The sequence below is a fragment of the Silene latifolia genome, chromosome X, assembly GCF_048544455.1.
Source record: "Silene latifolia isolate original U9 population chromosome X, ASM4854445v1, whole genome shotgun sequence".
Lineage (NCBI taxonomy): Eukaryota > Viridiplantae > Streptophyta > Magnoliopsida > Caryophyllales > Caryophyllaceae > Silene > Silene latifolia.
Genome location: NC_133537.1, coordinates 255,368,406 through 255,440,494, shown reverse-complemented (window position 1 = coordinate 255,440,494; position 72,089 = coordinate 255,368,406). Strand labels below are relative to the sequence as shown.

General features: G+C 36.3%; 1 protein-coding gene and 1 non-coding gene across 2 annotated transcripts; both read left to right on the top strand.

The window, feature by feature from the left end:
• The first annotated feature begins 46,591 nt into the window (after positions 1-46,591).
• Positions 46,592-46,698, top strand: LOC141625672 (small nucleolar RNA R71). The gene has a single exon (XR_012535440.1). It is a non-coding gene; the product is annotated as a small nucleolar RNA R71 (small nucleolar RNA).
• A 7,723-nt stretch (positions 46,699-54,421) lies between these two features.
• LOC141619963 (uncharacterized) lies at positions 54,422-55,846 on the top strand. The gene is made up of 2 exons (XM_074436958.1): positions 54,422-54,772; positions 54,848-55,846. The coding sequence occupies exons 1-2, from the start codon at positions 54,422-54,424 to the stop codon at positions 55,844-55,846; spliced, it is 1,350 nt and encodes a 449-aa protein (XP_074293059.1).
• Positions 55,847-72,089: the final 16,243 nt, after the last annotated feature.

The following is a 72,089-nucleotide window of genomic DNA, read 5'->3' as shown; positions in this document are numbered from 1 at the left end:
CCTTCATCTCTCGACACCATTCCTAAGCAATGGTTCTACTCTTTGGAACACAAGAAGATTAGCACCTACGATGATGCCGCAATTGAATTCACTAAGCAATACGCGGATAATGCTGAGATCAAAGTCAACATGCGCACTCTAGAGGTTCTTACCTAAAATGAGAAAGAAGGCTTCACCGACTTCCTAAGTAGGTGGAGGAAGACTAGCATACAACTGGTTGAACGTCCAGATGAAGCTACTTTTGTGGAAAAGTTCATAGATAACCTGAGACCTATTTACGCAAACCACTTGAGGTACCAAAATATAAAGACCTTCAAAGATCTGACTGTGCTAGGGACGAGAATTGAAGATCACATCCGTAAAGGACTCTTGTCCAAAACAGTGGGTCGTGGATACCAAGGTTCAACGAGTCATTCTTATGGCTCTACTAGAAAGACTGATGAGGTTAACCTTGTCGAATCATCAAAGAAGAATATCCCACAAAGGAAGTTCACAAACATTGGCGATACATACTCCAATGCTCTGAAAAGGTTGATGAAACAAGGTAAGCTCCAAGCCATAGGATCTACACCTGACCCAGAAAAGAAGTCCAAATTCTGGGATGAGAATGCATACTGCGAATATCATAGAGGCAAGGGACATGATACAGATAAGTGTTTCAAGCTAAAGCATGTCCTTTAGGATATAATCGAATATGGTCGTTTACCCATACCTCCCGGAGGTAAGCCTAACAATACTCAGAATCCTCTTGGAGTTCTGATGATCACAGATGAAGAATCCACCTTGGATTGCTCACACCTTATCTCTCGAATCAAGGAGGAAGTCAATGGAATATGGGAAAATAGCGATGAATATGTCTACCTCCAGGATCTTCCCTTGATCAAAAGTGCCGAAAGTCTTACGGATGAGATCATTACCATGTTACTTCGGGACGACCATTTCAACCCTACAACATTGATCAATGACACCAACTCAAACCAGCAAAAAGGATGAAGAAGGTCGATCAAATGGACCAACAACCAAGGAAAGCTCTTCAAAGTCACCACTGGAGAAGGAGAGATGTTCAAACGAGAACCTGAAGACAATGAATTCGAGTTAGAGTCGGAATCAGAGTCTGAGTCTAGAGAATTCGCTAAAGAGTCTCCTTCTGTCATCACTCCCCATCCCCTTGTTTCTCCTAGCATAGCATCAAGTAGTAACAGTAGCTTGGGAAATGTCCCAGCAGCTGTCCCCTTACCGCCACTGACTAGTGAACAGATGGCTTCTTTGTTTCAACTCTTTTCAAAATTTAATATGAATAAATCAGATTCTGCTTACTCTTTGTGCAATTCTATTTACGATGATAATGAGGATGATCCTGACCCAAACTCAGTCGAATTACCACCCTATATGGTTAAAGAGATACTACAAGAGGGGGAAGGGGCACCAGTTATAGAAAACACCGAACCCATCAACGTAGGAACTGAACTAGAACCCCAAGAACTTAAGATAGGGACGACCTTAAACCCAACTGAAAAGGCCAATTTCATAGACCTTCTACACGAGTTCAAGGACGTTTTCACTTGGTCCTACAAAGACATGCCAGGAATCGACAGGGATATTGCAGAACACAGAATTCCAATAAAACCAGCTTTCAAACCCGTAAAACAGAAGCTTCGTCGAATGAGGACCGAATGGGCTCTTAAAATCAAAGAAGAAGTCGATAAACAATTCAAAGCCGGGTTCATCAAAGTTTCCGAGTATTCAGACTGGGTGGCTAAGATAGTCCCCGTACCCAAAAAGGATGGGCGAATCCGAGTTTGTGTTGATTTCAGAGACTTAAACAAAGCAAGTCCCAAGGACGACTTCCCTCTACCACACATCGATATATTGGTAGATAATACAACAGATCACGCGTTGTTATCCTTCATAGACGGGTATGCAAGGTATAATCAGATCAAAATGGCCATAGAAGACATGCATAAGACTGCTTTCGTTACTCAATGGGGTACATATTGCTATACTGTTATGCCATTTGGGCTAATCAATGCTGGAGCTACATATCAGTGCACTGCGACCAAATTGCTTCATGACATGATGCATAAAGAAGTAGAAGTATACGTCGATGATATGATCGTCAAGTCCAAAGATAGGAAGGGGCATATTGATAAGCTTCGCAAGTTCTTCCTAAGACTGCGAAAATACGACATGAGGCTCAATCCTCAGAAGTGTGCATTCGGGGTAACGTCGGGCAAGCTTCTTGGATACGTCGTCAGTCAGAGGGGAATAGAAATTGATCCATCCAAGATCAAAGCTTTGATCGATGTGCCACAACCCCAAACAGAGAAGGAGGTTAGAGGATTTTTAGGCAAAATACAGTATATAAGCCGATTCATATCGAAGCTTACTATGATCTGCGAACCCATTTTTAAAAAGCTCAAGAAAACAGATCGCACCATATTGTTGGAGTATGTGTCCTCGACAATAATGCGATCACATGTTTAAATCTCATATTAAGAATGCTGAGGGAAAATAATATTTTATTGTCAACTGATCCACATTAATCGGTAATGATTGGCTGACTAGAGTTTGACATTACTGTCGTATGACGGTGGTGATCAGTTGATCCCTTAAGGTCATACCTATAGGGTAACACTCTTAATTGATTAATTAATTAATTATATGTTGATACAAGTTAATTAATTCCTTAAATTGAACAAATTTTATTTATAAGAGAGAGTTTTATATCTTATTGTAATTTAATTAAATAAGATTCAATTGAGTAATTAATTTGTTATATTACTTAAATTGATTAATGTTTGTGAAACATTTTAGATAAGAGTAATTAGTTAAATTATGATTACAAGATGTTGTAGATTATATTAACTAGACTTAATGTGACCCATTTTTATATACATGTAATTGTGAATTACTTGTTAATTTGTTTAATGTTATTTAAAAATTCGGAAACCAACTCCTTATGTCCCTTGAACTTCATATGGCACGCACTCCAAGGCAACACCGTCTTTGTTAGACCGCCTTCTTGAATGACACTGTCTTTAAGGAACTCCGGAATAAATAAATTACAATAAATTTTCTACTTTATACAATTTAAAATAAAATAAAAACTAAATAAAATAAAAGTGATACGAGATCACATTAATTACAACCGAATCGATATCCCCATTCATTTCGGGAAATACCAATTGAAAACTAAAGTCATAATAAGTACAAATTACATAATTCAAAAATTATATAAAATAAAATATGACAATCATACTAAAAATATAGCATTAATATATGTATAAAACATGCCATGTTATGTGCCACATCGCCCTATTTAAGCTAATATCGTATATTTGGTCCGGTTTTATGGATTATTGTGACAATTAACCTATTAAAATCACACAATATTACATAAATCACATCTATGTCCAAGTTAATTACCCCAACCTCTTAGGACTCAAAATTTAGTCTTCACTAAACATTTGACAATAACTCAACTTGATATTATGTAATTGCTCTTTAATCACTATTATTCATAATAATAAGGAAATAATTCCCAAAAGGTCATAAAAATTCGAAAAATTCAAAATCATAATTTTGTATATTCAGGAAAATTCCCAACATCCCAAAATTCTAATTTAAAAATGCCTTTAGATTATATAAATTTATTTCACAAATAAATCGCATAAAACATAATTTTAACCCATTAATTCCAAATTAAACATAAAATTATGCAATAAATCAAAATTAAAATTTTGAATACTCTTAACAAGTTTCTAGAACCTAGAAATGACAAATTTTAAGCCAAAATTGATTTATTATATTCTTGACTATTAAAGTTGCTTTTTATCAATTTATATCCCATAAAAATTAATAACCATTAAAATCATACAAAAACTAACATGCAACTTTAAATCTGATGTTCATATCATATATACAACATTGGAAAAAAATTTCACGCCATAAAATTCAGTTTAGCTATTTATGTCAAAATAGTCACTATTTATTTGATTTTTACATCTAAAAATCATAAATCATGCAAAATTAAATAATTTGATCTAAAAATTTACATACAGTGTATAAATATTGCATGTGACAACATACTAAAGTTTTATGGGCAGGAATAAAGTCTAACCATTTTTAACATAAATACCTCTATTCAATCGACTTTTAACATGTAAAAATAATAGATCATGCTATATAAAACCATTTTATATGAAATTTTACATACAATTTGTAAAATATACATGTGAGGTCGTGTAAAAATTTCAAGGTCAGAATCATAGTCTAACTATTTTTAGCATTTTAATTGTCATTTTACTCAATAAAATGTAATAAAAATACAAATAATCATTTTAAAGATTTTATTTGATTTACTATTTTAGGAAGGTCATACTAGGATTTTATCTTTATGCCTTGCATATGTTTTATATGTTTGCTTGCATAGCCAAATCGCCATAACTACACATGCATATCATTTTATCGAGTCATCGACCGTGTCAATTATAATTATCGTAGTTCACCGCTTTAGTTCGCTTAAAACGTGATAGATAATAAATTGACAGGACCTCTCACAAAATCATAATTGAGGATTAGCCTTACCAAATAGTAGAACCATGAGCCCCAATTTCATAAGGAAGTAGGCTCGGCTCACCAGGGTGCTAAACTTGTTACATTGGGTAAGTGGGTGGTAATTTGTTACTACATCGAAATTTGGATTGAGCTCAACGGAAGTATTCGTGACCGTAGTCACATGTGTTCCGGGCTAAAGATAAATATTAAAGTAATTTTATCGACCGAGAGTTCTAGAAGTAGAATCGATTAGAGAGTTAATCCACCGAGTTATATTGATAAAGGATGAATCGGCTCACCGTGCCCAAGTTGATATGAATTTGGATCTCGGGATCATTTATAATAGTTGGGTAGAGGTCACTATATAAATGCTAAAACATTCTTAAATGTTTTATAATATAACGATGAATGTTTGATTTTCCCACTATTTCGTTATTTTATGTTGTTCTTTATTATCGCTCCTACTCATATATGATATCAATTCGATTGTAACACGAGTCTCCATTAAACCACTATTCCTAACGACAAAGAATCTCTTTCTAAAATTGAACTGTATCATAGGTTGTGGACTAACTCCATAGGAATCGTTCTATTCCATAGAACTAGATAGGAGTCGTCCTATGCAAATACAAGATTAGCATCTTAAATTCCTAACATACCTATGTATGATTTCTTGTGAAGAAATATGAATACAAGTAGTACTTAGTCAAAAGAAGTTTTGATAATATCTTCATTGCATACATGGTTCAAAAGTCTTATTGCTCAATCCAAACAAATGTCATCAAGCACTTAAGTTGTTAAGCACATGACATTGTAAAATTGGTAAATTAATTTGTTTGAAATTTTGATTAACCAAATACCATAATAGAGTTCATCCTTGTAAAGGATTAACTAGGAATTTATATGAAGATAAGTCTTCATCAAGTACAAATTCTTGAAGTGAGTGGGAGCAATAAGAAGTAAAGTATCTATCTTAATTGTTAAGGATAGAACTAGGCTTGTAAGAGAAAGTGTTAGACACTAAAAATAGAGACAAATTCCTAAATAAGTAAAGATTAAGGAAGTTGGTTGTGTGACACCAACATAGTCCTTCGTAAATATGTATGACATTGTCATAGCCTTCTTGCCAAATACCACATCATGAGTATTTGATACAAATTAGTGGATTTCATCATCATATTTGGAATTATCATGTGATGACTAGCAAGAACAAGTTCAAAAATTTGCATGAATGGAACTAGGGTAGTTGCCATTTCGTCAATGAACATATGAATGTTGTAGTGTACTCATTTTTTGTTTTGTATTTAGATTTATACCTCAATAATTGTTATGATGTATTATATGTCTAAATAAGAATATAATTTGTAGTTTTGCACAAAAGGGTAAAGGGTTTTACCATTATGCAATTAAAAACAAGTGTTGTGCCCTTACATACCACGATTAAGTTTATGGTGAGACCATACAAATCAAGGTAATTATATTCAAACTAAAATAAATGTCATACATATTGTATAAGGCTCAAATTGATGAACCCCATTATTTCTCGATTCTCTATTAAAATTGCTCATAGAGACTAGTTGTGACTAGTGTCCCAAACCACTTGATTGAAAATCTCTTGGTATGTGTGAATCTTGTATTCAAAACAAGATTAATTCATGACTTCTTTCTAGAAAAGAATTATGAATATAGCAATATATTCGCCCTATTTACACTTTGAAGTATATGGTCGAATACAATTTCAATCAAAAGGGGTTATTACTTCTTCATCTCTTTTACCAATGAACTAGGTAGATACTTGGTATCCACTTAATGAGGTAAGAAGAGAAATTCTTTGAATAAGTTCAATGAATGTTTAAAAGTATCATAACCTAGAGATTATGACCAAAGTATTAGTACTTTGTTAATATTGGGAACAATAAAGTGAAGACATTTATATGCACCAAAAGGAGTGTGATATGGCATCACAAGTTCACTTTCATAATATTAAAAGGTGACAAAGAATCCTATACGATATGATTGTATCTTTACTATAAAATTGGAAGTTGTTTCTATCACAATTTGTCTAGTATCTATTTATTCCACTAAAACAAAACATAGTTAAAGCAATCAAGTACAATTCATATATGATATGATTAGGTATGGTACCTAAGTTGTAGCTTGTTTCGAAAGAAAACATGTGGTCTCTCTTTCTACATGATCACGAGAACAAAGGGTTTCTGGCTCGTGATGCTGTCTATTAGAGAAAGAGGATTATCTCTTATAGACAGAGTGGGAGAAAATGTTTAAGAGCAACAAACTAAGAATAAAGATTTAGGAAGACGTTCCTTCCTGGTCAAAATCAGTAAATATTTCTTCGAAATCTAAGTAGACAGGAGTCATGTTATTTTTTAAAAGTAACAAACCTGTAACTTATTATGATGCTTTATCTAGTTTCAAATCCACAAAAGTCCAAAATGAGAATAAACATGAAGATGGTTATTAAGCTTGGTTGGTTGGTGGCAAAGGGGTTTGCACACAACAACAACGCTTTATTGTATTCAGATATGATTTGATATAGTTGGATTTTAAAATCATCTTGTATGGGTTTTGTAAATCGCAACTATCCTAAAGTAGGATGCAAACTTAAGAGGAAGTCTTAAGTAGATGTCAGTGAGTTGAATTGTGTGTTTTGATCATGTGATAAACATTTCTCGAATTGTCGAGTAGTTCTGTTTATACATGGAGTTTAGTGGGAGCAATGTGGTGTTATTAGTCTTATATGTGAGGGACATATTGATCATTGTGAATGATGGAATACTTAGGAGAAGAATAATACATCTCTAAGGTATCCAGACCTATAAAGATAGTTCTGAGAGGATATTAGCGTTAAATGAATATTCTTATATTGATAAGAGTCTAGTCAAGTTCAAAGGTATTGAACATGTAGAAATTGAATCCACTTGCTTCCGCTGCAGGATTAATTCATTACGCTTAGATGTATCACCATTCTTAAATTTTATATACTTGGAGTATGACGGAAAGTTACAAATCAAATTTTTGAGAGAAGTCTCAATATAGCCATATAGTTCATTAGTTAGTTCTCTTGGAGCACTAAAGAAATGAAGCTAAGTGATTAGAATTGATATGGATTTATGTGCAAGCAGTTACACGATAACCATATTCTAATCACACTAGGATGGTTAGAGAACCATCTTGGCTATATTAATCAAGGAGGATATCTGCTAGATACACTCTAGGCAGTAGAACAATGAGAGATTTACAACGAAAATTGAGTACACTTGCAATTATGAAAAATGCAAGTAGGAAGGGATTGGTTTTATGAATTGGAGGAACCATGGTAGTTCGTTCCAATAACCGAAGGTCCTATCCCTGTGCACTGTGAGAACAGTGGGAGTGATTCCAAGGCTAAGGAACCTATCTCTAGATTGGATCTAGACATGTACTCAAAAGGTTGTTATGATAAAGATTATACAAAGGGAAATGGTACAAGGTTAGGGAAAGTGCAAAGTGTTGCTAAAACTTGCTAACCAAGGCCTTTTCATAGGCTGAGCATGATAAATCATGCCATTTCAATTGAGTTGAGATGTATAGTTGTATTCAATATTCAGTATGGATTATAGATTATGTAATAATTGATATGGTATCAATTTTACATATGTGATAATGCATTCATCGTTTGAGTTTTACTAAAACTCTTTTATTACTTTGTTATATCCAAATAGGTTGTAAGGACAACGTTGAACCCCATTAATGTGAACAACATAGTATTGGCCCCTAGTTGCTTATATGACGTGACATCTCGAAGTAACTAGAGTGTGATGCGATTGATGGAAAGTTCAAGTGCCATAGAGTCATGAGAGATGACTAGTCGATCACATAGGCAGACTGTATGGGACACTCTGTCGGGCAATGACCGCTTATAGAGTTCTGGCAATTTTTATAGCCTGGTCGTGGCAAGAGCTGCTATAGTATTCTTATGAGTTGATTCTTTGACTAAAGACTGTTCGCCTAAGATGGCACAGTTTCAGAGTGACTTTGATTTATGTTCTACGATCTTCGTAATTGGGGACAAATGGGCATGTTTTGGGTCATGATGAGTTGTGGCTATTCGAAGGGAAGAGTGCAATAGGAATTGTCCATCCTCATCAGGGTTATCTTATATCTCAAGGCCACTCGAGGAGTAATGAACTGAAAATGCGTGGCCACGCTCGGAAGGTATCTACGGTAGATAATTCCGGTGAGACAGTTATTCTCTAGATCGAGGAAACCACTCATGATATGATCAAATGCAAGTACGACCTGCAAGACACCTTGCATTGAGTGGGGGATTGTAATGGGACAAGAGAATTGGTGACGCACACTTGTCGCGGACAAGTGGGAGATTGTTGGAGTATGTGTCCTCGACAATAATGCGATCACATGTTTAAATCTCATATTAAGAATGCTGAGGGAAAATAATATTTTATTGTCAACTGATCCACATTAATCGGTAATGATTGGATGACTAGAGTTCGACATTACTGTCGTATGACGGTGGTGATCAGTTGATCCCTTAAGGTCATACCTCTAGGGTAACACTCTTAGTTGATTAATTAATTAATTGTATGTTGATACAAGTTAATTAATTCCTTAAATTGAATAAATTTTATTTATAAGAGAGAGTTTTATATCTTATTGTAATTTGATTAAATAAGATTCAATTGAGTAATTAATTTGTTATATTACTAAAATTGATTAATATTTGTGAAACATTTGAGATAAGAGTAATTAGTTAAATTATGATTACAAGATGTTGTAGATTATATTAACTAGACTTAATGTGACTCATTTTTATATACATGTAACTGTGAATTACTTGTTAATTTGTTGAATGTAATTTATTTAAGATATAATGATATTTAATTAGTTAAATATGCATTTATATTACTAATAACATGTTACATATCACATATCACATGTCACCACATATTACAAATGATAAATTATAAAGATAAAATGTAGGTCCATTTTATGTTCACAACCGTTGGACAAGGGTTAATGGGTGATAATTTTTGTCATTAGTTTAATGCATGCTTAAGGACATAATGATGACAAATAAAGCATGTTTAAACTAGACATACACCTAGCCTTTCTTCTGAAGACAAAAAAAGAAATTGAGAAGAACAATTTTGGTTCCCAATAAGAGCCAAAACCGGCTCACTCTTCTCCATAGGAGAATTTTTTGTTCTCATTTTTCTAGTGTTGAAATCTTATGCTTATCTCTCATAATTTATCATCCTCTGTCACATAAAATAGTTTTATGAATAAATTTGTTTATAGAATCTAATATTATTTCTCCATTACTAGAAGTAGTATACAATAATATTAGTTATAATTTAAGGACACAAATACTAATTTCTAGAAACAAAATTAGTACTTGTATTAAGACGAATTACCTTGGTACAATCCTTGAGGAGTAGATCCTACTATTGAATATAAGGGTTTTGTTGGAGCATTTGGTTTTTCTTAAAGAAGACTAATTTGGTAGGAGACCAATTAGTATAAACCTAATCGGCCACCATTGTAAGAATGACTAATTCTTCTCTTTTATTTAATTTTTTTTGCATGCATAAGATTTTATATTAATTTTATGACTAAACTAATTCACTTAGTTATTAGAGATGTCTAATAAGAGGTATATGAATCTTACACATATAGGACGACGACTGTCAAAAGGCTTTTGACATAATTAAGGAGATACTAGCCAAGCCACCAGTGCTAATGCCTCCCCAACGAGATCAACCTCTTGGTTTATATCTCACTGTGACCGACACAGCCATGGGGGCTATGCTCACACAAACTGTTGGGAAAGAAGAAGGAGCTATCTACTACCTTCGTAAGAAGTTCTTGGAATATGAGTGCAAGTACACACCTCTCGAAAAGACATGCCTCGCTCTTGTGTGGGCAACAAAGAAGCTACGCCATTACATGCTTAGCTACTCTGTCAAGGTGTATTCTAAAATGGATCCCGTCAAATACCTCTTCGAGAAACCCGTTCTCAACGGACGTTTGGCAAGATGGACCTTAATGCTCTCAGAGTTCGATCTCAAATATGTACCTGTGAAAGTTATAAAGGGGCGCGCCATTGCCGAATTCTTCGCAGATAACCCCATCAACAACACCCAAGCAATCGACATGTGGTCATTCCCAGACGAGGATATACTACAAACCAATGTAGACTCATGGGATCTTTATTTTGATGGAGCATCAAATCTAAGGGGATTTGGAATATGAGTGTTGCTCATTTCTCCTGAAGGCGAGCATACACCACTTTCTGTCAAACTCGACTTCCAGGTGACAAATAACGCAGCAGAATATGAATCTTGCCTCATTGGTCTACAAGCAGCAGTAAGTTTAGGCATCAAGAATCTTCGAGTTCACGGAGACTCGTCCTTGATCATTAACCAAATTACGGGATCTTGGAAAATTTGAAGTGAAAGTCTAGCACCCTACCAGGCTAGGATAGATCAAGTTGCCCAATTCTTCGATCAGGTCACTTATCTACACCTACCTCGTGAAGAGAATCAATTTGCAGACGCTCTTGTGAAACTTGCATCTTTGATTAATATGCCAGACAGCATGGTAGAAATGCCTTTATGCATCGAACGGCGGTCAGAACCAGCATATGTGCACCACCTTACGGATGAAGAAGAAAATCCAGGGGAACCTTGGTTTCAAGCCATTCTAAACTTCAAACTCAATGGTACATACCCACCAGATATGGATAAGAGGGGACAACGAGCCATACGCCTACTAGCCTCTCAATACCTCCTCATGCAAGGAGAATTGTAAAAAAGAACACCTCTTGGTGTAGTTTTGCGTTGCCTTGATCATTCACAGGCACAAAAAGTGATGGAAGAAGTTCACGATGGAGAATGCGGTCCTCACATGAGTGGACCCATGATGGCAAAGAAAATCACGCGTCTAGGATATTACTGGGCCACGATGGAGTCGGATTATATCAAGTACGTCAGACATTGCCATAATTGCCAAATCTTCAGGAATGTGCAACACGTCCCTCCTTCACTACTTTAGACCATGACATCTCCTTGGCCGTTTTCTGCCTAGGGAATCGACATCATTGGGAAATCACTCCAACCAAAACAGGAGGTCACTGTTTCATTTTGGTAGCTATCGACTATTTTACCAAATGGGTCGAAGCGGCATCTTACAATAGTCTCACCGCCAAAAACGTGGCAAAGTTCATACAAACCAATATCATCTGTCGATATGGTTGCCCACATGAGATAATCAGTGACAATGGATCACATTTCCAGGATGAGACTGAGCAATTGTTAGCCAAATACAAAATCAAACACCATCATTCCTCGCCGTATAGACCTCAAACTAATGGTGCGGTGGAGGCAACTAACAAAAATGCCGTCACAATCCTCAAGAAAATGATTGATAACTATCAGGATTAGCCCAGCAAGATACCTTTTGCGTTATGGGATTATCGCACGTCAGTTAGGACACCCACAGGGGCCACTCCTTTCTATTTGACTTACGGCATGAAAGCTGTGAAACCAGTCGAACTAGAGATTCCATCCCTACGCATTCTGCTCGAAAGTCAAATTCCGGAAGCTGATTGGAAGATAGATAAATATGAAGAACTCATCCTCTTGGATGAACGAAGGTTGCGCGCATTACATAATGTGCAAACATATCAGGCACGTATCAAACGAGCCTTCAATAAACGGGTTAAGCCCAGAAATATCAAAGAAGGAGATTTGGTGCTCAAATCAGTCAGAGCTCTCCTACCTGTCGATCCGCATGGAAAGTTTAAACCCAACTGGGCCGGACCTTTCTTAGTCAAGTCCATACTCTCGGGGGGTGCAGTTAGGATTACAGACCTAGATGGGAATGAATTTTCTAACCCAACTAACCTCGACCAACTGAAGCGATATTACCCTTAGTATAGGATAAGGAAACGCGCCTCGCGTAACACCTACATGCCGCTCATGCGACACGAAATAAAAATGGCCCTTGGCCCGCTGAAAGAAAGTTTATGTCACCTTGCACTTGCACTTTCACACTTCGACATCCTCATATCATCAAATAAATTGAATTGTATTTTAGAGTAAGTAAAGCTCATGCTTATTTTCTAGTTCACTACAAGCTCTTGCTTAGAACAATTAAGCACACAAAAGCAAGTAATGGATGCATCTACAAAAATGAATAGCCACTTTCTTAATCTAAGTGGCGGAAATTATCTACAAGGGAAGCAATATAAGGGTACACATTCCATCATAGATACGGTTTCTTCAAACTACTAAGACTAGAAGGATACCAATAAATCACCTCCAAGTTGTGTCAAGCTAGGGTACCTTTATCCTCAATTGTTAAATGCTTTTGTCAAGAGTAGACTCCCTATGGTGTTAGAAACACTGGAGGATCGCGAAATTCCCCTTCTTGCCTAGACAAGAAGAAGGGTCGTCCCCTCTCTACCATGCACAAAAGTGGATTCTATGGATAAAGGGATCAATATGTTTTCAGTTTCATATGGAAGTTTGCTTTTGTTGTTCTTTTTCCCCCCAATTTCTTGTGGATTTTGACATTTGAGAACATTTTTGTTTTTGCCATTTCTTTTGATATTTGGCATTTCAATACTTGGCAACTTTCAACTTTTTGCATTTTCTTTTGAACATTTTTAAAGCTACCCTGTTTGTAGCGAGGATGCTTATTTTTGAAGCATAGGAGTTCTTATTTTTGTACTCCTCTTTTCTTTTCATGCAAATTGCAAACTTTTTGTTTTTCATTTCAATTCTTGAACTCAAATTTTGATAGTTTTTGTGCCCATTCCCTTTTTGTTGACAAAATGTGGTAGAATGTGGAAGATGGTTGCATGGTTTCAAGGGTCACCTTGGAATAAACGGTAGCCAAGGAGTTATCACACCGAAAGGTACTCTTGACTAGGCCTTAATCCATGGGTCAAAGGATACTAGTATGACACATCCTAGGGTGTTTTATAAGCATTCTAATGAGCAAAGTCTTAAGAAGAAAAAGTATCTGCAAGGGCCTTATATACACTTGTCAAGTTTTCCAAATAGATGTTTTCACAAAAAATTTCTAAAATGCAACTATATGCCATGATGCAACTAACATTTATACAACCTAATTCATATGCTTCTACCAACTAGTATGCCATATAATCTAAATGCAACTCCTACAATCACATTGGTGTAAACCACATCAATCAAAATAAAGCCACATAGTCATTAACATAGTGAGGAAAAAGGAGATTGGAAAGATCATACCATGCGGTCTTCATAATCCTCATGTCTCGGATGTGGCGTAGTCGATCAATGTGATATAAGGACAAACAAACACAATATATATATATAATATACAATTCTATACTCTAAAGGAATGAACATGTTTTTGGTTTTTCAATTTTTCAATTTTTATGGTTTTTATGTTTATGAAATAAAAAGACATGTTTTTGTATTTTTCAAAAAATTTCAATTTTTATCATTTTTGATTTAAAAGTCAAGTTAGAATTTCTCATCCCCACAATAGTATGGGCATTGTCCTCAATGGCCAAAACGATAGAAAATTATGCAAGCTAAATAAGAATGCATGATTTCTACAATACTATGCAAGCTACATGACGTATACACAAGTTATGCATTCTAAATTACACTAAATGATGCATGAATTTATTGGTAGGAGAGTTAATTTAGATTAACTTCCAATGCTTGTGCTTGAACTTCCCCAAACCAAGTGAGACACTATTTCTAGTGTAAAAATGGGAAAGTTCATGCACAAGTATGCAATGCATGAAACTAGTTTGTCATTTTGGATTTTCAAAAGTGGGAACAATAAAAGACACCTTAATGGACTGAGCTGGGAGTCCTCTAGGTGTTGTTAGGACTCAAAACCAATGATCAAGATTAGAAATTAGAAACAAGAGATATAAACAAAGCTAAGAGGAGGTGTAGAAAACTCACAATGGATTGTGGCATCCTCCAAAAGCTTCTCAATCCTCAATTGTCGCTCATGGCGACATCTTCATCACTATCATCATCTTCCTCATCAACTTCCTCATCATCGTCATCATCATCTACCTCCATGGACCCGGAGGCTTCACCATCTCAATCATCGCTTGAACTTTTCACTTCTTCCTCTTCTTCCTCATGGCAAGAGTAGCTACCTTCCCCGCTCTCAACAACAATCTCCTTCCCCTTAGCAACATCACTATCCACGGTGGCATCTCTAGGAGCACTCGGAAAGAATACTTCCCTATCTGCACAAATAGGCAAAGGACATGATGGATCAAGGAGTCCTTGCCTAGCTAAGTGTAGGAGGGGCGGATATTGAGCTCGATAGACATTGACCCGATCTTCATAAGCTTGCTTATGTATGTGTTGCAATAATTGAGTAAAGTAGTCTTTACCTACCACAACATTTGCACCACTTGGTGTGAATTCTTGATAAGTAATTGGATAAGGTGGAGTTACAATAGAGGAGGGGGAGGGCTTGGCATTAGATTCCCTATGTTGTTTCATAATCATCTCGGCTTCATCGGAGACGGGGAGAAGGTAGTTTGGACTTCGGACATTGAGACAGCATATCTTATTGGGCAAGATGAAGGACTTAGCTTCTTTAGTGAGCCACTCATACTTGTTGTCAAGATTATCATTCTTGACCCAATGAAACTTGTTGATCATAGTGGCCATATCAAGAAGGTTGCCTCCTTTAACCGGTGTGTATGTCTTGTCTTTGTTGAAATCCGAGTTAAAGTGTTTGGTTAACCATGTTACTAATCCTCCATTCACAATAAAAGCCGCTCCATCTTTACCATGGTCAATTGTAAGCCACCGTTCAAGTAAGAGTTTAAGTATGTTGTATTCATTGGTGAACTTTTTGTTGACATTCTTGGTGGATTCAAGGTAGATAAAGTCGAGTTCGGTAAAATGATTAGTGCCTTTCCTTGCAATTAAAGTGTTGCCCACAACTTTATGTCACACTCTTATACCCGGATGGTGGACATAAAGAACATGACACTCATGGAAGGATTCAAATTTTCTCCCGGTGATTTCTTTCCAAAGAGGTGCGGGGTCATATTTCGAAGGCTTCTTCACATAAGGAAAATGGTCTTTAAGACCAAACACCTTGCCAAACTCATCCAAAGACATTTTTCTATCCTTGTTTTCTAGGCGGAATTCAACATTTTTCCGAGTCTCTATCTTAGTGACTTTTAAAGAGCTTATAAACTCCATGGTAAGGGAAGGGTAAGTCAATTCTTGCATATCAATGAGTGTTTTCAACTTCATAGACTCGAAAAAATTCTTGGTCCTCTCAAGAACACCCAATTTGTCCAAGGCATTTTGACATATAAATTTAGTAGGCAAAATTGTCTTCCTAGTAAGGGATACAAATGCTTTCCTATGAGAATCGTTTGTGAAAGTTACCTCCGGATAATCTTGCAATTGTTCAATGACCGGAATAGGAGTAGCTTCCACCATAGGAGTAGCAACTTGAATTTCCACCCTTGCTTGATGCACTACCATAGCCTTGGAGGCTAAAAGAGCTTGTTGCCTTTTGGAAAGATTTGATGTTGTGGGTGCCTTTTTTTCACCTTTTGTTCTTGCCATGTTCTTCTCCTTGTTAAGATTGTATCAACAACCTAAAGTTTTGATTGAATGCTTCTAGTCTCCTCAAGCTCCAATTAATCCCTAATCGATTTAGGATTTTCGAATTTGCCTTGAAACCCTAGAAAATCGATTCAATTTTTGAGGATTTTGATGTTTGGTTCGTGTTTTGTTGATGAAGGAGTAATTTGATTGTGATTTAAGGAAGTTTGGGTTTGATTTTGGTGAATTTGGTTGAGGAATTTGTGTTTTGTTGATGAGGGGATTAAGGGTTTTGAGGGTTTTGGGTGTGTGTTTGTGTTTTGAAAGAAAGAAATGAATTGGGAATGAGGGATTTTAATCCCGTGTTATATTCAAATAGCAGTGGGAGACGGGCGTCTTGGGATGGGGACGCTCGGATCCTCAGTCGGTAAGCTTTATAGTTTCTAACCCGTGATGAGACGCGCGGATTCATCAGGAGACGGCGGATTTTGCTGAGGACGCTCGTCTTCACGTGGGGACGCTCGGATTTTTAAACAGTAAGGAACTTAAACTTTTGAAGGAGCTAGGACGCGCAGATTGCTCCTGAGACGAGCGTCTTCTGGACTGATACGGGCGTCTCCTATGCAGTCTACTCAGATTTTTAAACGGACCAAATTTTTCATTCTCAGCACTCACAAGACGAGCGTCTTAGCAGCCAGGATGCTCGGATCACTTCCAAGACGAGAGGGTTCCCTCTGGGATGCTCGGATCTTCTCCTGTACCCACGAATTCAGTTCCACCCGTGGGGATTTTCATTTCCCATATCATTCTTTCTTCAATCCTTTGTTCAACATTGTGGCTGCACTATGAAGGTTCGGTTAGCCTAGGCAATTGTTATCCCCACACTAGATAAAACACTACACATCAAAGCACATTAAGATACCTCCCTCACTTTCTCTCTTAATGATAATCTTGATCAAAATATGAAATTGCAAATCCAAAATTGACAAAATGCAATACAAGAAATGAAATGCAAGTTAAGGGTTAGAATATTTACAAATGGTGGTTTAGGGAGGACTCCACCAAAATCTCACTCTTGAATGAGATGTCAAGGGGGCATAGCCAAGGTGTTGTTGATGTTGCTCAACACCTTGTAAAAGTAGTTGAAGGCTTGTTCATTCTCATTATAAAGATCTTCAATAGAGCTTTGCACATTGTGTTCTTCATGATGGTGATTCGAGTCAAGATGATCACCAAAGCCTTGGTCTAAGGTCATAGCATTGCCAATGTAAGGATTGACTAATCCTTCGAATTCGTCATCCCATAGACCACAAAATTCACTAGCTTGCTCCCAAATTGTGTCATGAGTTGATGAAAACAACTCCTCTTCCTTTTTGTCATGGCCAATGAGGCCTTCTTCCTTACTTGTTATGATAGGTGGTGAGTTATTCAAGCTCTCATTGTTGTTGAAATTTCCTTGCTCTCCGGATAGAGCATCTTGAGGATTATCTACTTTCTTCTTCCACATGGGTGGTGATTCTTTACCCATAGCTTGATCTTTGCATTGAGATGCCAACTTCTTCCTATCACTTTCTCGGCTATAATAATTGATGTGACCATAATTTAAGCACATTTAGTCCTCGAATTAGCCTTGTCCCCATGCTTTTTAGTGCATATTTGGGTCATTTATTGTCTTTAGTCTTTTGTTTTGCATATTCTTTGAGGTTTTGTGTCCTTGGTAGGAAAGGAGTGCAAACCTTGCATTTTCATGGCAAAATGAGGCTAAATTGATTGAATTCAATGACCAAGCATCAATGAGAGACAAGATTAGAAGGCCCTTGTACATACTATAGTAGATGGACAATGATGAGAAAAGATCCTTGCATCCCCGAGGAAATCCTCAAGGATTCTATGAAGAAAAAGGAAGAAAAGAAGAAGGAATGATGATGTAAGACAATCCGAGCGGATTGCCCTGAATCCGCCCGTCCGATGCCTACAATCCGAGCGTCTTCCTCAGCTGGACGCTCGGCCAAAACCTGCACAATCCGCCCGTCTTCCCCCTCTGGACGCCCGTCCAGAAACATCCAAATCCGCCTGTCCCGTGCTTAAGACGCCCGGATTCCCTGACAGCCTTTTCGTCTTCTACAACTTCAAGGAAGGATGCGCATTTTTTTCTAAGACCGGCGAAAAAGAGACCGGAGTCTCCCTAGAGACCGGCGATTCCTCAAGGACTTAATCGTCATTTAAGCCCTTAGTAAACCCTAATTTATGTACCTAATCCCCATTATAAATACCCCATTAGTCTAATTAGAAGAGCATGTTCTTCTTAGCAATCTTTAGTGTAGTTAATATCAATCAAATCTCTCTTTAATCTTGTAATCAACATTTAATCAAGTTTTAATACAAGTTTTATTTCCTTAATCTCTCTCTTGTTCATCCTTTATTTTGGGTAATTGAAGATTATTTGGGTTATTATTGGGAGATTGACAACCTTCCAATCAAGCATCAAGTACTTCTATTATTCTTTGCTTTATTATTGGAATCATTATTAGTAGGTATAATTCTCTTAATCCCTTTTTAATTATTGTTAATTATCTTCATTTATTCATCATGTTTTACTTTGTTGGTATGATTGACAACCTTGCTAGCATGTTCAACATGATAATGAGTGAGTAGTTTCCTTAGCTAGGGTTAATGGGTAATTAGGGGAAACCAACATGGGGAATGATTCATGCTTAATCTAATATGTTTTCATAGTTTATTTGCTTGCTTGTTGTGATCTCAACTTATGCACATGTTATGTTTGATGAAATGCGAGCCTATGAATCCTTGCATTTTTTACCCATCACCTATCTTTTCAATGATACTTGTAAGACATAAACCAACTCGAGTCTCATTAGACCATGCATATAGTTGAGTAGGGAAGATTAAGTCGACTTGTAGGTGTTGTACAATCTAATCGATTCGGCTACGGGAACCAAACTTTCCTAGGATTGTAAGATATAAACCAACTCGATCCATCACAACAATAATTGCTTGCTTATAATTTGAGAATATGTTTGTATGATCAATTCCCATGAATCCCCTATGACCCCATGACACCCTAGTGCTTTTTATCAATTGTTTACATCCCTTTTAATTCATCTTGCTTGTTTACTTTCATTGCTATTTAGTTTAGTGATCTTCTACTTCAAACCCCAATTGTGACACCCTTAGACACCACTAGTTGCAATAGAAAATCTCATCTCAATTTCCGTCCCTTAGGATCCGACCTTTACTTGCCTCTTTACTAATTGTAGAGTTGTTTATGAAGTTATAAATTGTGTTTTGGTCTAGGTGCTCCTTGTTAGAAATTTATATCTCATAATACAAAATATTCTTATATGTTACAATTTAATTTAGTCATAAAATTAAATACAAATCTTATGCATGCAAACATAAATAGAAATAGAAGAAATCATCAACCCTTACTATGATAATTTCGGTCTTATGGGCACCAACAAGATCTCCTTCTTGTTAGTTCTTGAGCTTTCCAATAATGGATGAACATTCATGACTTCAAAATAGAAGCCCTCCAATAAGTAGCACCCAAGACTATCCCTAAATCCCACAAACTAACATGTACTAGATATTTGTAATGTGGTTTACCTTAAAATCGGTTACTAATACTCATATACTACTACTAGTATTATTAGTGTTTGATTTTTACAAATTAGATTCATAAAAATGAATTTTATGAAGAACAAGAGAGAGAAGGTATTGTTTTTCATAAAACATAAGAAGAATGAATAAAATTGAGAAAAACTCTCTAATCTCTCTACCAAAAACCGGTGGCCTCTATTGTATATGGACCATTTTTCTTTTTCCTTTTTGTCTTCACAAGACAAATGTGTAAGCCTTTGTCCATAGTCATGTCACTATCAAGCATATTAGACAAATGAATAAGACAAATGGAAAAAAGACAAAACTTCTCACATTGCCCACCAATTTTCGGTTTATATGTGTAATATGGAGTCCATTTTATTTTTGTCAATTGTACAATTGTATGTCATGTGACATGTGACATGTCTTATGTCATGTTTTAATTTAAAATGCATATTTAACAAATTAAATAAATCACATTTAACAAATTGACTAGTAATTCAAAATTACTTTCACATAAAATGGTCATTTAATTACTAGTTAGTAAAATTCACAACATCTTGTAATTATAACTAACTTATCATTCTCATCTCGCGTGTTTCGTAAACACCGATTAATTTTAGTAATATAACTTCTTAAATTACTAAATAAAATCTTATTTAATCACATTATAATAAGATGTCATTTTCTCTCTTATGATAATAATTTGTTCAATTTTAAGGAATTAATTAATCTGTATCGTCATACAATTAATTAACCTTTTTCAATTAAGGGAATCGTCCTTTAGGTGTGACCTCAAGGGATCAATCGATCACCACCGTCCGCACGACGAATGTCAAACTCTAGCCAGCCAATCATTACCGATATGTGTGGACCAGTTGATTATATATGTAATGTATCATCCCTTTCGTATTCTTGATATGAGATTTAAATATGTGATCAATATGATCGACAATTGTTGTAACACCCCCATACTCCAAGTGCCTTACCAGGACCACTCAGGTATAAGGATACTACCATCTCGGTTGCCCGAGGTACTGAATATCATAAGACAATAAAGAAACGTACTTTTAAAGTAATTATAGATTAAGCGATTACATGTTATAACCAAAACTAATAAAAGGAATTACAAAGTTCTCATACGGTCTACAACTAAAACTATCAAAGCTACTAGACTTCGTCGACACGGGAAGACTTCTAACAGCCACGTGATGACTCATCCCGGCTATCCCATACGCGTCATATCACACACCGCTCAATAATCGCTCACCACCCCGAATGGATCACCACAGTTTTAAAACATTTAAACGGGTCGACTAATCACACAATTCAATACATATATCAACAATAAGATAAACAGATGACTTAATCACACACACACAATCAACCAATTCCAATCATCTCAATCATTGATCGTCCACTTTGGACAAGCCACGCCAAAGTGGGGGACCGCAACCGTTCCCACCTAAGCCCCGCTCATCATACCGAGCGATAACCCCGTCCATTAATGTGCACATCCCCTTCCGGGGCGGGTTCCACGAAGGGCGAAACTAGGGCGTGAAGCCACTCCCGCAAGTGACTCCACTCAGCCGAGAACGCATCTCGAGAACCATAGACAACCAATCACAATCACAATCACAGCCGTCACAATACAATTACTATATCAAACAATCAATCTCAACACATCAAGAATCATCCCATTATGGGACATACGAGTAGGAAATCCTGCTGAAAGCACAACAAATCGAGACGGTATCAACAGCTGTATCAAAAAGTCTCTTCTACGAACCCTCCTCCTATCATATAACACATAGAGGCTACACATCACAAACTACACACAAAACCCCCAATCTCTAAATTAGGGTTTAACCAAACTTAACAAAACATTATAAAAATTATATTAAAAGCTTACCCTCGACGCAGGGGAACTCAACGATACGAATAACGACAAGAACGACCGTCCCAACTCCGGAATTGCTAAGGATGCGATTAGGAAGATGAACTGGTTGCTTTCTCTCTTAAACGGGGTTTTAGGTTTTGTAAAAGTGATTTAAAACAATGACGACTATGTTTAAATACCTTAATCGCATAATTAACAAAACCCGAGAAAACTCCCCGTAAAACCGGACACTCGATCGAGTACCCAAGGTACTCGATCGAGTACCCCCTTACTCGATCGAGTACCCCAAACTACTCGATCGAGTACCCAACAGTCGAAACTATTTTATCTCGCAACTTACCCTTACTCGACAGAGTAAGGGCTACTCGATAGAGTACCCCAAGACTTATAAATACGGAGTATTACAGTCTTCCCTCCTTAAAAGGAACTTCGTCCCCGAAGTTCAACCCATACATAAAAACAACCATACTGACTCGACCAAGACACAACAACTTAGCTAGGGACTCAAGAACTCGACCGAACATAGAACATGAACTCTTAACACCCACTCCACCAACTATGTTTACTTCCACAACATGACTCACTATACCGTATCTACCACATATATATCTCTCACGATACCAACTCCATACATAACCAACTACCATCCTCTAATGCTGCTAGCTCGATAATATCATCAACTATCAAATCCAATACCAAGACACTCATAGACATCAAACGGGATGTTACATTCTAAAAACCCTTAAAAGGAACTTCGTCCTCGAAGTTTACTCACACTCGTAACATCATCATCCAACTGTCAATACTAGCAAAATATTCTCACACTCCTAAACATCACGCTACTCCAAGCACGGTCATGACCTTTAATAAAATCACCCACAACACGAATCGATCTTTTATTCTACATCAAGACTCAACTTCCGAATATATTACCATATGTACAACCATCAAAATCTGCTTTATCGCATCCTACTCCTCTTAAGACAAATGTTACGTCCTCGTGACTCACTAATACCAAACCATATCTATATCTCATTACCCTCTGTACCACCACATGTCAAAGATAACTGTCTATCAACCAAACACTCACCATTCTTATATCCAAGGCTCCCATACATAAACATTTCCCATTCCTCAACTCATTCGGCAGCGCACCTAACCTATACCATAAACTCGTAGCAAATCACCATACCCACTCTTCATTATTACTGCCAAACAACATACCTCTCTACGTAAGGCACTTATCTCCCAGAAGCATAACTCACGGTCCACACTCGTTACGTACACGCACACTAGATCCTCAAGTTCTTTCTTTCATTACCGCAGAATTCATACACAACTTAACATGACACTAATTTCCCCAACACCCTACACTCACTGTCTCAACAAAAGATTACGAACTACCTGCCGCTTTCAGCTCATTACAACACATGTTCCACGAATCATTTTCCATTACCATGTCTACCGATGTCTCATCTGAAAACAATGTCAAAATTACCGTAACAACCTCTCACAACCGTGTCCCATCAACAGATTATCACTATCCCATGACAACAACGAAACATATACAACTCTATTTCACATCATACTCTACCTCATTCCCAACTTAACCTGGTAAAGAAAACATGAATAAGCAAGACAACCGTCTATCAAAGACAAACCGACACTCGCAGAGAGCAACATCAAACAAAACAACAATCTATGTATAACCGGTATGTACTTTCGAAACCCGAATCATAATCATCCCGCCTACTCCACCACAACCGGTGACGGCATCACAACACCGCCACCAACACCATACCGTAGTGCGAAAGTACCCGCATCACAAAGACTATGTACCGTGCCCGATCACCACCCGAGGCACCACAACCACACCGATAGACATCACAACGCATACAATTCCCATATAAATACGACTTAGCATAACTTCTCGGACAAGAAAAACTTACTCAAATCCACTTTATTAAATCACCACGCAACATATTATATGGATAAACAGATAAGCATCTCATGAACATCCTCTCTCGCCATTTCCTAATACACATGTGTTATCAATACACATAAAATTATAACTAGCCATGTCAAATCAATCAAATTATTACCTTTTTGGATATCATTAAATTAAATTACCGTGTCCAACATATATATTACCGAACATTCATAAAACAATTTTATAATTATCATACCATACCACTTCTTGTGAGGTCAGAACCTCACACAAACATTTACACAAATCACAGACCCCTAATCACAACCAACTAGTCAATCCTGACCACGTAAGTCACCACTCGAAAAAGGTTACCTGCCTCCCGAGTTTAACTCATATGCCCCTCATAACATATTCCCCCATTCGCACAACCATCACTTCCTGCCAAATATAATCACACCTTCACTATTCAACTAATTGCGTCTGCCTCATCTAACCACATCTTATACCCTCTCACAATCATACACAACAATCAGGTCCCTACCCAATCAACCTCTTTAGAATTGCTACCTTTCTAATATTCCATCACTCTTAGCCATTAGCGATAACACCACAATGCCACCGCTGCTCGTATATCAAATCTCTTACACTCATATCAAAATAACATGGTTTTTCTACCATTTTTGGTTAACATTGCAAATAACGAACATCAAACCCATCCACAAAATTACCTCAACATTATTCCCAATGCTATCTTATTTGTGTTGTCATCCAGCTCTCCACCAAATACCTCGTATCGTGCCAATACTCCACCAACTTCTTACTCCCTTAATTCCTCGAAACTCATTACCAATCATGTTGTCCTGAAACTCCTATATAACCTTTAGCTAACATCCTCGTGATACCATCACACATTTCGATGATTCCTTATCTTTATATCACATAGCTCCGGTGAACATTTTCCTCAGCTTACTTTTATCCTTCTTTTCTCTTTACACTCAATAATACCAATTAATAGTTCAACTCCTTATTCCTTCTAGCTAACTCTTTAGAAATCTGGTTACCCCTTCGTTGCTCCAAAACTTAATTCCATTATTTTCTACCGACATCATCTCACTCTTTCTTACCATGGATCTTCTCTTATTATGCTATCACTCATACTTGCCACTAATCTATCTAAGAACCAACGTTTGATGTTCAAACAATTGCATCCCCCCCCCCCTTTTTTTTTTTTACATTCTAGAAATCAGAATTCATTTAATACCGTTAATTACCCAAGGAAATCACACAGTAGTTTAATCTTTTAATAACCCAAACCTCCCAAACTCACTCACTGTCTACAAATACACCTCGCGACATGTCTCCACAAAGTTCACTATATATTACTCTTCTCAACCCCTTTAAACGAACTTTCACTACATAAATCCATAACCCACACGACTCCTAACCATTTCCCTCCTTAACTCTTTACACATCTCAAGCTGCCACTATCCACATTCTTACTTTCAATCTTTTCATTCTCACGTTCATTATACTCACATCATCCCTTGTCTATATTCACTTATTTTTACATTACTCAACACACAATCATATCACTCATCCCGTCTCGCAAAACGTGCGCCATGCCTCAATAAACTATACCAATCTTCCTTTTCTTTTTCCACCATCTATCATAATCACATATAACTCATGTCCTCCCCACCGAACTCATACTCATCATAGTGCCACTCTTTACATCATAAGATTGGGTAACTTACGCTTCAGGACCAACACATACGTAAAACAATGCATAAAGAAGTAATACAACACCTTTGAATTAAACATAATATGCAACGAATGTCAAAAGACAAACATATGACCCGAAATACGCATATGACTGCCGCACGGACCCCACTCGATCGAGTACCCGAACCTACTCGATCGAGTTGAGGCTACTCGATCGAGTGCCCAACATGCTCGATCGAGTGCCCCGACTCCGAACCCAAACGGACCTTCGATCTCGACTTACTCGGCCGAGTAGCCCGGCTACTCGATCGAGTGACCCCATACTCGATCGAGTGCCCGAGGTACTCGATCGAGTGCCCAAAAACACGATTCTGGTCAAAATAACGACAAGTACCCACTCGATCGAATCAAACCCACTCGATCGAGTCAAACCCACTCGATCGAGTCATGCAGACTCGTGAATACTACCCGAATGTTATCTCACATACCCTAACGTACTATGCATTCATTATTATTTCAACATTATGATTACAACTACGCATTCAAATCTGCGCGACTCCTCATACAATTAACAAAATAATCTACTTCGTGTTATCAAGTGCCACGTTATAAACAACCATCATGCTTTTCATCCAATTCGTTATATAAAACACATATCATTGAACCTCTATTCTTCATGTTACTACTTACCAAAAGTCAAACATTACCATCTATCATGCTCATATAACATTCAACTTTCAATCATGTATTACCCGCATGTTTTAAATTTTCATAACTTTTCATAACACAAACCACACCCATACACTACAAATCCTATTTCCATGTTGCTAATACAACAACATTACAAATCCACTTCATCACACATCATCATATACGAACTACTTTCTTTTTCTACCATATCATTCATCATTCTCATATACTTTTCCAACGATTCCAACCAACATGTCAACCAACTATCATGCAACATGCTTTCAACAAACCATATACAGCACAATTAACATACACGTCGCACATATACACACGGACTCCACGTTCCCATACCATGTGACTGGCTTAAGTATCATGGGGCCAAGTATTTGAAGTGAGGGCGCCTACTCACCCAAAACCTAGCATCGGTCGGGGCTCCCATTACACATACACCAGGTTCATTTTATTAGACTCCCTATGTTCATTATGTTCATTTGTTACAGGTTCCAAAATCGTCGCTCTGATACCATTTGTAACACCCCCATACTCCAAGTGCCTTACCAGGACCACTCGGGTATAAGGATACTACCATCTCGGTTGCCCGAGGTACTGAATATCATAAGACAATAAAGAAACGTACTTTTAAAGTAATTATAGATTAAGCGATTACATGTTATAACCAAAACTAATAAAAGGAATTACAAGGTTCTCATACGGTCTACGACTAAAACTATCAAAGCTACTAGACTTCGTCGACACGGCGGAAGACTTCTAACGCGCCACGTGATGACTCATCTCGGCTATCCCATACGCGTCATATCACACCAACTCAATAACCACTCACCACCCCGAATGGATCACCACGAGTTTTAAAACATTTAAACGGGGTCGATTAATCACACAATTCAATACATATATCAACAATAAGATAAACAGACAGCTTAACTGTCACACACACACAATCAACCAATTCCAATCATCTCAATCATTGATCGTCCACCTTTGGACCCATTACCACACGATGGGGTACCGCACTGCTTCCCACCTAAGCCCCGCTCATCATACCTAGCAATAACCCTGTCCATTAATGTGTACATCCCCTTCCGTGGCGGGTTCCACGAAGGGCGAAACTAGGGCGTGAAGCCACTCCCGCAAGTGACTCCACTCACCGAGAAACGCATCTCGAGAACCATAGACAACAATTACAATCACAATCACAATCACAACAGTCACAATACAATTACTATATCAAACAATCAATCTCAACACATCAACAATCATCCCATTATGGGACTAATACGAGTAGGAAATCCTGCAAAGCACAACGATCGACGGTATCAACAATTTATCAAAAAGTCTCTTCTACGAACCCTCCTCCTATCATATAACACATAGAGGCTACACATCACAAACTACACACAAAACCCCCAATCTCTAAATTAGGGTTTAACCAAACTTAACAAAACATTATAAAAATTATATTAAAAGCTCCACCCTCGACGCAGGAACTCAACGATACGAATAACGACAAGAACGACCGTCGAACTCCGGAATTGCTAAGGATGCGATTAGGAAGATGAACTTGTTGCTTTCTCTCTTAAACAGGGTTTTAGGTTTGTAAAAGTGATTTAAAACAATGACGACTATGTTTAAATACCTTAATCGCATAATTAACAAAACCCGAGAAAACTCCCCGTAAAACCGGACACTCGATCGAGTACCCAAGGTACTCGATCGAGTACTCGATCGAGTACCCCACTACTCGATCGAGTACCCAACAGTCGAAACTATTTTATCTCGCAACTTACCCTTACTCGACAGAGTAAGGGCTACTCGATAGAGTACCCCAAGACTTATAAATACGGAGTATTACAATTGTGATCGCATTATTGTCGGGGACACTTACTCCAACAATCTCCCACTTGTCCTCGACAAGTGTGCGTCACCAATTCTCTTGTCCTATTACTATCTCCCACTCAATGCAAGGTGTCTTTCGGGTCGTACTTGCAAGTGATCATATCGAGAGTGGTTTCCTCGATCTGGAGAATAACTGATTGACCAGAATTTTCTACCATAGAAACCTTCCGAGCGTGGCCACGTATTTCCAGATCATTACTCCTCGAGTGGCCCTGAGATATTATTTTAACCCTGACAAGGGGGTGGACAATTCCTATCGCACTCATTCCCTTCGAATAGCCACAGCCATCATAACCCAAAATATGCCCATTTGACCCCATTTACGAAGGTCGTAGTAACACAAATCAAAGATAATCTGAAACTGTGCCATCTTAGGTGAACAGTCTTTAGTCAAAAGAATCGATTCATTAGAATACTATAGTATCTCTCGCCATGACCAGGCTATATAAATTTGCCAGAACTCTATAAGCGGTCACTGCCCGACAAAGTGTTCCTAACAGTCTGCCTATGTGATCGACTAGTCATCTCACATGACTGTATGGCACTGAACTTGCCATCAATCGCATCACACTCTAGTCACTTCGAGACGTCACCTCATACAAGTGACTATGGGCGAATACTATATTAATCCGGGTTCACTTTAATGGGGTTCAATATCGTCATACAACCCGTTTGGATGTAACAAAGTATAATAAAAGAGTTTTAAAGTAAAACTCGAACGACAAATGCGATTATCACATATGAATAGTCAATGCCTGATTACTACTTCATATTCTATAATCCAGTTTGATCTTGAATGTAGTTGTTCATCACAATTTAATTGAAATGACATGACTCATCATATTAAGCCTATGAGAAGGCTTTGGTTAGTAGGTTTTATCAAGTTCTTGTACCTTACTCAACCTTACTACATACTCGTTTTCCTTTGTAATGTATACATTTGCATTACAGAACTTTCTGAGTACGTGTCGAGATCCACTCAAGACATAGGCCCTCTAGCCTTAGAATAGATCCCGCTATTTTCACAGTGTGCGGGACTCATCCTTCTTGCACATCTCATGATTGCAAGTGTACTCAATTTCCGTTGTAAATATTTCTCATTGTTCTTTATTGCCTAGAACGATTCTAGAAATCTATTTCTTAAATAACATAGCCACAATGGTATCTTAACCATCCTAATGTGTTTCGATTATGGCTTTGTCGGAAGCCATGCGCAATATCAATTGTCAATTGTCATTTGTGTAACACTCTTACACAAAACTGCATCAAAAACACTTTGCTTTACACCCTTAATGCTTCCTCAAGCACTTAAGAATAATCTATATGGCTACTTGGTAAATATTACTTAAATTCGATTTTGAAACAATTCATCATACTCAAAGTATATGAAGTGTTGTACATCCTTACTCATTTAATTGATCTAGCAACGGAAGCAAATGAAATCAATCAAATATGTTCAACTCGATTGAACTAATCATGAATCTTATCAACATAAGACTTCTTCTTTGACGCTAAAGTCATGTAGATTTATCTCCATAAATCCATATATTAAAGATGTACTATATTTCTCCAAAGTCTTAAATCATTCGCAATGATCAATATGTCATCCACATATAAGACTAATTAAAATTTCCGTAACTCCCACTAAACTCCATGTATAAACACAACTTCTCGACTTATCGAGAAAAGTTTTATAACATGATCAAATCATTGATTCCAACTCATTGATGTCCTACTTAAGACCCTCTCTTAAGTTTCACATTATCTTAGGATTGCAAGAATCTACAAAACTCAAGACATGTATTGAATACATTCCTTCTAATTGAAGAAGTGGGTTTTAGATTCACTTGCCATATGTATATCATTATAATGAAACACAATCCCTAAGAAGATCCAAATAGACTTAAGCATTTCAACTAGTGCAAAAACCCTTTGCAACCAATCAAGCTTTAATATCTAACAATTCACTAGGAATTTATTTCGGATTTTCATGGCTCTAAGCCTTGTATTGAGTTGTGACTTAAACACTCTCATATAAGTCATATGTTCATTACTTTCCAGAAGTAATCAACTTGAATCAAACAATTTCTTTGTAAGTTGCAAGCTCTTTATGATGAAAAAAGTAACACTAATTCATCATCTTCAACAAGTGATGACTTTAACCTCCTAGGTTTTGAAGAAACAATGTCTTGCACAAAACGTCTCATGTAGTCAAGAAAGACCAGTTTCTTGGGACATAACATTATTTATGGCATTCTTTGTGGCTCTTGAATAATTTCTCCCACTCTGTCTTCTAGAAATAAACTTGTATTTTAGAAAGACAGCTTCACGAGCCGCAAATCCGTTGTACTCGTGATAATTGAAAGGGAAAAATGAGCATTTGTTTCTTGTGAAAACTTACAAGCATGGTACTCTACCATTTCATATCTCATATGTATCGTTTATATTTAGTGGAAAAACAACTTAGACAAAATGATAAAATCCCCAAAAGGATCAAGTAACTCAAAGTAACTTGACTGAAGTTCAAACCATATCGAATGGAGTTTGAATTCTTTATCCAACCATACATCATCACATAATGCGCGCTAAGAGAGATTAATTTGTGATACTATATCACATTTCCTTTGGCTTATATCAAAGTCTTCACTTTGATAATCCCATCATGACTTGATCGTGATTCATGGAACTCTTTGACCTTATTAAGTAAACATATTGGTGTCAACTTAAATTGATGGTAAAGGAAAATGATCAACCTATTCTGGATCAATGATTTACAACCTCGATCTCCTTTTCAAGCAAAAAGGCACGCGACATCTTGCTTTGAATATAAGATACGCATATACCATAAGATTCTAATGGTTTCAAGAGTGCTCGATAACTCTTTGCGTTCATCATTCCAGAATCTAAGGTTTAATCTTAGGTTACAAATTTGAGTCTTGCATCATCTTCATGATATATCATTCTAGTTTGGTTTAGAATATAATCACCTTGATAATGGGCTAGCCATATATCAAATCATGGTGTATAGGGTCACAAAAGTGAAACCTCTTTTGTATCTTAACAAATTTATATTCTTATTTGGAGTTTATGAACTTAATAGTTACAATTAAGTACAACTTTAAACTCAAAAACTAGATTTAGTACACAATGACTCTATCTCTCAACATCATTGTTTCTAGTCGTCATATTCTAATCATCCTATGTATCAAATACAATGATGAAAACCTCCATTGGTTTCTAATATTGACGAAGTAGTACTAGCAAAATTTATGTCAATCAAATAAACATTTAAAGAAGAAGATCCCATTAGATGTCCCACAACTAACTTGTTGATTCTTCAATAATTTGGGGCAATTTCCTTTCTGGCGTCCAACAATTAAGACAATGGAAACTTTATCGGTCGGGATTGATAGGTTTAGTATCGTTATTCTCAATAACTTTACTTTTAACATTACCTTGTATCAATTCCATTCTAATTTTACTTCTTTGAACCTCATCCCTTTCTTAACGGTTTAAGAGAATGCTCCCACTCATTTCAATGAGTCTTTGCTAAGAGAAGCAAAATTGAAATTCATGAAGACTACTCTTCAATTTATTCGTTTAGTCTTAAAACTTTCATTGAAGTGGTTGCGGTATTTTGGTCAATTTTGATTTCCAACAAATCGAGTTACCAAAATAATTTAACGTTTCAAAGTACTTAACTCAATTAAGCATATGAGAAACAATTCATTGTAAGTAGATATGTTAGTCAAAAATCAAAAACCTTTTTGATCACGAATAACTTTTATCTATACTCTTCACAAGAGATCCTTGCAATGGATAATTCGAGGTTTTAGAAGAAAATTCATATTTGTCTTTAGTTACGATGTTTTAATGGAGATTTGAATCAAAAATTGAAATGATATCGTATATGAATTGTGGTAAAGAAATAGAACAATATGATAACGGAATAATGAAAATAAAACATTCATTGTTATAATAATACTTGTAATTAACAAGTAAAGCATTTACATAGTGACCTCTACCCAACTATGATAAATGATTCCAAGATCCAAGTTCATATTAACTTGGGGCACGGTGTGCCGAAATACCCTTTATTAATATAACTCGGTGGATTAACTCTTTAATCGATTCTAGTTTTAGAACTCTTGGTTGATAAAATTACATTAATATTTATCTTTAGCCAGAAACAAATCCGGAAATCGTCGTGAATAATTTCGTTGAGTTCAACCCAAATTTCGAATAAATGTGTTCGTGATCCAAACTCATATCAACTTAGGGCACGGTGTGCCGAAATACCCTTCATTAACATAAATTCGGTGGATAGACATTTATCACCCACTTCCCCTACGTAACAAGGTATGTACCCCGATGTGGCCGAGTGCACTCCCTCATGAAATAGGTTTTCACGGTTTCTACTTTTTTGTAAGGCTAAGTCTCAATTGTTTATTTAGCGAGAGGTCATGTCAATTTATTATCTATCACGTTTTAAGTGAACTAAAGCGGTGAACTACGATAATTGTAATTGACACGGTCGATAAACTCGATATAATGATAATGCATGTTTTAGTTATGGCGATTTAGCGATGCATGCAACATATAAATAAAATGCAAAGCATAAAAATCCTAGTATAGCCTTCCTAGAATAGTAAATCTAATAAACAATTACAAATTCGGAAACCAACTCCTTTGGTCCCTTGAACTTCGGTCTTGGCACGCATTTCAAGGCAACATTCTTTGATGGATCGCCTTTTCGAGTGGCACCGTCTTCAAGGAACTCCGGAATAAATAAATTACATAACAAATTACATAATTTCCTATTATACATTTGTAATTAAAAATAAAATAAATCTATTAAATTACAAAACGGTGATACGAGATCACAATAAATTACAACCGAATCGATATTCCCATACATGGGTAATACCAATTAAAACTAAGGCCATACTAAGTAAAATTACATAATTCAAAAATTACATAAAATTAAAATATGACCATCATAAATAAAATACAGCATTATAATATGTATGAACATGCCCAATTGTATGCTAAATCGCCTGTAAGGAGCCAATATCGTATATTAATCGGTTTTTACGGATTTGCGTGATTTAACCTTTTATAATCACAATAATTACATAAATTCATATTTATGTACAAGTTAATTACCCTAACCAACTTAGGACTCAAAATTAGTCTCCACTAACATATTGACAATAATTAACTTATATTTCTTAATATTGTTCATAAATGGACTCAAAAATACAATATTATGTCATAAACTTCAAATTAAATCATAAAAATTTCAAATAAATTTGAAATTTGAAACTTAAACTCATGAACATTCTGGAAAAAATACCATGACACTCATAATGTCCAAAAACTTAGGTTAAAAATTTCGAAATTTATCGAGAAAAACAATGTTGCGGTTTATCGGATTTATCAAATATAATCATAAAAACATGAGAAAAATTATATTTATCAACTTTTCAATTTTAAATCTGAAAAAGGTAATTAAATGCAACATGTGATGTTTTTCCTTAGTCACGAAGTATGTTTTAGCAATTATTCACTAATTAAAGTCACTATTTATGCTATTTTTCATCAAAAATTCATAAATCATGCATAAAGACTTCATTATAGCCTATTATTTTACACACATCTTGTAAAATTGCATGTGACAACATACTAAATTTCTATGACCAGATTCGAAATATTTCTCATATTAACCTATTTTTCATTTAAATTCGATTTTTATCATGAAAAATCCATATTTCGAGCATAAGAACTCCAAAAATTATGAAAACTTACAGGAAAATTCGAAGTTTAGCTAATTTTAGTCCGAAAATGACATTTTTATCATAAAATCACATTTTAATGCCATTATTAAATAAAATGAATAATAAAAATCCATAAATTAACCAAAATATCCTAAATACATTTCAGGATCAGAAACTTTAACATGCAAAATTAATTTCGTGATATATCATAATAAACACAAATTTATGAGTTTTATATGTTAATCGTATAACTCGGAAAAACTATAACCGATTTGCATGCAAACAACCTAAGGCTCTTGATACCGCTTGTTAGAAATCTATATCTCATAATACAACATATTCTTATATGTTACAATTTAATTTAGTCATAAAATTAAATACAAATCTTATGCATGCAAAGATAAAAAGAAATAGAAGAAATCATCAACCCTTACTATGATAATTTCGGTCTTATGGGCACCAACAAGATCTCCTTCTTGTTAGTTCTTGAGCTTTCCAATAATGGATGAACATTCATGACTTCAAAATAGAAGCCCTCGAATAAGTAGCACCCAAGACTATCCCTAAATCCCACAAACTAACATGTACTAGATATTTGTAATGTGGTTTACCTTAAAATCGGTTACTAATACTCATATACTACTACTAGTATTATTAGTGTTTGATTTGTACAAATTAGATTCATAAAAATGAATTTTATGAAGAACAAGAGAGAGAAGGTATTGTTTTTCATAAAACATAAGAAGAATGAATAAAATTGAGAAAAACTCTCTAATCTCTCTACCAAAAACCGGTGGCCTCTATTGTATATGGACAATTTTTCTTTTTCCTTTTTGTCTTCACAAGACAAATGTGTAAGCCTTTGTCCATAGTCATGTCACTATCAAGCATATTCGACAAATGAATAAGACAAATGGAAAAAAGACAAAACTTCTCACATTGCCCACCAATTTTCGGTTTATATGTGTAATATGGAGTCCATTTTTTTTTGTCAATTGTACAATTGTATGTCATGTGACATGTGACATGTCTTATGTCATGTTTTAATTTAAAATGCATATTTAACAAATTAAATAAATCACATTTAACAAATTGACTAGTAATTCAAAATTACTTTCACATAAAATGGTCATTTAATTACTAGTTAGTATAATTCACAACATCTTGTAATTATAACTAACTTATCATTCTCATCTCGCGTGTTTCGCAAACACCGATTAATTTTAGTAATATAACTTCTTAAATTACTAAATAAAATCTTATTTAATCACATTATAATAAGATGTCATTTTCTCTCTTATGATAATAATTTGTTCAATTTTAAGGAATTAATTAATCTGTATCGTCATACAATTAATTAACCTTTTTCAATTAAGGGAATCGTCCTTTAGGTGTGACCTCAAGAGATCAACTAATCACCACCGTCGCACGACAGTAATGTCAAACTCTAGCCAGCCAATCATTATCGATATGTGTGGACCAGTTGACTATATATGTAATGTATCATCCCTTTCGTATTCTTGATATGAGATTTAAATATGTGATCAATATGATCGACAATTGTGATCGCATTATTGTCGGGGACACTTACTCCAACACTCCTAACGACAAGTACTGAAAACTAAACCCCTCACGAGGGATCACGACCAAAAATGGCGCCGTTGCCGGGGACGGTGTTAACTTGATTTAGATTTTCTTGTATTGTTATTAGTTGTGTCTTTCTTTGCCTTGGGGAAGTAAAACTCCTCAAGGTTTGTTCTAACTATTTTCAAGTTGTTTGATATTTTGCAAGATGGACCTTATAGATTGTTTTGTAGAGGACCACTTAAGTATACCTTTCTTCAAAGATCCCATGCAAGCATTGGAGGGCTTGGAAGCATGTGAGGCTAAAAATATGTATTGGGAATTGGAGGTAGATCTTTTTGAGGCCGCTCTAGCTAACAAAGAACTTACTCATGCACAATCCGAATTGGTACATAACATCCTTGTGGAAGCATGTCAACCTATAGAAGATGAGCAATCCATCCTAGAAGACATCTTACAAGCTCAAGAGCAAGAGGAATTCGTCATGGAATTCGAATGTGATGAGGTTGATAAGAATGAAGAACAAGTTGAATATGCAATGAGAATGGAATGTCTAATGGAGATGGAGCAAATTCTCAATGAACCTCCAAGGGAGGAAAGTGAGGTACAAACCCCTACTCTAAAACCCCTGCCCCCAAATTTGAAATATGCTTACCTTGATGAATCAAAGACCAAACCCGTGATTGTTAATGATAGACTTGATGAAAACCAATTGGGAAAATTGCTTGATGTGTTGAAACAACATGAGAAGGCTATAGGTTATAGTCTAGATGACCTTAAGGGGATAAGTCCCAACTTTTGCATGCATAGAATTCATCTAGAGGAGGACCATAAACCTACCATTCAACCTCAAAGAAGATTAAACCCCCACATGCAAGAAGTTGTCAAGGGAGAGGTTATGAAATTGCTTGATGCGGGAATCATATATCCCATATCGGACACTTTGTGGGTTAGCCCCGTTCAAGTGGTACCTAAGAAAGGAGGTACCACGGTGGTGACAAACGAAAAGAATGAGTTAATACCCACAAGGAAGATCACCGGTTCGCGTATGTGTATTGACTATCGAAAATTGAATTCCGCAACAAGAAAGGATCATTTCCCCCTACCATTCATTGACCAAATGCTTGAGAGGTTAGCCTCCAACAAATTATTTTGTTACCTTGACGGGTATTCGGGATTCTTCCAAATCCCTATACACATGGATGACCAACATAAGACCACCTTCACATGCCCTTATGGTATTTTTGCATATAGGAGAATGCCTTTTGGCTTATGTAACGCCCCCGCCACTTTCCAAAGATGCATGATGAGTGTCTTCTCCGACTACCTAGAGACCATAATGGAAGTTTTTATGGATGATTTTAGCGTTTATGGAAAGGACTTCGACTCATGTTTGCATAATCTTTCACTTGTATTGCAAAAATGTGAAGATGTTAGTCTTGTTTTAAATTGGGAAAAGTGTCACTTCATGGTCAATGAAGGAATTGTTTTGGGTCATTTAATTTCGGAAAAGGGCATCGAGGTCGATAAGGCTAAGGTTGAAGTTATAGAGAAACTCCCACCTCCCGTGAATGTTAGAGGGGTGAGAAGTTTTCTCGGCCACGCGGGTTTCTATCGCCGTTTCATAAAAGATTTTTCAAAAATAGCGAAACCCCTCACTCAACTCTTACTTAAAGATGCCCAATTCCATTTCACTGATGAGTGTGTTGAAGCCTTTAATAGAATCAAGGAAGCACTAATCTCGGCACCGATCATTCAACCTCCGAATTGGGAACTACCGTTCGAGATTATGTGTGATGTTAGTAACTACGCCGTTGGAGCGGTTCTTGGCCAACGGGTAGGAAGAGCTCTTCATGCCATCTATTATATAAGCAAGACTCTTGATCCCTACCAAGTTAACTATGATACCACCGAGAAAGAGCTTCTTGCCATTGTCTATGCTTTGGACAAATTCTGTTCCTACTTACTTGGATCCAAGGTGATTGTCTTTTCGGATCACCGTGCTCTCCGACATCTCTTGATAAAGAAAGAGGCCAAACCAAGGTTGTTGAGATGGATTTTGCTTTTTCAAGAATTTGACTTGGAAATAAGAGACAAAAAAGGAGCCGAAAATGTAGTGGCGGATCACTTGTCAAGGATCCGGTTTCATGATGAACAAGGAGAAACACCGATCAATGACTCATTTCCCGACGATATCTTGATGGCCATTCAAACACAACTTGAAAGGCACATCACTCCATGGTTTGCCGATTATGCCAACTATATTGTTGGAAGGGTACTCCCTCCAAACTTGAACTACAACCAAAGGAAGAGGTTCTTATTCGAAGTAAAGAGGTACTTTTGGGATGACACAAACCTCTACAAAGAGTGTAGTGATGGGCTCTACCGGAGATGCATCCCTCAATGGGAAGTCCAAGAAATCTTGGAAGGGTGTCACTCATCACCCTACGGTGGGCACCATGGAGCAAGGAGGACCATTGCAAAAATTCTTCAATCGGGCTTCTATTGGCCTACAATGTTTCAAGATACAAGGGAATTCATCATTCATTGTGATGCTTGTCAAAGAACAGGGAATATCTCTTGGAGGAACGAAATGCCACAAAGGGGCATACTAGAGGTGGAGATCTTCGATGTTTGGGGGATCGACTACCAAGGTCCGTTTGTGACATCCAATGGGAATAAGTATATCCTTGTGGCCGTAGACTACGTCTCAAAATGGGTGGAGGCAATTGCCACTCCAAACGATGATGCAAAAACGGTCACCAAGCTCTTCAAGAAAATAATCTTCCCAAGATTTGGAGTTCCTAGAGCAATCATAAGTGATGGAGGAACGCATTTTCATGAAAAGAAACTCGCATCTCTTTTGACCAAATATGGTGTTCAACATAGAACCGGCTTAGGATACCATCCTCAAACAAGCGGTCAATTTGAAGTTTCAAATACAGAGATCAAGCAAATCCTTGAGAAAGTTGTGAACAAGACCTGAAAGGATTGGAGCACAAAGCTTGATGACGCTCTTTGGGCTTATAGGACGGCCTATAAAACTCCCATAGGAGCCTCCCCTTACAAGCTTGTTTATGGAAAAGTATGCCATTTGCCAATCGAATTGGAGTACAAAGCTTTTTGGGCAATTCGAGCACTTAACCTTGATCTCAAATTGAGTGGTCAAAAGAGGATGATTCAAATTCAAGAGTTGGAGGAATTCCGACTACAATCATATGAGAATGCCAAGATCTACAAGGAAAGGACAAGATTGCTCCATGACAAAAGGATTAAGCAAAAAGCCTTGCACAAGGGGGATAAAGTCCTCCTATTCAATTCCCGCTATCGACTTTTTCCGGGAAAATTGAACTCTAGATGGATGGGTCCCTATGTGATCACCGAAGTCGGAAAATAAGGGGATTTTGAAATCAAGGCGGAAAATGGAAGCAAATTCAAAGTCAATGGTCAAAGATTGAAGCCATACTATGAGGGAGCATTTATTGGAGAGGTCGAGGTCACCTACCTCGGGCCATCTCATCCTTGAAAGAACCATCAAAGGGAGAGTTTGGTGGAGTCCTCCCTAAACCACCACTTGTAAATATACTAACCCTCTAACTTGTATTGATAATTTTGTTGCATTTTCCTTTATCATAATCATAAATTCTTTCCATGAGAGTAAGTGAGGGAGGGTCACTAATGAATTTTGAATGAAGGAAGAAACCAATGTTCAAGTGTGGGGAAGCATTTATTGAAGACATGGAAAATCAAAAGAAACCCGCAGCAGGGAACCCGAGCGTCTAAAGAGAGAGTCCGCTCGGTTTGTACAAAGACGTCCATATTTCTGAGAATCCGCTCGTCTTTAGGGAATCCGAGCGTCTTTGGCAAAATCCGTCCGTCCAATTGAACTGTAAAATTGAAATTTTGGGACTGTTGAAGAATCTGAGCGTCCCAGCAAAGAAGACGCTCGTCTTAAGGAATCCGCTCGTCTTTGCAGAAAGACGCTCGTCTTTTTGCCAATGCATTTTAAGAAAAGTTACTGTCACAGAATCCGAGCGTCTTCCCTTAAATCCGCTCGTCTCGAAATGCTGGAATCTGTGCGTCTTGTGCGCGAATCCGCTCGTCTTCCTGCGGTAAATCAACCCCGATTTTTCCTAATTTTATTACACCCCACCACACAATTTGTGACACATCACCCTTCCTTCCACTTGTATTATAAAAACCCACCTCCTTATGACTCCAAAGCATATCCCAATCACTCTTTTACCCCACAAAATCAAAAAGCCCCAATTTTCTAGGGTTCCAAAGGCAACATTCAATCCACAAAGAGCATCTTTATACTTTAACAAATCAAAAATTCCAGCTCAACAATCAAAGAATGCCACCGAAGGGATCGTTCTTTAGGGATAGAAGAAGACCAAGGGTAAGAGGAAGTTCTTCTACCTCCCACATCAACACCTTAAGAAGGGAGCATGAAGAAATTGTGGATCTTATAAGGCTTGATGACTTCTCAAATGTTAAATTCATCAATGATGTGCAAAGACTCGTTTTCCACCGGCTTCTTCGTAAGAACATTCTCCCTACTAAGTTTTTATGTCATAGTACTTTAAAGAAACTTGGGATTTATCACCAAATGAAAGCTCTTTTTGAGTTGTTTGGTCTCTCTACCCTTTTCCACATGCATGAGCAAACTTACCGATCCCTTGTGCTTGAATTTTTGAGCTTCTTGAAAATTACAACCTTGAATAGAACAATATGCATAGAATTTAGGTTGGAAAGTGTTTCAAGAATGATGACTCTAGTGGAATTTGCTAATGTGCTTGGTCTCGATGTCTCGCCTACCCGGAGATCAAAACCGAAGAGATATAGTGTTGCACCCCTATGGAGGGCCATGACCGGCCGAGATTTCATGTACATCGAGGAGTGTCTAGCTTTCCATGCACATCCAAAATCTTATTTTGAGACTTACTTACCGGCTCCTTTCCGGCACTATACTTGCTCGCCGAGACCCGGCAATAGTGAACGAACTTGATCTTGTGTTCATGGAGTCTTATCACAATATCCAAGGAAGGGGTGGGTACCACTTCAATGCGCCTCTTGTACTACTCGAAAAATGGGCAAAGTTTAGGAATGGTGATGATGATGGGATGAAACACATTGTTAATGGAGGGCTCATTACCAAGATTGCAAAGCATTTCAATCCAAAATTCAATGAGAATAATGAGTATGCTCCTCTTTCTGGAAATACAAGGATAAATGAAGACCTTCTTCTTATTCATCATCATTGGATAACCCTTGAGGGGGTTGATAAAAGAATCAAGTGGATAACGAAAGGAAGTGATCCCAACCCTACCCATTTCCTTATCAACCGTACAACCATCCCAACCCCTTTATCCTTCCCCGTGATGACTTTGTAACGGGAATTCTACAAGATTTGCACTTCCGACAATATGAAGCTACCGTGGACAATTATTATGCACTCTATCCTCAATACCACGATATGATTCAAAGAGGAGAGATTCGTGAGGTGGGAGCCTTTCCCTCTTGGGCACAATTGGATTTACTCTTCCCCAATTCGGAGAGGGCAAATGAAGGGGCAAACGGGCGAGAAGAGGAAGGGAGCGACAAGTCTTGCGGTGGGGACACGGTGGAGCTTGGTAGTGAAGAGGACGAGTTCATGGACCCGAATACAAGTGATGCATCCAAGGAAATATGGGATAGTGATCTAGAGGGAGATAACGGCGATCTCTAGAGGATCTCTTCATAGCTAGATGGAGCGGGCGTGAGGCACCCATCTCAAGCTTAAGTGAAGTTTCCTCATCTCTTCTCTTTATTTGCAATTTTCATGAAAGAAGTTTATGTTTTGTTAACTTGTACAATATTTGATTTTGTCTTTGGTTGGAGAGTCCTAGCAACATAGAGGACTAACATCTCGGCCCCATTGAGATGTTCTTATTTAATTGTTCCCACTTTTGAAAATCCAAAATGATAAATTTAGTTTCATGCATTGTATCTTGTGTGCATGAACTACCCCCAACTTTAGGACATTAGAAATAATGTCTATCTCGGTTTGGGGAAGTACATGCATACGCAATGGGAGGTAATCTAAATTACGCTCTCCGTCATAAACAAAAACCCATGCATCATGTAGTGTAGATTAGTATAGCTTGCATTTAGTGTAGAATCCATGCATCATGTTTGCATAATTTCCCATCATTTTGGCCATTGAGGACAATGCCCATATTAGTGTGGGGATGGGGAATTCTAACTTAACTTTTATTCAAAAATCCGAAAAAATCAAAAAAATTCGAAAAACCATAAAAAATTGAAAAAATTTGAAAATCTTAAAACAAGTTTATTTCCTTTGTAGTGTACTCATGTATATATTGTTGTATACATTGTGTTTGTTCTATCCTTGTTCACATTGATTGACTACGCCACATCCGAGACATGAGGATCATGAAGACCACATGGTATGATCTTTCCAATCTCCTTTTTCCTCTTTATGTTAATGACTATGTGGCTTTATTTTGATTGACGCGGTATAACAATGTGAATCTAGGACTTGCATTTAGTTTATATGACATACTAGTTGGTAGAATCATTTGCATTAGGATGTTTATATGCTAGTTGCATCATGGCATGTAGTTGCATGTTAGAAAAATTTTGCGAAACCGTCTACTTGGGAAGCTTGACAAGTGTACATAGGCCCTAGTAGATGCTTTTTCTTCTTAAGACTTTGCTTGTTAGAATACTTGTAAAACACCCTAGGATGTGTCATGCTAGTATCCTTTGACCCATGGTTTAAGGCCTAGTCAAGAGTACCTTGTGGTGTGATAACTCCTTGGCTACCGTTTATTCCAAGGTGACCCTTGAAACCATGCATCCATCATCCATGATCTACCACATTTTTGTCATCAAAGGGAATGGGCACAAAAAGAAATTAATTTGAGTTCAATGAAATGAAAAGTGAAAGAAAGTTTGCAAAAATGCATCAAATGAAAAGAGGAGCAAAAATAGACTCCTAAAGCTTCAAATATAAGGCACTCTCACTACATATGGGGTGACTTTGAAAATGTTCAAAAGAAATGCAAAGAAAAGTTAAAAAGTTGTCAAGTATTGAAATGCCAAAAATCAAAAGAAATGGCAAAAAGAAAGTGTTCTCAAATGTTATATGCCACAAGAAATTGGGGGGGGGGGGAAACAAAAACAAAAGCAAACTCCCAAAGTGAAACTCAAATTCTATCGATCCCTTTATCCATCGTATCCATTTTTGTGCATGGTAGAGAGGGGACGACCCTTCTTCTTGTCTAGGCAAGAGGGGGAATTCCGCAATCCTCCAGTGTTTCTAACACCATAGGGAGTCTACTCTTGACAAAATAATTTAATGATTGAGGACAAAGGTACCCTAGCTTGACACAATTTGGAGGTGATTTATGGGTATCCTTCTAGGCTTAGTAGTTTGAAGAAATTGCATCTATGAAGGAGTGTGTACCCTTGAATTGCTTCCCTTGTAGATAATTTCCGCCACTTAGATGAGGAAAGTGTCTATTATTTTGTAGATGCATCCATTACTTGATTTTGTGTGGTTTAATGTTTGGATGTGTCGCCATTTTGGCAAGACCCACCTTGTCTTGCAAGAAGGCATCCTACCTCATGGTTGTCTTGTTGTGAGTTGAAGGGGCGGAGTGAGACCCGTTAATTGTCTCATATCGGCTATGTTATTAGGTTAGTTTAAATAATGGTCCTAGTCTTTGTCACCTCTTTACTCGGGACGAGCAAAGGTTCGGTTTGGGGATATTTGATGTGACCATAATTTAAGCACATTTAGTCCCCGAATTAGCCTTGTCCCCATGCTTTTTAGTGCATATTTGGGTCATTTATTGTATTTAGTCCTTTGTTTTGCATATTCTTTGAGGTTTTGTGTCCTTGGTAGGAAAGGAGTGCAAACCTTGCATTTTCATGGCAAAATGAGGCTAAATTGATTGAATTCAATGACCAAGCATCAAGGAGAGACAAGATTAGAAGGCCCTTGTACATACTATAGTAGATGGGCAATGATGAGAAAAGATCATTGCATCCCCGAGGAAATCCTCAAGGATTCTAGGAAGAAAAAGGAAGAAAAGAAGAAGGAATGAAGCTGTAAGACAAGCCGAGCGGATGGCCCTGAATCCGCCCGTCCGAGGCCTATAATCCGAGCGTCTTCCTCAGCTGGACTCGGCCAAAACCTCCACAATCCGCCCGTCTTCCCCCTCTGGACGCCCATCCAGAAACACCCAAATTCGCCCGTCCCGTGCTTAAGACGCCCGGATTCCCTGACAGCCTTTTCGTCTTCTACAACTTCAAGGAAGGATGCGCATCTTTTCTAAGACCGGCTAAAAAGAGACCGGAGTCTCCCTAGAGACCGGCGATTCCTCAAGGACTTAATCGTCATTTAAGCCCTTAGTAAACCCTAATTTATGTACCTAATCCCCACTATAAATACCCCATTAGTCTAATTAGAAGAGCATGTTCTTCTTAGCAATCTTTAGTGTAGTTAATATCAATCAAATCTCTCTTTAATCTTGTAATCAACATTTAATCAAGTTTTAATAGAAGTTTTATTTCCTTAATCTCTCTCTTGTTCATCCTTTATTTTGGGTAATTGAAGATTATTTGGGTTATTATTGGGAGATTGACAACCTTCCAATCAAGCATTAAGTACTTCTATTATTCTTTGCTTTATTATTGGAATCATTAGTAGGTATAATTCTCTTAATCCCTTTTCAATTATTGTTAATTATCTTCATTTATTCATCATGTTTTACTTTGTTGGTATGATTGACAACCTTGCTAGCATGTTCAACATGATAATGAGTGAGTAGTTTCCTTAGCTAGGGTTAATGGGTAATTAGGGGAAACCAACATGGGGAATGATTCATGCTTAATCTAATATGTTTTCATAGTTTATTCGCTTGCTTGTTGTGATCTCAACTTATGCACATGTTATGTTTGATGAAATGCGAGCCTATGAATCCTTGCATTTTTTACCCATCACCTATCTTTTCAATGAGACTTGTAAGACATAAACTAACTCGAGTCTCATTAGACCATGCATATAGTTGAGTAGGGAAGATTAAGTCGACTTGTAAGTGTTGTACAATCTAATCGATTCGGCTCCGGGACCCAAACTTTCCTAGGATTGTAAGATATAAACCAACTCGATCCATCACAACAATAATTGCTTGCTTATAATTTGAGAATATGTTTGTATGATCAATTCCCATGAATCCCATATGACCCCATGACACCCTAGTGCTTTTTATCAATTGTTTACATCCCTTTTAATTCATCTTGCTTGTTTACTTTCATTGCTATTTAGTTTAGTGATCTTCTACTTCAAACCCCAAATTGTGACACCCTTAGACACCACTAGTTGCAATAGAAAATCTCATCTCAATTCCCGTCCCTTGGGATCCGACCTTTACTTGCCTCTTTACTAATTGTAGAGTTGTTTGTGAAGTTATAAATTGTGTTTTGGTCTAGGTTCTCCTAACGACAAGTACTGAAAACCAAACCCCTCACGAGGGATCACGACCAATAATCAATCTTGAAACATGGCTCATGTAGTCGGGGAGCTCTCATTGTCTTGTCAAGGTTAAAAGTGATTGTCTCATCCCCTACTTCAAGTGTAAGCTCTCCATTTTTCACATCAATTACCGCTCCCGCGGTGTGCAAGAAAAGTCTTCCTAGGATGATAGGAATGTTGGAATCCTCCTCCATGTCTACAATGATAAAGTCTATCGGGATGAAGAACTTGCCAATTCTCACGGGCACATCCTCCCATACTCCTAAAGGTATCTTTGTTCATCGATCCGCCATTTGGAGAGTAATATTAGTGCACTTGAGCTCTCCCATTCCTAGCCTCTTGCATACCGAGTATGGCATGACACTTACACTTGCTCCAAGGTCACATAATGCTTTGTTGATTGTAGTGTCGCCAATGGTGCATGGAATAGAGAAACTTCCCGGCTCTTTGAGTTTTGGAGGTGAACTTCCTTGACGAATAGCACTACTCACTTTAGTGAATGCAATAGTCTCTAACTTCCGGATGGATTTCTTCTTTGTAAGAATGTCTTTCATGTACTTTGCATAGGCCGGAACATGATTGATCAATTCCGTGAATAGGATTGAGACTTCTAAGTTCTTCACAATCTCTATGAACTTTCCAAGTTGTTCATCAAACTTAGGCTTAGCTTGACGACTTGGGAATGGAAGTCTAATCACAATAGGCTCTTTTTCCTTAGCCTTCTCTTCATTCTCCTTCTTTGAAACTTTTTGGATGGTGGGTTCTTCTTCTTCCTTAGAGTTCTCCATAACTCTTTGCTTGTTACTAGCATCCACAATGTCTTCATCAATTATCTTCTTCGGCCCTTCATACCTTGTACCACTCCTCAAATGGATGGCACTAACCGACTCATGTCTTGGGGGATTACTTTGAGGTGGTAATTGCCCCTTTTGTCTTTGAGAGCTAGAAGATGCTAATTGAGACATTTGGGTGTCTAGCATTTTGGTGTGGGCTAGTATGTTGTTTATGGTGATGTCTTTGGCTTGGCTATCTTTTTGCATTTGGGTGAAAAATTCGTGTTGATTCTTTTGCATTTGGAGGACCGCTTTTTGAACATCAAAGCCTTGATCATTGGATTGACTATAAGAGGGTTGATTTTGATAACCTTGGCTTTGGTTGTAAAAGGGTATTTGAACTTGATTTCTCATTGGAGTTGGGGTGTATGTTGGTTGAGGGTTTTGAACATTTTGGCTTTTGTATGAAATATTGGGATGGAATTTCGTATTCTCATTGTAATAGTTGGAATAAGGGGTGCCACTCTTGTATGCTTGGAAAGCATTCACTTGTTCACTTGTTCCCCTACATTCACTTTGATCATGTCCCAAAGTTCCACAACTCTCACATACTCCTCTTGGAATTGAGGATGATGCCACCATAGCATTAACATGTTGTTTGGGTGATTTGGAAGCTTCATCAAGCTTAGCCATGACCTTCTCAAACTTCAAATTTATGGTGTCAATATGAGCACTTAGTTGAGCACCCAATTGAGTGATGGAATCTACCTCATGTTTTCCTCCTCTAGTAGCCTTTCGAGGCCTACTATATTGCGAATTATGAACCGCCATCTCTTCAATTTTGACCCATGTTTGATTTTCATCATCTTCGGTAAACATACCATTAGATCCCATATTGAGAATGTTGCGGGAGTCTTCATATAGACCATTCAAAAATTGTTGCACAAGGAACCACTCGCTAAGTCCATGGTGTGGACAAGAACGACAAGTGTCCTAAAATCTCTCCCATGCTTCATACATTGATTCCTCATCCCTTTGCTTGAACCCGGTAATTTGGGCTCTCAACATGTTAGTCTTCTCCGGAGGATAGAATTTCTTGTAGAAAGCAAGTGCCAACTTCTTCCATGAATCAATACCAAGGGTAGTCTTGTCTAGACTCTTCAACCATTGCTTTGCGGTACCAATCAAAGAAAAAGGAAATAATACCCATCGGATTTGGTCTTGAGTAACTACGGTTTGAGAAATCGCATCACAATAGTCACAAAAAGTCTCCATATGTGAATGACGGTCTTCACTAGGAATCCCTCCAAATTGACTTCTCTCAACTAGTTGTATGAATGCGGATATGGCAATGAAATTACCGGTTAAATGTGGTGGTGTAGGAGTACCATTTGGTAGGTTCTCCGCAGTTGGTACGGAATGTGATAAAAATTTAGGCATTGGGGGGTGATTTTGTGGTGGATTTTGTATTGGGTTGTCCTCTCCTTCTCTTGCAAAAGGATTAGTAAACTCATTATTATTTGGTTGAATGTCCACAATCTCTCCAATACCTCTTAAAGTACCTCTAGCAACTCTTCTATTGTTGGTTAAGGTTCTTTCAATTTCAAGATTAATAGGTAATAGATTACCTTGTGATCTCCTAGTCATGCAAAATATCAAACAACTTGAAAACAATTAGAACAACCTTGAGGAGATTGACTTCCCCAAGGTAAAGAAAGACACAACTAAAAACAATTAATGAAAATCAAATCAAGTTAACACCGTCCCCGGCAACGGCGCCATTTTTGGTCCGGTTTAAACTCGTCGTCAAAAGTTACCAACCTAAACAATATTTATAACTTTGCGAACTACTCTTAGCAAATAGGCAAGTAAAGGTCGGATCCCAAGGGACGGGTATTGATGTAGGATTCTCAATTGCAAATGGTTGTGTCTTAGGGTGTCACAATTTGGGTTTGAGATAGGAGATCAACTAAACTAATCAACAAGATGAAAGTAAATTAATGAAAACAAAGCAAGGTAAATAAAGGGGTTGTAAACAATTGATTAAAGGCACTAGGGTGTCATGGGTTCATAGGGGATTCATGGGAGTTGATCATACAAACATGTTCTCTATTATATAGCAAGAACTTATTGTTGTGATAGGGTCGAATTGGTGTACAAGCTTACAATCCCTAGGAAGGTTTGGGTCTCGGGGCCGAATCGATTAGATTGTACAACAGCTACAAGTCGACTTAATCCTTCCTATTCAACTATATGTATGGTCTAATGAGACTCGAGTTGGTGTATAAGCTTACAAGCCTCATTGAAAAGATAGGCGATGTGTAAAAAATGCAAGGATTCATAGGCTCGCATTTCATCAAACATAACATGTACATAAGTTGAAATCATAACAAGCAAGCAATTTAAGTATGAAAACATATTAGATTAAGCATGAATCATTCCCCATGTTGGTTTCCCCTAATTCCCCATTAACCCTAGCTAAGGAAACTACTCACTCATGATCAAGTTTAGCATGCTAATAAGGTTGTCAATCATACTAACAAGGCAAAACATGATGAATAAATAAAAGTGATTAACAATAATTAAACAAGGTTAAGAGATAATTATACCTATGAAGATGATTCCAAATAATAAAGCAAAGAATAATAAAAGTACTTGATGATTGATGGAAGGTTGTCAATCCACCAAATAAACCCAAATAATCTTCTAATTACCCAAAATAAAGGAAGAACAATAGATAAATTAAGGAAAGATTAAGATTGCTTAATATTGAGAAATTGTATTACAACTAAATTAAGACTAATTTGAGAGAATTACAAAGTGATTAGGGATGGATTTTTATTGCTCAAGAGAGCATGCCAATCTAAGTAGTGCAAAGGAGTATTTATACTAAAGATTAGGTAAAAAGATTAGGGTTACTAAGAGCTTAAATGACTATTAAGACCCTAAGAAAAGTTGAGGAAATGCTCCTCCCGAAGGAAATGAGCAGATTCCCGTGCTAGTCTTGCCACGATCTGCCCGTCCTGTGCTGTGGCACGGGCTCTCTGACTTAGGATTCGCTCAAATCCAGGGGAAGACGCTCGGCTCCTTGCATTGCAATCCTCTCGTCTTGGGCACAAGACGCACGGATCGTGCTGTTGTGAGACGCCCGGATCGTGCCTGATCCGCTCGGATTCCTGGGCAGACAACTTCTCTTCTTTTTCCTCCTTAACAATCCGCAAGGATCGCGTTGGGGATGCAAGTATCCTTTCGACATTGCCCATTTCACTTTATTATCTATTTAGGCCTTCTAGTGTTATCTTCTCTTTGATGCTTGGTCATTAGATGCGATCAATTTAGCTCCATTCCGCCTCTTAAATACAAGGTTAGCCATCCTCTCCTACCAAGGACACATAACCTCAAAGAATATGCAAAATGGGAAACTAAAGATAGTAAATGACCAATTTATGTGCTATAAAGCATAGGAACGAGGTTAATTCGGGGACTAAATGTGCTCAAATATGAGTCACATCACTTAGTTAATCTCGTTTCGTCAAACATGTAAGTCTGAGGGTGTAAATCCCATCTTTTTTATTGTATTTTATTTTTGTACCAATTAATGTAAGATTTACGTCAAGATTATGCTTAAAACAGACTTATAAAACCCTATTATTAAACTGCTTTTACGGATCAGCAGTAACCAGACGTCGAGAAGAAACGCAGCAACTGCTGCGCCTCTTCCAGAGGCTGCCGCAGTTTCTGCTCTTCTTCTTCTTCCTCAGTTCTCTGTTGGTTTCATTCTTTCCCTTTTAATTTCTTATTTTCTTTCTTTCATTCATACATAATAGATTTTAATACATTCTTAATATTTATCATACTATTTCCGACTTAAATCCCTAATAATCGATATTTGCGAGTTTTCGTCATTAAATCAAACCCGGGTTTTGGAGATTCGATTTGTTCATATCAAGTCTCTAGAATTCGACTTTTGTACATGTTTATTTCCAGTCTATCGTATCTTTCAGTTCGTTTCTATCTCCATAATTAAACCTAGTTAGTTCTAACTCATTTATAATTTGTTTTTAACTCGTTTTAATTAGTTTTAATCCGTTTTAATTCGTGTTTATCGGTTTTAGGACGGTTCCATACATAATTAACATGCTAAATCACTTTGACTTGAGTCGTATATCGATAATCAATCATTAAACACACCAATGAACACTAACAACTTGCAGTTCTGACTTCACAGTCAGAACTCACCTCAGGAACAGACGCAGTGAAAGCTGTGCCTCTTCCAAGGGATGCAGCAATGCTGCGCCTGTTCTGGGATGAGTTCTGTCTCTGAACTTCCGTTCTTGCTTTGACCTAAATCCTTTAATTACGTAATTAATCGACTACAAGCCGTAATATCACCCCTAATCTGTCCATATTTTCTAACCTTATTTATTTTCCTTTGTTTTTCTCAAATCGTCCGTCTTAAATGTATTTTTGACGTAAATCAATTAAATCATTGTAATTCATTGTAATTTATTTATTGTAATTTTAATTATCGTTATTTATTTAATATTATTTATTTTTGGATGATTTATTTACTTGTTCTTCACATGTAATTAATCTAACTTTCAACTTTGACCCAATTGTATGTTAAATTACATGTTCACCGACTTAGTATTAATTCACATGTTAGGATTAAAATATTGGATGTTGCATTGCATACATATAATCGACAACATATCAAATACGAACGATTTCCCTAATCATTAGTAGAGGCCGCTATCGAGGCGGGCGGGATTAGGTGTTCAGTAAAAGGACTTCCTAATACGTACCCTCACCCCTTACTCCAGATCTCTGTGAACATCCATGTTCATTGGCATCCACGAGAGTCATTCTAGACATAAAATGCTAAGGGTAACGAGCTCTTAGTGTTCGTGTCACTACTTTGTGTCTTGACATGACACGAGGTATTCGAACGGTTCCAATTTCCCATAAAAATTGGTGGCGACTCCACAAATGCAAACGATTGTTCCCAAACGCCCCCCGTGGGCCCCCGTGTCCACAACTAGCTTAACCCGCAACCACGACCTGCTCCTCTACCACCATTCACCACGACATCATCATCATCATTCTCCATAGCTTCCCCCACCTTTCATCTTCATCACCTTCATCCACCATAATCACCAGCAACGACAACAGCAACACAACCACAAACCCACACCAATTCACCATGACCTCGCCATACAACAGCCCCCTTACCTACGTCACCATCATCCTCGCCCATATCGCACACCTGCATCAATAGTCCAGCATCATTGCCATCATCTCCGTTACCAACCCGCATCATATTTCAATCATGTCCTCCATGCCGGCTTACCGGTAGCCACACACCATATTTTGCTCCTTTTTTGTGAAAGTCTCGCTATCGGTCATAGCACCGGCAGCTGACTACCCGACACACAGCACTAAAACCAACATATCGCATCAATTTCTGTTCTCCCTACCGGTACACCTTCTACCGGTCAACCGGCATACAACATACCCCATCCTATTTCTACTCTTTTATTCAATGATCTCGCAGCCGGTGCCCTGAACGGCGGCCGGTTTCCCGGCAGATGACTCTTTACTGCGTCTTGCTCCTGCCATCATTTCCCCTCGCCTTTTTTATTTTTATTTTATTTAATTAATCTCCCCCTTCCCTTTTTGTTTTGTAAAGTGTCGATTAGTTACTTCTTAGGTTTAGTATTATTAATATTAATATTTTTTGTTATTATTATTAATATTAGTATTATCATTATTATTATTATTATTATTATTATTATTATTATTATTATTATTATTATTATTATTATTATTATTATTATTATTATTATTATTATTATTATTATTATTATTATTATTATTATTATTATTATTATTATTAGATTACTAGACTAGTATAAAAAGACACTCTCATTAACATTAGACACTACATTGGAGATTAGAAATTAGACTACCTTAGATTATGCTACTCTCTCAATTAGATTAGAAAATTAGTCTCTCATTATTGTAACAAGAACCCTAATATTTCTCCCTTTAATTTCCTTCAATAAAAGTTGTAATCTCTTTTTAATTATCAACTAGTTTTGGAGCCCGTGAAAATCACGGGATCGTTAATAATTGATTGTGTTTAAGTGTTTCATTTGTGAATAACTTATATAGAGTAGTCCCTCTCTCTCAATCATTTGTTTAATCTATAAAATATAATTAAAAGGCTACCCTAAAATGACAAATAAACTATAGTTGTTCATGGGTCATCCCGCCAATTAGGCCCGGCCGTCCAGCCCGCTTATTACGTGGGCTTAGACAAGTATTTTTTTACCTGAAAAATTAAGAGGGCGGGCCAAGCCCAGCCCGCCAAGTTAAATGGGCGAGTATGGACAACAAGAAAATCCCGTGGACCGGCCCAATAGGCCCGTTTATTATTTAAATCCTTTACTTTTACTCTAAAAAAAAGACATTTTCAAAGAAAATTGTCTCAATTTTATATGGAAGAGGAACGCTAAAATAATAGGTAAACTATAACGGTTAAAATATAACGAAAATATTTATATATTGGGTAGCCTTATATATTTTAATTAATAAAACATCTAAATTGAAGTTTCGTGTTACGGCCCATTAGCCCATGGGCCGCCCGACTTTTGACTAAAGGGCGGGCAAGGGCAAGAATAATTGACCCATAATTAAGGCCCGACCCACCCACTAAGGTCTTAAGGGCAACTTTTTCCTTCATAGTCCGGCCCAAGCCCGCATTTGAACAACTCTAAAATAAACGCCACCTAGACAAAGTCGCGTAGGATCCAAAAAGTCACCTAGATTAAAATTTAATGTGACGTGACATATTTAAATGTGATGTTGCATATTTTTAATATGATATGGCGAATTCATGTGACATGAATTATAATCAAAACAATACTATTATACTTCATACGAAATATTAGCCTTTCCTAATTCATGAGAAAATAAAATATAAACATATCATTCAAAAAAAAATTATTTATCCAAAAAATATTGTGAGTTACAGAATAGTATATTTGATGAAAAACAAAAAAAAATGATTTAAAGGCCTGGAAGCATTGAAATTGGAACAATGAATTGGAGAATAAGAATCGGTTTCTAACTAATTAAACATAGCATTTATTATGCAGTATTATAACACTATGATAAGATCAAATTGACATATGTGCATCGTACTTTAACAGTTTGGGTAGCAGTTTGATTTGTAACCTATTTGACAAAATGAAAATAGAACATAAGTGTTATAAAGGAGACTAAAGTGTAGGAAAGGGTGAAGGACAATAATGTAACAACATGTCAACAACTTATTAAAGATTTTTGCTATCATTTGATATTTCAAATACACCATTATAGAAAAAAAAAAAAAAAAAAAAAAAAAACCGACAAAAGTGAAAGTCATTGAAACAAAGTAAAAATCTATAAAGAAGATCCATAGCCATTATTTCAAATCTCGCGCATTGTTATTGATACGTGAATATGTCATCCTCCTATAATATTAATACAAACATACAAAAAAAACTAATAAAATTCTAATTAATTCAAAATATAACAAAAATATAAAGTGAAACAATTAATTTAGTTCTCTATGTATACTTTGCCTACCAATTTTTTGAATAAATTTGAAAATTCATTCTCCTGCAATATTAATATAAACACAAATAAATAAATAATAATATTCTTATTAATTCAAAATATAATAAAAACAAAAGGCGAAATAATTAATTTAGTTCTTTAGCTATACCTTACCTACCAATTTTTTGAATAAAGTTGGAAATTCATTCTCCTGCAATATTAATACAAACACAAAAAATAATAACAAATTAATACAAAACATATAAATAATAAAAATGAAACAATTAATTTACTTTTCTATGTATACTTTAGGTGCTATTTTTTTGAATAAAATTGAAAATTATGGTGAATATAATAGTTATATATATGGAAAATTCTATTACTAATTCTCTCAAATTTTATGAATGAAAGAAAAATAAAAAATATGGTACATAACTACTGAGTATAAATAGTAATGATGAAAGGAAAGTTAAAAGGTCATTTCATTAAATAAAGGAAATAATGGTTAAATAAATAATGTAAATAAATAACAAATTTATGAGAGGAGGTCAATAGTTTACAATATTTTTTTCTTTTTTTTTTCTGTTTAATTTATACCTTAATTTTGAATAAAGTTGAAAATTCATTCCCATGCAATATTAATTCAAACAAAAATAATAATAACAAATTAATACAAAACATAAGAACAATAAAAAACAAAACAATTAATTTACTTTTCTATGTTTACTTTAGGTGCTATTTTTTGAATAAAATTGAAAATTAGGGTGAATATAATAGTAAAAATTCTATTACTAATTCTCTCAAATTTTATGAATGAAAGGAAAATAAAAATATGGTACATAACTATTGAGTATATATAGTGATGATGAAAGGAAAGTTAAAAAGGCCATTTCATTAAATAAATGAAATAATGGTTAAATAAATAAGGTAAATAAATAACAAAAATTATGAGAAGAGATCAATAGTTTACCATATTTTTTCTTTCTTTTTTGTGTTTATACCTTAATTTTTTTAACTTATATTTTTTAATTTTCATAAATTGGTAATTGATGTCACTTTTTTTTGTCATGTCACATTAAAAGTTGCCACATCACAATTAAAGCTGAATGGTTATGTGCATGGTTTTTTCAAGGGAGAGAGTGAACTTAGACAAGGTGACCCACTCTCTCCTTACCTCTTTGTGCTCAGTATGGAACTGCTTTCTAGGTATTTAAAGACTCTTTGTTCTAAACCTAATGTCTCTCATCATCCAAAATGTGCTAAACTTGGACTTACTCACCTTATTTTTGCGGATGATTTAATGATCTTCACTCGGGGTGATGTACCCTCTGTCACTGTTGTTCTTCACACTCTCAAGGATTTCTCTAGCTGGTCAGGTTTATCTGCTAATATTTATAAAACTGATATATACTTTGGTGGAGTTTCATCTGTTGTTAAAGCTCAAATCTTAAATGTCACTGGATTTTCTGAGGGCACTTTCCCCTTTCGACATTTGGGTTTACCCCTGGATAATGCCAGAATCCATACCGATACTTATGGTGTCTTTATCAACAAAATTCAGGCTCATTTTCAGCATTAGTCTACCAGATTTTTCTCTTATGCTGGGAAAGTACAGCTCCTGACTTCTGTTATTTTTGGGATCACAAATTTCTGGTGTGCAAATGCTCTCCTCCCTAAAAACATTATCAAAACCATCAATAAACTGTGCAAAAAAAATTTCTGGCAAAATGATGGTGAGAGTAACAGATTAAGCTTTCATGGCTGGAGGAAGGTATGCTCTCCTTGGGAAAATGGTGGTTTTGGAATCAAGGAAATTCTCTCTTGGAACAAAGTTGTCCTTGCTAAAAAGCTTTGGACTCTTGATACTCAACAATCTGGACTCTGGTTCTCCTGGAATAAAGCCTATAACTTCCCTAACACTAACATTTGGGAGGTGCAAAGTAAACACTATCATTCTGAAAGCTTCAGGAGCATTATTGTTGTTAAAAATAAAATGATTCTGAGGACTGGCACTCCTACTGCAGCTATTTCTCTTTACCAATCATGGATTCATGGTGGTAAATTTTGTCTTGCCAACGCTTATACTTGGTTTAAGGGGCCTTCCATACCTCATCCTTGGGCTCCTACTTTAAAGCACACCTATATTATCCCTAGCCATCGCATCATTACCTCCCTGGCAATGCAGGGACATTTGACCACTATGGATAACCTTACCACCAGAGGACTTTTTATCATTAACAGATGTGTGCTCTACAAAGCTGCCAATGAATCTTATTCTCACCTCTTCTTTAGCTGCTCCTTTTCTAAGACTCTCTGGGAGAGGATTCTCCACTGGCTAGGTTTGCCTCATCACAGTACAGACTTTAAAAATGAACTCGTATGGAGCCTGCACAGGAAGCATATAAGGCATTGGAAGAATGGTTGGTTTCGCAGCTGTCTTGCTGCTGCTTGCTATCACCTCTGGTCTGAACGGAATATCAGGTTGTTTCAGGGGATTGAGAGACCTGTTGATAAGCTTTTGCGGACAATTAAATTTCAGATTAGTGTTCAGGTTCTGCACAACACTAGTTGTGCCCAATATGATAGAGCTGTTCAAGGACTAAATAGTACTTAGTTCTTTGATGTGCTCTAGGGGTTATTTCTTTGTTGGAAATCTTGTCTTATTTTTTTGCCCTTGATGGATGAATAAAATGGGACTATAATTTCTTGCAAAAAACAAAAAAAAAAAAAATAATAATAATAATAATAATAATAATAATAATAATTAAGATTTCTAAATTTGATATCATGATCCTGCCTGCCGCTGCCACTGCCGCTCCTTTCTCCGTCGCCATCTCACGCCGGCCATCTCTTCATCGGCGTTTTTGGTGTTAGCGGCTGTTTAGGGTTGCAATCTTGGGTTTAGGGCATCGTGTTTATTGTCGTTTTTGGGTTAGGGCTTCGGTTTTCTGGGTTACTCTTCTGCAGTTGGCTGCCAACAACCACCCTACGTCGACCTTTAGACCTCACGTTGCCGGTGAGGGGCAGTTGTTGTGGCTTGTTCATACGGTGGTTCTGGGTTGTGAAGGAATTGCGTGCGGTGAATCGTCTTTCAGGGATAATTGTCGCCGGCTTTGCGACCTTTGTCGACCTTGCGCCATCACCAGTTGGCCATCAAACCTCAAGTCGCCGGTCATTTTGGTGGTGGCTGACGGCACTACTTTCCTTCCACCGGTGAGTGCTCGGTTTCTTCTCATTTTTTTTCCTGTTTTTATTCAAGTTGTTTGTTGCTTTGCTGCGGTGGTCCGGTGCTTCAGCCTGTGACCGGCTACTGCCGCCTCTGCCACTGCCTTTGTGTGGGTGGGTTCAGGTTGTAGTGGGTGTTGCGGTTTGCGTGGTGTGGAGTTTCGGGTTGTGTGGGTGTTGGGCCGTTTGTCAACAGCTACGGTGTGGTTTGTTGGTGGTGGTCCACGGCTGTTGAACGCCGTTGTGTGCGTGGAAGGGTGTTGGGTTTTGTTGTCCTTTCATGCCTGAGCTAGTACGGTACCATTGTCCTTTTTCGGGTATTCATGCGTGTCGAGATGGTTTCGGTAAGGGCCTGGATGAGGCGGCTTGGCAGAAACATTTACAGGACCGATATTATCATGATGGTGCGTTGGACCTTACGCGTCAGACTCTTACTAATAGTTTGACTGTTTATTCCAATGTCGAGAGTTCTTTGAGACGGATGGGGCTCTGGTTGTGTGGGGTGTGTTTTAAAACCCGTACTATTAGAGCTAGTTGTCGGCATAGTCGGGGTGATATTGTGATGCATCCAGAGTGTGTTGATGGCCTCTACACCTTCCATATTCGTGGTATTCCGAGACCTTTGGCTCCTTATACTTCGGTTTCTTCTTATGATAGTGTAGAGCTCGTTCAGTGGTCTATATCTTCCCTGGATCGTTTATTGTCTTTAGGCCTTTACACCGTGAAATCCATTCCTCCTAAGTGCCGTCTTGGGTTTGCTCGGGCTTTGAAAGGGGCCTTGGATGAGGTGTTTGATTCCCCTAGTGATCTCTCCCACTGGGTTCGTTTGCTTGTTCTACCACTTTGTTTGCTTAGGACTTTCGCTCCTCGGAGTAATCATGAGTGTCGGACTGCTATTCGGCGTCAGCATCAGGAGGAGAGTATTGTCACGGCTATCCTTGCTTGGGGGGCACCTGGGGGGTTTGCAGTTGTTGTAGGAGTGTTTTGATGAGGGTCCATCTTCATTTACTGTGGATGAGGATCTGGATTTGAGTGAGCTTAACCTCCGCCAATGTCGGCGGAAGATTTGTGATGGCCACTATACTGCTGCTGTCCAGGTGCTTTCTTCCTCTGGGGTTGCCCCCTACTCCGATGCCACTCTTGTGGCCCTGCGTGAGAAGCATCCTGTCGCCCCGCCTCCTTTGTCTGGGGATCATCATCCTTTGGTTGCCTCTTCGCCTGTGGTCCTGGATATGATTCGGAGCTTCCCACGTGGTACTTCCTGTGGGAGGGATGGTTTTCGTGCCCAGCACCTTATGGACTGTTTGAGTGGCGCTGCTGTGGCTATCTCTGATGATTTGATCACTTTTATTACTCGGGTGGTTAATCTTTTTCTTGAGGGCCGGTGTCCTCTTCCTCTGGGTGAGTACATTGCCAGCGCCCCTCTCACACCACTCGTTAAAACGGCTGGTGGGGTTCGTCCTATTGCTGTTGGTACGGTCTGGAGACGGCTTGTCTCTAAGGTTGGTGCTTCTATGGTTGGTCCGTCTTTATCTTCTTATTTTGATGGGCTTCAGTTCGGGGTGGGTGTGTCCGGTGGAGGAGAGGCTATCTTGCATGCCTTGAACCGGCTCATTGAGGCTCGGGGGGCTCAGGTGGGGCTTTCTATGTTGCTGGTTGATTTCCAAAATGCGTTCAACCTTGTTGATCGTTCGACCATGCTTCAGGAGGTCCGCCGTCGTTGCCCGACTCTATCCCGTTGGGTGGAGTTTTGTTATTCCAGTCATGACCGTCTTTTTTATGGGGAGCACTGCATGTGGTCATGTCAGGGTGTTCAGTAGGGTGATCCGTTGGACCCTTTGCTTTTCGCTTTGGTTTTGCATCCTTTAGTTTGCAAGATCCGGGACACTTTTGACCTCACTTTGCATGCGTGGTACTTAGATGATGGCACCATCGTGGGTGATACTTTGGAGGTGGGGAAGGTTTTGGACTTGATTATGGTGGATGGCCCTCGTTTTGGACTACATCTTAATGTCTCCAAGACGGAGGTCTTTTGGCCTGTTGAGGATCCTCGGAGTTGGCTTCTTGGGGTTTTCCCCCCTTCTAATTATCGGCCATTGCGTGGTGTTACAGTTTTGGGTGGACCTGTCAGTACTTGTCCTGGTTTTAGCAGTGAGATTGTGGCGAAGAGAGTGACTAAGACCATTGAGCTAATGGACTTGGTTACGAGGATTGAGGACCCGTAGTGTGAGTTGCTTCTGCTTCGAGCTTGTACTGGTATTTCTAAGCTCTATTTCTCACTTCGTACTTGCTCCCCTAGTGTTTTTAGGCCAGTCCATCTTCCTTTTGATGTCGCTCTTCGTTCCAGCTTGGAATGTATTGTCACCGCGTCTGGGCCGGATTTTGGGGATTGGCAGTGGCACCTTGCTACTTTCCCTTTTCACCTTGGTGGTCTTGGTGTCTATGCGGCGGGAGATGTTTTATTCTATGCTTTTATTTCGTCCCGTTTGCGATCCGCTTTTTTTGCGTGCTAAGCTCCTCGCCCTTCTGGTATTGTAGCTGCTGGTCCTGCTTTTGATGATGCCGCACGGGTGTTTACTGTGACTACAGGTTCTGGTATCTTAGGTAACTCTAGTGAAATTGCTGCCCCCAAACTTATGAAGAAATTGGCAGACATTTATTTCGCGACGGTTGTTGCTGCCTCAGAGTCTGTTTTCTCTTTGACACCACGCCAGCTTGCTTTATGGCAGTCTCAGCAAGGGTCTTACTTCTCTGATTGGTTACGTGCGGTTCCTATCTCGGGGTTGGGTCAGACTATGAACGGGAGGACTTACCGTTGTGTGCTTGGGTATCGTCTGGGTGTTCCGTTATTCACGGTATCTAGGCCCTATCCTGCTTGCTTTCAGGTTTTTTCTGAGGATGTTTTTGGGGACCATGTTGTTTCTTGTGCTGGTACTGTGGGCGTTAAACATCAACATAACCTTGTCCGGCACACTCTTTTCGACATCTGTTATAGATCTGGTATTACTGCGGGAAAGGAGGTTGATATCGGTTTGGTTGATGGGCATGGTGGCTCTCTTCGTCCTGCGGATTTGCTGCTTTATTCTTGGGACAGAGGGCGAGATGTGTGCGTTGACTTGACTGGGTCTTCTCCTTTGACTCAGACTGGGATGACGGATTTTGTGCCTGGCCGGGTTGTCGCTGATGCTACTTAGCGTAAGTGTGCTAAGTACGGGGACTTGTGTGCGGCAGCGGGTTATGGTTTCCTTCCTTTCTCTTTCTCTTCACTTGGGGAGCTGGGTTCGGATGCTGTTGCCTTGCTCAAGCGGATCCAGAAATTCTCGATATCTCAGGATGCGGGGGCTTGGGTGGCCGCTTACATTTTTACTAGACTTAGCTTTGCTATTGCTAAGGGTGTGGGAGCCCAGATTGTCTCTCGGCTCCCCACCAATTTCATGTAAATTTTCATTTTCATTTTAATGAAAGTTGCGCCCATAATAATAAAAATAAAAAAAGTAATAATAATAATAATAATAATAATAATAATAATAATAATAATAATAATAATAATAATAATAATAATAATAATAATAATAATAATAATAATAACAATAATGACAATAATGACAATAATGACAATAACGATAATAACAATAATGATAATAATAATAATAATAATAATAATAATAATAATAATAATAATAATAATAATAATAATAATAATAATAATAATAATAATAATAATAATAATAATAATAATAATAATAATAATAATAATAATAATAATAATAATAATAATAATAATAATAATAATAATAATAATAATAATAATAATAATAATAATAATAATAATAATAATAATAATAATAATAATAATAATAATAATAATAATAATAATAATAATAATAATAATAATAATAATAATAATAATAATAATAATAATAATAATAATAATAATAATAATAATAATAATAATAATAATAATGATAATAATGATAATAATAATAATAAATCGGGGAGCTCTTAATACCCAGGCCCAGATAGCAATTTTACAAAACTTAAAGGTTAATATTGTTACAGCTTAATGACCACTCCAAACGCCCTAAACACGCCAGATCCAGGCAAAACGGGCAACAGGACGATCCCATGAACTCGTAACAATAGTGATCCAAGTTTAAACTATCTGTTATATACAGCCAGAGTATAAAAGCACCATCACCACAATAAGTATAAGAAGCATGGAGCTTAGATAATCATTAGTTTAGGCAGTCATAGTTCAATACAAAGGATTAGCCTAGAAGGCTCATCCTTAGACTTTAAATAAGAAATAAAAATAAAAATTCAAAAGTAAAAATAAAATACTTACAAGCTATAGGAGGTGCTCAGCAGAAGATAATTTATTTAGGGAAATATTTTACACGAGAGTTTTTAGAGACAAGGCAGAGAAGGCTTGCTAGAAAACCCGATGCCTTCAACTATGATACAAGTCCTCTTTATATAGGCAGAGGAAAAGTGAAAAGACAAATAAATACGCGTAAGCGCTTACATCATTGTCGACGGCATTATTAATGCTTTTACAAAAGTATCTTTATAAAAGATAAAGCTAAAACAGTACTGGACACCTGTCCTAGACATCTGTCCTTAAGCCGGCTATTCTAGAGTGATCCTTTTGTATTTTCTATCCATCTGGATGCCTAAGCGTCATCATTATGCTGAAGTATAATATCTTCATAGGGATCTTGAACATCTTGCATAAGATTGTTGAAAGAAGACTGGCTATGAATTGAGGCCATTGATGTGTCAGATGTGGATGCTTTATCTGCATCTCTTTTCTTTTTAAGAGTTTTTAATAGGGCTTTCTGATAAGCTTCTTTAATTTCTTCTTCAGTAAATTCTTGAATATCAGCGGATTCATTGGCCCAAAGACTTAAAGTAGCATCAATCTCCTTCCCTTTCTGCTTCATATCTGCTTGCTCTTTGAGATTTAAATAAGAGCTAATCTTCCCCTTTAATAAGTTAATAGTAGGAGTCGAAAGAAGCTCTCCTTCTTTAATTTTATCAAGCATTCTTTCCCAGAACTTAGAATATGACCGATATTTGAGACAGAAAAGTCCCTGGGTATAACCAGTAATTGGAGCAGCTCTCCAAATCCACGGAATAGAGAATTCTAGAAAGAATTTCATGTTTTCAGGAATATAATCCTGAGTGTCAGGTTTAACCTCTTGCCATTTAGTAAAATAGTCTTCAAAAAGTTTTGGAAGAATTTCTGGACTAGTACCATAAAAATTCCACCATTTAATAAACCACATAGGAATATCATGGTTATCAATCATAAGTTTAATAAACCAAGTATGGCTTAAAAATTCATTTTCGTACAAAAATGCTTTATCAAATGCTTTGATATAATCCCAACAATTGTATTTCATTTGAGTATTTCTCACTGTAAGTGATTTTTCTGAAAAGGGAGATATACCCCAATCAGTCATGGACAATATTTTTCCAATAATAATTTTAGAGAACTTATAATTCTCTTTATCTGCATTATTTGTAAAATCTTGAACAGTACATTCATTAGCTTTCAGAATCTTCTCATAGAAAATTCGATGTTTATATGTTTCCTGGGTATAACCCATTCCTCCAAGATATCTTTTATGAAGGTACCAGAGATTATTTTCCCATTTTTCATCATATTTGCTTAACAAGAGTATTACTCTTTCTTCTTTATTATTAAGAAGCATTTCATCTTCTTTATTGGTAGTAGTTTGGACTACTGATGAATATGAAAATCCAGATTTATCCAGATTCTGTTGATTTTTTGCAAGTTCGGTATTACCGACTTCCATAGCAATAAGCTTTTTATTTCCATATTGAACAAGGATATTAGATCCTCGTCCTCTTCCTCTGGAAGAGTTTCCTCTTCCTCTTCCTCTATAAGTGGAATCTCCTTTCTGTATTGGAAGCATCTGCATAGTAATCATTAGGCAATATGGATCATAAGTATTCTCTAGTTAAAAAATCAGGAAGATTATTATCTTCACCCTTTTTATAAATAATTTTAAAATCAAAAGGAGCTAAATGAGATTGCCATCTTGCAAACATTTGCTTTGATACGTCATGCTTGAAATCTTTTGTAAACATATATTTTGCTGCTTTTCAATCAGTTTTGATAATAAAAGGTTTATTATATAAGTCATCTTGAAATTTTAAAACACATTTAACAATAGCTAAAACTTCCTTAGCTATAGTAGCATAATTACACTGGGCTTTATTCCATTTTCCTGAGTAAAATCTGACAAGTAATTCTTGCTTATTAGTAGGGTCAACTTGTTTCAATATTCCACCATAGCCTTTTTCAGAGGCATCAGTTTCTACAATTTTTTCCCAATGGGGATTTGCTAAAGATAAACAAGGCAAAGATATAATCTTAGCTTTAATCTTTTGAACGGCTTTAGTATGATCATCCGTCCAAGGGGTTGCATTCTTTTTTAATCTATCATACAAAATAGCTGTATCTTCAGCAATATTCTTATAGTAAGGAGAAATATAATTAAGACTTCCTAAAAGTCTTTGTAACTGAGTTTTATTAGTTATCTCATCAGGAAATTTTGAACCAAATTCAATACTTCTATTAATAGGAATAATACTTCCTTTTTCTATATTGTGACCAAGAAATCTGACTTTACTCTGAAAAAGCATCATTTTTGGTTTAGAAATTACTAACCCATTTCTGATAATAACTTTTTGGAAAATATCTAAATGCTTAAAATGCATTTCAATAGTTTTAAAAAATACTAAAATATCATCAATATAGACAATAATAAAGTCAGTATAGTCATTAAAAATTTCATTCATAATCTTTTGAAATTCAGAGGGGGCATTTTTTAACCCAAATGGCATAACATTCCATTCATATTGTCCAAAAGGAACATTAAAAGCTGTTTTATATCTGTCACTAGGATGAATTTGTATTTGCCAATATCCAGATTTTAAATCAAACTTGGAGAATATAACAGATTCATATAATCTATCTAATAAATCTTTTTTATTAGGTATGGGATATCTAATCCATTTTAATACCTTATTTAAAGGTTTATAATTAATAACAAGTCTAGGGACTCCTCTTTCTTGCTCAGTATGTTTATTAACATAAAAAGCAGTACATGACCATGGTGATTTAGAAGCGGTAATTAATTTTTTCTCTAATAAAGAAGCTATTTCTTTTTGACATAAACCTAAATATTCAGAGTTCATTTGACAGGGTCTTGCTTTGGTCGGAATATTCTTTTCATCAAAGCTATCTTCATAAGGAAGAGTTACAACATGTTTTTTTCTATCCCAAAATGCAGAGGGATGATCACCACATATTGTAGTAGCAAAATTATTACTTAAAAGAGTAATTTTATTTTGTAATTTAGGATTCTGTAATTTTTCATTAAGAGTTAATATTATAACTTCTTTTTTTAAAAAATTCAATTGCTTTTCTTTATTTATTAGATGGTCATAAATATGGTGTAAAATCTTTGTAATAGGTTTTGTAACAAATTTGAAAGTAATTGGTTCTTTCTTATAAGTAGCAATGATTTTCTGTTTATCAACATAAGTTATAGGATAAAGATGATTAAGAAAAGGAGTTCCAAGTATAATTGGAGTAGTTAACTTATCTTTAACTAGTAAAAAAGATGAGGGAATACATTTATTAACTACACAAATATAAGCCTTAGGAATTTTGAATTCAATATTAAGCTTTTCTCCTCCTGCGTGCGAAAGAGTATGAGAAGTCTTTTGAAAATATGTAGTAGGTATTAACCCTTCTTGGATAACATTTAAATCAGCGCCGTTGTCCATCAGAGCAATCAAATCATTCTTAAAATAAGTATTAATTTTTAAATTAACTTTTATATACCATTTTTGGCTTATGACCGATTCTATGGTCTGCAAAAATTCTTTCCTATTTTCTACAGAAATTATTTGTTCTTTTGATGTATTCTTAGGATCAAAATTATTAAATTCTCATTTGTTTTCTAACTGATTTTCTGAATTATTATTTAATTCTTTATTATGGTCCAAAACCTGTAACATTTCAAGATTCTTATATCTTGTTGTTTTGCTTGTTCACTAAGATCTTTAATCTCTGTTTTTAGATTTTCCATTTCTATAAGAACATCTTTGAGAGATGTAGGTTGGAAACTAGTTTTCCGTTGTTTTAGTAATTTATAAACTTCATTCATAGTATAAGGTTCACTATTCTCTTGGTTTCTTGAAAAAGAAACTTGATTATTTGAACTACTAGGTTCTTCACTTAACGTATCTATAATCTTTGACCTTATCTCTGGATCTTTAATATGTTGAAACATTTTAACCCATTGATGGGATTCTAAAACATTAATTTGATTATCTTCAAATTGAGATATTAAAGTATAAAACTCATTTTCTTCTTTTATGCAGGGTTTATTCCTAGAACAAGGTTCACATTCTGAACTTGAAGATTTAGAAGAATCGGATAAATATGAATCATTATCCATAATTTTTACTTCATTACTAGAGTTTGAGCTAGAACTTTCAAGCTCATTGTCTGTTACTAAAAACATTTTATACAACTTATCTTTAATACTATCGTCTATATCAAGACTGGAAATTTTTTTCTTAGTCCAGCAATTATTTGCTATATGACCAATTTTATTACATTTATAACATATAATTGGCTTCTCATATTTCTGAGTCCTCTTACTCAACTTTCTTAAAGCTTTCCTTTCAACTTTTTTATTTAATTTTTCTTGTGAATATCTTTTCTTTTTTCTTTTATAGAAAGGATTTTCATTTGAATTTCTACTGGAATTTTGTTTATTTCTTTTCTTTTTAGAATAAATTGGTACATCCATACCAAATTGATTACAGAATTCGCCTAATTGGTTTTTCTCAAGCAAATTTTGTCTCTTTAATTGTTGATTCCATTTAAGTTCATTACAAAGATTTAAACCTTCCGGAATACAAGTTCCTATTAAACTACCATAAGTATAATTATCATAAGGAACAGAAGTATAACCATTCCTAAGGTTATTTCTAACCCTTTCAGCAAATAAATAAGGTAATCCATCAAAAAATTTAGATTTCCAATGTTCACTAGATGCTTCAGGAAGTTCCATTACCCTACTGAGAAAAGTATCTTTATACCATCTAAAATCAGTAAGAGTTTTACCTCTTAAATTCTGTAATAGAGTTCTAATATTTTCATTGTTATCAGAATATCTTCCGGTAAAATGTTCAACTATATTAACCACAAGTGTATAAACCGCATTCTCTTTTTGGGTATTATCAGGCATATCAATTTGTTGGAATATGTGTCCTCCGACAATAATGCGATCACGACTGTTGATCATGATGATCACATGTTTAAATCTCATTATAAAGAATACAATTGGGAAGTAATATTGTTCTAACTCGGTCAACATATATCGGTAATGATTGGGTCGACTAGAGTTTGACATTACTTGTCGATGCGACGGTGGTGATCAGTTGACCCCCTAGGTCATACCTATAGGGCAACACTCTTAATTGATTATTTAATTAATCGTATAATGTTACGAGTTAATTAAATTACTTGAAAATTGACGGACGATTTTTGGAAGTAAAATTTACGTATCAAGTTGAAATGTGATTAAATGAGATACGGTCTGAGTAATTGAATTGTATAATTACTCGGATGAAATAATTGTTTAATGTAACAATTAAATTGAATGAATTATTATAAATGCAATCTGTTGTGATTTATAAATGGTAAAATATTTTGGCACAAGTAATTATGAAATTACTAAGTCGATTTTGTATGTGACGTATTTTTATTAATACGTTGATTTTTAATATGTTAAAAATACATAACAAATTTATGTCACATATGACATGTGACATATTGACAATTGACAAAAATAATATGGAATCCATATTATCAAGTGGGCCGAAAATTAGAGGGTTTTTTAAGCTAATTATATGTTGATTGTAATTAGTGGAGGGCATGATGATTACCCTAGTCTCTAGCCATGCAAGCCTATTGATTATTGTGAAGAACAATTTTTCCATGCATTGGCTCCCCTAAAGCCCTCCTCTTACACGGTTTTGAGAAGACAAAACCTATGATGGTTTCTCCATAATTTTTACCTAATAATATACAAAAGGTTGTAAATTATTTTCATTCATTCACTCATCCAAAAATACAATTTCTAGAGAGAACAAAATCCTCCTCTTCTTCTCTCTAAAACCGAAATATTTAAGAGTTTATAAATATTTTTGGTTCAATTTTCTACTAATTAATATTATACTAGTTCTTGTAATATTAATTAAATTAAGAGAAAAGCCTTGGGTATTAAGCTTAGGGAGAGATCCTATACTTGGATCTTTGTTCTTCCATAAGGGAAAGCTCAAGAACAAGAGAGAAAGGTGATCTCTCTTGTGCCCATTAAACCGAAATCACCAATGTAAGGACATGATTTCTCCTCTATTTTTATATTGTTTGCATGCATAAAATCCGTATTTAATTTTATGACAAATTAATTTTAACATATATGAGTATGTTAGTATGTATATGAATCTACATTTCCTTCAATCGGTATCAAGAGCCACGGTTATTTGCATGCAAATCGGTTAAAAGTTTTTCCGAGTTATAAGAATAACATATAAAACTTGTAAAAATTTGTGTTATTATGATATATCACGAAATTAATCCATGCATGTTAATATTTCTGGTCCTAAAATGTTTTAGGATATTTTGGTTAATTTTTCGGATTTTTATTGTTCATATTTTACAATAATGGCATTTAAATATGATTTTATGAGTAAAAATGTCATTTTTGGTCTAAAATTAGCTATACTTCGAATTTTAAGTTGATTTTTGGATATGTTGTCACATATATTATTTTGAGATAACCTGTAAATTTTCATAATTTTTGGACTTGTTATGCTCGAAAAATGAATTTTTCATTATTAAATTCGGATTTAAGTGAAAAATAGGTTAATATGAGTTAAATTTCGAATCTGGTCATAGAAAATTAATATATTGTCACATGCAATTTTACAAGATGTGTGTAAAATAATTGGCTATAAAGAAGTCTTTTTGCATGATTTATGGATTTTTGAAGAAAAATAGCATAAATAGTGACATTATTAGTGGAAAATTAATAAAACATAATCTATGACTTAGGAAAAACGTCTAATGTTGCATTTTATTATATTGTTCAGATCTAAAATTGAAAAGTTAGTGAAAATAATTTTTCCATGTTTTTATGATTATTTTATTAAAAATCGATAAACCGCAACATTGTTTTTCCGAAAAAATTTCGAAATTTTTAACCTAAGATTTTGAACATTATGAGTGTCATGGTATTTTTCCAGAATGTTCATGAATTTAAATTTCAAATTTTGAATTTATTTGAAATTTTGTGATTTATTTGAAGTTTATGGCTTATTTTTGTAATTTTTGGTCCATTTATGAACAATTTTATAAAATATGGGTTAATTATGGTCAAATTATTAGTGAAGACTAAATTTTGAGTCCTAAGAGGTTAGGGTATATAACTTATGCATAAATATGAGTTTATGTATTTTTGTGATTATAAAATGTTGAAATCACGCAAATCCGTAAAAACCGAGTAATATACGATATTGGCTAATTAAAGGCGATTTAGCATAAAATTGAGCATGATCATACATATTATAATGCTGCATTTTTCTTTATGATTGTCATAATTTTAATTTATGTAATTTTGAATTATGTAATTTTACTTAGTATGGCCTTAGATTTTAATTGGTATTTCCCGAAATGTATGGGAATATCGATTCGGTTGTAATTTTTATTGTGATCTCGTATCACCGTTTTGTAATTTAATAGATTTATTTTATTTTAGTTACAAATGTATAATAGGAAATTATGTAATTTATTATGTAATTTTATTCATTCCGGAGTTCCCAAAGACGGATTTCTTCAAGAATGGCGATACATAAAGACGGTGTTACCTCGAGATGCGTGCCACAACCGAAGTTCAAGGGACCAATGGAGTTGGTTTCCGAATATGTAATAGTTCAATAGTTTTTCTATTTTAGGAAAGGCCATACTAGGATTTATTTATCTTTATGCTTGCATTTTATTTTATGTCACATGCATCGCTAAATCGCCATAACTAAAACATGCATCCTTTTTATCGAGTTTATCGACCGTGTCAATTAAAATTATCGTAGTTCACCGCTTTAGTTCACTTAAAACGTGATAGATAATAAATTGACATGACCTCTCGCTAAAACAATCAATTGAGACATAGCCTTACCAAATAGTAGAAACCATGAAAACCTATTTCGTGAGAGAGTGCACTCGGCCATACCGGGGCACAAACCTTGTTACGTAGGGGAAGTGGGTGATAAATGTCTATCCACCGAATTCATGTTAACAAAGGGTATTTCGGCACACCGTGCCCTAAATTGATATGGGTTTGGATTATGGACACATTTATTCGAAATTTGGGTTGTACTCAACGAAAGTATTCACGACGATTTCCGGATGTGTTTCGGGCTAGAGATGAACATAAATGTAAACATCATCGACCAAGAGTTCTAAAAGTAGAATCGATTAAAAGGTTAATCCACCAAGTTATGTTAATAAAGGGTATTTCGGCACACCGTGCCCTAAGTTAATATGAATTTGGATCTTGGAATCATTTATCTAGTTGGGTAGAGGTCACTAGAAAAATGCATAAAACTTGTTTAAATCATACATTTTTACGAGTATTATTATTAAAACGACAATTGTTTTACTCCTTATATCTTGTTTTGTAGACCACTTCTTTTTCATAACAAATGGCAACACCAACACCAACTCCTAACGCCACACCTCTCGCTACTTCATCTTGGCTCCGATCCTTTATGGATCGATGTAAACTTGAAAAGAATGGGTCAAATTTCTCCGATTGGGATGCCCAACTCAAATTAGCCGCCGAAGGTGACGACAAGCTTACCCTTACCGAGGCCTCTCCACCCGAACCCTCCACTGGGTCCACCGCGGCCACTAGGGAAGCATATGAGGCTTACCAAAAGGAGTCCGCCGCAATGAAAAATGTCTTAATATTTGCGATGGAGGCGGACCTCCAAAGGAGAGCCTTTAAAATGGGCAATGCTAATGAGATTTACTCCAAACTTGTGACCATGTTTTCACAAACTCCGCGGATCGTCCAATATGAGGCGGCCGCGGCATTCTTTGATCTCGACTTCAAAGAGGGCCAAAAGGTTAGCCCTCATGTGCTCAAACTCATGGAGCTTGTCAAGACCTTGAAAATTCAAAAGGTTGAAATCCCCAAAGAACTCATCGTATATAGGATTCTACACTCCTTGTCCAAAGTCAAGGCATATGTGCAATTCCGGGTGAATTTCAACATGCAAGACAAGGATGTGTCTCTTGAGGAGTTGCACAAGTTACTTGTGCAAGCCGAAAGGGACATGGGGTTAAATGTGAACCCTCCCAAGGATGTGCTTAACATAAGCACTAAAAGTAAGGGGAAGTTCAAGAAGAATGGGAGAAAGGGCAAGAAGCAAGCTCCCACATTCACCAAAGCTAAGTCTTGTGAAGCTAGCACCTCAAAAGTCAAGAAGGGTCCTCTTGATAAATGCCATTATTGTAATGGCATGGGACATTGGAAAAGAAATTGTTCCAAATACCTTGGTGATATCAAAGCTGGAAAGATCACTCCAAAGAGGTAAATGACTATCCTTCTTTTATGTTTCTAATTCAACTATGGTATTATGATGCAAAGTTGTGATAATGTATCTCCCTTTTTATTGTAAATAGGGCCTCCACCAAGCAAAGACAAAGGAAAGGAAAAGCAAGCATGAGAAACCATGGAGAAGCTAAGGATAGCTTTTATGGAGCTTAGCTTTTTCATTGTCTTATTTTAAGTTATGTTTTGAATCTTTAGAACTTTAAGTTTCCGTGTTCGACATGGAAAGGTATTTTGGATAATGGTTTGTATTTTGGATGATGGTGACTTGGTTTGCAACCCAAGTCAACCGTTTTATCATTTATCCTTTATGTTCTAAAATTCATCTTTAAATGCTTGCACTTTGAAACATAAGATTATTCACTTAAAGTGATCTAATAGACAAATATAATGACGGGTTTCATTATATGTCCACATGCTTAAGGCTTGTGTATGATCATTTATGAAGCGATTTTAAGTCTATGAACTCTCTTAAAGGAATGTCAACCACCAAATACATATATGAAATCAATAACTATTAGTCTATCTATGAGATAGTTCTCCTTATACTTCAACATCATTATTTTGTGTCTCATATGCTATCTTTGAATGTTTAGTGTATTTATTCTAAAGATAGAGTGGGAGAAAAATGAGGACACAACACACAAGGCAAGATAAAATTGTGTACTTGTGTATATGAAGATCTACACAAGAGAAAATGATTTGAATGAAGGTATATTTATTTACATAGTATGTCGAATAGATGAGATCTATGGTCTCAAGTTAGTTCTATGTGACTAAAGAGACCAAGTGTAGTAATCATAAGAGAATATTACACTTGGTCACTACACGAGGAGACCAAAAGAAAGTTTTGGAAGAAAAATGACTAATGTAAAGTCTTAACAAGTTTTTGACTAAGTTTATGAAACATTTGACCAATAGTTTCAACCTTGAGATTTACTTAAGAGCCTAAATGAATCAAAATTACATACTAGTTATGATCGAGTTGCAAAGATTGATATACCGATATCTTCAATGACCAAAGTTTTAACCACGCAAATGTCATGGCTTAACCTCACTATGAAATGGTTAAACCTCCTTCCAAAAGGGTATTTGCGAAGGACATATTCTAGATATTGTTTATATTTGAATAATGACATTACTACACATCATTATGACATGAGTGTGTTGGAGATTTAAAATATCTTTCCGTAAGGTTAAGATGAGACCACTTCAAAATAGGTATTTTGAAAGGATATGATGGGAACATATATGGTTTTATCCTAATAACTTGGCAATGCAATTTATATTTCAATTCTTAATAAAATTTTCGATTGAGAAGTCAATTTCGAAATATGTAGAATTGAGTGGGAGTTTGGCAATTATCATGTGAAGACATGGAATTTAGTGGGAGCTATCATCCTTTGAATATTTACGACTCATCACTCATTAAAGAATGACGAGCTAATACCTTCTTTCATAAAGAAGCATTTGAGTTTTCAATTCTGGATGAAAATGGACAATGATGAATCCAATTGCATCAAGGGATGTTGGATTAGTATTAAGAAATACACATCGTATCAACCTACACATAGGTTATTCATGTGAATGAAAATGGGATTACCATTAGCAGTCATGGCAGTTCATTGAACCTAAGAACGGTTGATCTCATGATTATTAATAACTAATGTTTCCGCCATTAGAATAATCATGTACATGTCCAATTATGAATCATATGCATAAGAGCATGATGATTGATTGGTGAGCCATAATAGAAACGTCATGAATTCTCAAGTAGAATCCGATGAGCGATTTCGGTGTTTGACGGAATACTCCATTATGTGATAAGAGATTGCACATATTATAGAAAATCCGAGCACATATAAGGATTTATGAGAATCCCAAATCTTTCAAGCCAAGAAA

Coding starts and splice junctions, on each gene's coding strand:
- LOC141619963 (XM_074436958.1), top strand. CDS start 54,422: ATGGAACTGCTTTCTAGGTATTTAAAGACTCTTTGTTCTAAACCTAAT. Junction 54,773..54,847: donor TCCATACCGATACTTATGGT/GTCTTTATCAAC, acceptor GGGAAAGTACAG/CTCCTGACTTCTGTTATTTT.